The sequence below is a fragment of the Rutidosis leptorrhynchoides genome, chromosome 8 (assembly GCF_046630445.1).
Source record: "Rutidosis leptorrhynchoides isolate AG116_Rl617_1_P2 chromosome 8, CSIRO_AGI_Rlap_v1, whole genome shotgun sequence".
Taxonomy (NCBI): Eukaryota; Viridiplantae; Streptophyta; class Magnoliopsida; order Asterales; family Asteraceae; genus Rutidosis; species Rutidosis leptorrhynchoides.
Window position 1 is genome coordinate 106,926,495 of NC_092340.1, and position 72,089 is coordinate 106,998,583.

Sequence of the window (72,089 nt, forward strand, 5' to 3'; positions counted from 1 at the left end):
ACAAGGATCTCAAGAAACATTTTTGGTGGCCAGGTATGAAAGCCAATGTTGCTAAATACGTAGGGGAATGTTTGACGTGTTCTAAGGTCAAAGCGGAGCATCAGAAACCATCAGGTCTACTTCAACAACCCGAAATCCCGAAATAGAAATGGGAAAACATTACCATGGATTTCATCACTAAATTGCCAAGGACTGCAAGTGGTTTTGATACTATTTAGGTAATAGTTGATCGTCTCACCAAATCAGCACACTTCCTGCCAATAAGAGAAGATGACAAGATGGAGAAGTTAGCACGACTGTATTTGAAGGAAGTCGTCTCCAGACATGGAATACCAATCTCTATTATCTTTGATAGGGATGGCAGATTTATTTCAAGATTCTGGCAGACATTACAGCAAGCATTAGGAATTCGTCTAAACATGAGTACTGCCTATCATCCACAAACTGATGGGCAGAGCGAAAGTACGATACAAACGCTTGAAGACATGATACGAGCATGTGTTATTGATTTCGGAAACAGTTGGTATCGACATCTACCGTTAGCAGAATTTTCCTACAACAACAGCTACCATTCAAGCATTGAGATGGCACCGTTTGAAGCACTTTATGGTAGAAAGTACAGGTCTCCAATTTATTGGAGTGAAGTGGGGGATAGAAAGATTACGGGTCTGGAGATAATACAAGAAACTACCGAGAAGATCATCCAAATTCAACAACGGTTGAAAACCGCCCAAAGTCGACAAAAGAGCTACGCCGACATTAAAAGAAAAGATATAGAATTTGAAATTGGAGAGATGGTCATGCTTAAGATTGCACCTTGGAAAGGCGTTGTTCGATTTGGTAAATGAGGGAAATTAAATCCAAGGTATATTGGACCATTCAAGATTATTGATCGTGTCGGACCAGTAGCTTACCGACTTGAGTTACCTCAACAACTCGCGGTTGTACATAACATTTTCCATGACTCGAATTTGAAGAAATGTTTTGCTAAAGAAGATCTCACTATTCTGTTAGACGAAATCCAAATCAACGAAAAACTTTAATTCATCGAAGAACCTATCGAAATAATGGATCGTGAGGTTAAATGACTTAAACAAAACAAGATACCAATTGTTAAGGTTCGATGGAATGCTCGTAGAGGACCCGTGTTCACCTGGGAACGAGAAGGTCAGATGAAGAAGAAATACCCGCACTTATTTCCAGAAGATACGTCAACACCTCCAACTGCTTAAAATTTCAGGACGAAATTTATTTAACGGGTAGGTACTGTAGTGACCCGAACTTTTCCATGTTTATATATATTAAATGAAATTGATATTTACATGATTAAGTGTTTCCAACATGTTAAGCAATTAAACTTGTTAAGAATTGATTAATTGAAATAGGTTTCATATAGACAATTGACCACCCAAGTTGACCGGTGATTCACGAACGTTAAAACTTGTAAAAACTATATGATGACATATATATGATTATATATATAGTTAACATGATATTATGATAAGTAAGTTTCTTATTAGATATTTTAACAATGAGTTATATACATACAATTGTGTTTATTGAATTAAGAAACTTGAAACGATATATATAACGATTATCGTTATAACAACGTCTTACTAATTACATATGAATCATAATAAGATATTGTTACAGTATGTTTAATCATGATAAATGATAAGTAAACATGTCATTATGTATATTAACAATGGACTACATATGTAAAACAAGACTACTAACTTAAGAATTTCGAAACGAGACATATATGTAACGATTATCGTTGTAACAACATTTAACTGTATATATATATCATACTAAGATATATTAATATATCATAATATCATGATAATGTAATAATTTAACATCTCTTTAGATATAATAAACAATGGGTTAACAACATTTAACAAGATCGTTAACCTAAAGGTTTCAAAACAACATTTACATGTAACGACTAACGATGACTTAACGACTCAGTTAAAATGTATATACATGTAGTATTTTAATATGTATTCATACACTTTTGAAAGACTTCAAGACACTTATCAAAATACTTCTACTTAACAAAAATGCTTACAATTACATCCTCATTCAGTTTCATCAACAATTCTACTCGTATGCACATGTATTCGTACTCGTACAATACACGGCTTCTAAATGTATGTACTATTGGTATATACACTCTAATGATCAGCTCTTAGCAGCCCATGTGAGTCATCTAACACATGTGAGAACCATCCTTTGGCAACTAGCATGAAATATCTCATAAAATTACAAAAATATTAGTAATCATTCATGACTTATTTACATGAAAAAAAAATTACATATCCTTTATATCTAATCCATATACGAACAACCAAAAACACCTACAAACACTTTCATTCTTCAATTTTCTTCATCTAATTGATCTCTCTCAAGTTCCATCTTCAAGTTCTAAGTGTTCTTCATAAATTTTACAAGTTCTAGTTTCATAAATTCTATAACTATCTTAATTCGAGTGATAATCTTACTTGAACTTGTTTTTGAGTCATGATTCTACTTCAAGAACTTTCAAGCCATCCAAGATCCTTTGAAGCTAGATCATTTCTTGTAACTTCCAGTAGGTTTACCTACTAAACTTGAGGTAGTAATGATGTTTATAACATCATTCGATTCATACATATAAAACTATCTTATTCGAAGATTTAAACATGTAATCACTAGAACATAGTTTAGTTAATTCTAAACTTGTTCGCAAACAAAAGTTAATCCTTCTAACTTGACTTTTAAAAATCAACTAAACACATATTCTATATCTATATGATATGCTAACTTAATGATTTAAAACCGGAAAACATGAAAAACACCTTAAACCGGATATACGTCGTCGTAGTAACACCGCGGGCTGTTTTGGGTTAGTTAATTAAACACTATGATAAACTTTGATTTAAAAGTTGTTCTTCTGGGAAAATGATTTTTCTTATGAACATGAAACTATATCCAAAATTCATGGTTAAACTCAAAGTGGAAGTATGTTTTCCAAAATGGTCATCTAGACGTCGTTCGTTCGACTGAAATGACTACCTTTACAAAAACGAATTGTAACTTATATTTCTGACTATAAACCTATACTTTTTATGTTTAGATTCATAAAATAGAGTTCAATATGAAACCATAGCAATTTGATTCACTCAAATCGGATTTAAAACGAAGAAGTTATGGGTAAAACAAGATTGGATATTTTTTTTTATTGTTGTAGCTACGGGAAATATTTTAACAATTCTATACAAATCATATCCTAGCTAACTTATATTGTATTATACATGTATTCTAATATATTATGTAATCTTGGGATACCATAGACACGTATGCAAATGTTTTGACATATCATATCGACCCATGTATATATATTATTTGGAACAACCATAGACACTCTATATGCAGTAATGTTGGAGTTAGCTATACAGGGTTGAGGTTGATTCCAAAAATATATATACTTTGAGTTGTGATATAGCCTGAGACGTGTATACACTGGGCCGTGGATTGATTCAAGATAATATATATCGATTTATTTCTGTACATCTAACTGTGGACAACTAGTTGTAGGTTACTAACGAGGACAGCTGACTTAATAAATTTAAAAAAGTAAAACGTATTAAAAATGTTGTAAATATATTTTGAACATACTTTGATATATATGTACATATTTGTTATAGGTTCGTGAATTGACCAGTGGCTAAGTCTTACTTCCCGACGAAGTAAAAATTTGTGAAAGTGAGTTATAGTCCCACTTTTAAAATCTAATATTTTGGGATGAGAATACATGCAGTTTTATAAATGTTTTACGAAATAGACACAAGTAATTGAAACTACATTATATGGGTGAATGATCGAAGCCGAATATGCTCCTTTTGCTTGGTAACCTAAGAATTAGTAAACCGATCTACTAATTGACGCGAATCCTAAAGATCGATCTATTGGGCCTAACGAACCCCATCCAAAGTACTAGATGCTTTAGTACTTCGAATTCATTTATATCATGTCTGAAGGATTTCCCGGAATGATAGGGGATATTCTTATATGCATCTTGTTAATGTTGGTTACCAGGTGTTCACCATATGAATGAATTTTATCTCTATGTATGGGATGTATATTGAAATATGAAATCTTGTGGTCTATTATTATGATTTGATAATATATAGGTTAAACCTATAACTCACCAACATTTTTGTTGACGTTTTAAGCATGTTTATTCTCAGGTGATAATTAAGAGCTTCCGCTGTTGCATACTAAAATAAGGACAAGATTTGGAGTCCATGCTTGTATGATATTATGTAAAAACTACATTCAAGAAACTTATTTTTGATGTAATATATTCTTATTGTAAACCATTATGTAATGGTCGTGTGTAAACGGTATATTTTAGATTATCATTATTTGACAATCTACGTAATGCTTTTTAAACCTTTATCGATAAAATAAAGGTTATGGTTGTTTTAAAAATGAATGCAGTCTTTGAAAAACGTCTCATATAGAGGTCAAAACCTCGCGACGAAATCAATTAATATGGAACATTTATAATCAATATGAACAGGACATTTCAACGGAGTATCTCACACTTTAGATTTTAAAAGAGGCGCTGTGTTATAAAAAGTTTATGTTGGTGGGTTTGCCAATCCCACACTTAGTTTTTAAAGTGGTATAGTAGTTTGTGTATATTTTATTTGAAAAGGTGATGAAGAGGTAGTACTCCCCTATGGTTTTAGGACGTGCAATTGGATGGCGCGCTAACTATGGATTCTTCAATTCTTGTGCTGGCGTCATCCTCGTTCAAGGCGTCCTTGCTCCAATTTGCTTCCATCTCGTACGGTCTCGATCGTCGTTTGTTTTGTGACGTTTATTCATGCAATATTTATTCTAAAAGAAACCATACATACTAAAACATAAAGTAGTTATGCCCGAAACCGGACGTACAGAAATATAAGATAATGTAATGTAGCATCAGTAATAATATTACGAATGTTTCCAAAAGTAAACATGGTTACGGCTGAGGTGGTGGATATGGAGGAGAATAGATCACGCTGGTGCGGGGCCTGGCTGGGTTCCTCAATCTGGACTGACCCTCGCTGGTCATCTCCTCGTCTGTGGCAAATTGGTCTGCCAACTCTTCTGTGTTCATACCCGAGGATATTCTAAACTCTATCTCGTCCGATCTCGCGATTAATAATGTGCTCGTGAAAACCATCGGCCCTGTCTGCCAACCCATACCATCCTGCAAATCTCTACCTCTACCCCACTGCTGGTTAACGTCTATACTATCAATAGCCTGTGCAATCCCTGCAATCGTCTGTTGGTGCAATGCCCGATCCCATACCGACTCCTGAGCCTCAGTAGACGTGTTAACGTGGTGAGTGTTGAACAACTCTTCAACAAGACCCCCGGCCCCTGTGCCCTGTGGAGGTGGTGGTGGCGGTGTATATAGGATAACTGTACGCTGCATGTAGTGATATGTAGATGGAGGTGGAGGTCCTGAAAACTGGTGGCTCGGGCCTGCTCCTCTGGGATCACGGTGGGATTCCATAATCGGGTACTCATGTGGGTAAGGCGGAACATGGAGCTGTCTGCTCGCATAGTGAGTGAAATGATCCAGATTCTGAAGAATCTCATGTTGGGCAAACCAAATCTCGTGCCCTGGTATGTCCCCCATGTGGTACTGGTATGGTGGATATCGTGGTCGATCACCCTCTCCGACTAATGAGTGCCGGCGGATGTCAGTGGGCCGTCCATGTGCTGTGGGATCATCCTCATCCATATGTTCCTGAGAACCTCGTCGTCTCCTACCATCCCGTGTCCTAGTATCAGGTCTGAATCCCTGTACTCTTACCCCTGGTACCGTCCGATCTTCAGAACCGGGTATCTCTGGGTTCGCCTGAATGATTAACTTCTCACCCTCAATGAGAATGTAATCCCAGCTGCTCAGCAGTTTATACCCTATTTCCTCTGACACGGCCCCAGTCCTATAGTTAAACCGTTCAACACTTCCCAAAACACGCATGTTCTGAAGCAACCTTGTAACAACGCCCCCTAAAACCGGCACAACTGTGCTTGCCGAATTCTTCTCACTGGTGAGAGCCTGAGCTAGGAGATGTGCCACCTGCATATTTTGGTTATTCATCATGGCGTGCATCAGGCGCATGTCTCTGATCGTAATAACACCGCCAAATCTGGCTTTGGGATGGAGGGTTTTGGTGATTAGGTGGTGGAGGATTCGGAGTACGGGGTTGGCGAATTTGGATGCCTTTTTACCCGATTGCCATGGCCCATTATCTGTGGTGTGCTCTTGCCAGAAAGCTTGATGATCCATGTGATTCAAGGTGGTAAGTCCATTCCTGAATATTGGCCGGGTGAGCTGCGATGATTTATATAACTCCAAGTGTCTCGCAAACTGTGCGAGAGTCAGTACATGTGGTTTTGGTGTCGAAAATGGATGCACTCCTGATTATTATAATCTTCTGGATCAACATCCGAATCAAAACTCCAGGTAGCCATAAACTCTGCATATGGCTCGTTGTATGTCGTTTCGTGTAACTCAAACAACTGTTTCCATGCCCGGTGCGTTCTACCCTCGGCTTGGAAGGTCAAGATTCTTCTGAGCTCATCAGCCCAACCACATTGTTCCAATATCATCCAATTGATGTACTTGTTACCCGCTTTATTTCGGTTGACCCAAACTCTCATAAACGGCTCATTATCATCCAGATTTTCTTGCCCGCGAAGATAATGGGGCAACTCGTAATCATTTGGTAAACGATTAACCATCTGCAAAAATCAAGTAAAATAGGTTATGCTCAATTTAGATTTTGAATCCAAAAATGCCTATATTTTTCGAAAAAATTTCGAAATGAGGGCTTTAAAAATGGGATTTTCCAAAATCCTGTTATAGTCAAATATTACCACAAACAACATTTAGATGAACTATAAACTTACTTTTGAGCAAAATTCAAAGTGTACCCGTGATTACAATAAATAATGCAAAAAATAATAATTATAACCATTTAGTCGTAATAAGCAATTTTGAACCAAAAGTGATGATTTGTTAAGCATACAATTATTCTAATGACCATTTTTAATTACCTTAAATATTTTTAATCATCAAACTTGAGCTATAACATGTTAAAGTCAAAGATTAGAGCCGTTTGACCGAAAAATAATAAATTTGATCAAAACGTACAAAATAAGGGAAATCAAGGATTAGGCTACACTTTCGCAAGCAAATCAATGATATCTTTATTTGAACTAGTTTTAAGGCAATCCTAAGTTTTAAAAAATGTTTTAACTATAGGAAAAACCGAAGTCCTAATTACGTGTAGTTTGACCAAAATATCAAATTCAAGTAAACAAGCCTACTTTGTTCCAAAATCAGTTTCTAAACATTCTTAATGCATCACTAAGCATAACTAAGATAGCAAAACATTAAATTTCCAAAGATTTCACCAAATTCAACCCTAAAACCTCAAATAGTGAGTCGAGAGCCAAAAACTATCCAAAATATCTCAATCAAGCCTAAAAACTAACACAAAGTAATCACATTATCTATCTAAGCATAAAGGAATCTAAAATTGAGTCAAAAACAAGGTTTTTCTAAAAAGTCAAAAATTTGACCCTAGGAGAAAATTCGAATTTTCATCAAGAAAGAGTACCTTTTGTGCGAAATCGACGATGGAATCGAGTTTAGGAGGCTAGAGAGAACAAGTTTCAAGCTTTGATTCGTTAATTTTGGTTGAAAATTGAGTGTGGGTGCCGTCGGTATCAAGAACAGGAGAGGGAAGGAGAAGATCAAAAAGAAAAGGGAAAAAGAGGAAGAAAGGAAAGAAGAAAGGAAAAAGAAGTGGCCCGTGTGGCTCGCGGGCTTATTTTCCCGACCCGACTTGCACAATTTTTTAAATTTTTATGATTTTAAAATTTAAAGGGTTTTAAAAAAAGATAAATAAAATTTTACCTCGGATTTTAATCCGGTTATTTTTGTTATTATTATTTTTTTTTCTTCATATTTTTCAAGTTATATTACTAACTAAAATAAGAAAAGACAACTAAAAATTAAAATATTTTATTTTTATTAAAAACACAAATTACACAGGTTCTACAACTAAATCCCAGAAATGACGCGGAAAGAAAGACAAGTTTAAAGCTTCTTTTACCATTGAGAGTAAATCAGCGGAGTGTATTGAAAATATTTCGAAATCTCTTAACATCTTGCACTCGCGCTTCTGTAAATCCCCAATATCGTCCATAAGTTTAACCAAAGCCCTTTTAACTTTCTTAGTGTTTGAAATTCCGTCCCTTGGCCCAGTATCTCTATAATTAAGTTCGAAAAGAAGTTTTGCCACTGTGTCTTCAAATAAAAGATCTTCCGCGCAGTCAGGATCACCGATAGTAAATTTAAAATTTGAAGATATTTCTCGAATGATCTTTCTTTGCGGAGTTGTAAATGGAAATTTTGACATAGTGAGGATTTGTACGAGTTCCGAATATACTTCCTTTCTTTTTGCGAAGAAATTCTGATGTATTCTTTCCTCGGTAGAATCCGGAAAAGCTTCAATTAATCTTTTGATGAGAAATGAGGCTGGATCAAAGTAAAAGAAATCTCGGTTTCCATAGGTTGAAATAGGGTTAGGTTTCTAGCTTTCAATCCAAAATTCTAATTCAGAGATCATTGCCGAGATGTAACGGTTTATGTGAATTGGAGAAATTTCCTTATTAGTGAAGTGAGGGAGAAAACTGACGAATGACTCTAAATCGAATTTGAAATTAATTTCTGCATCCCGATACTTGACGAAAAGATCATCCCCACATTCTTTTAACAGTTTGTGAAGAGAACGAGTCTGAGAACGCAGCTCTTTTAACAGATTGATTTGAAATGTTGAAAATGGGAAGTCTGAGGAATAGAGGTGTCTAATGAATTCTCTATAGACGTCTAACTTTCTGCTAGGATTTAACAGATTTCTAATAAACGGAGCTTTTGTTTTATCAGGGTTTCGTATCTCTTTAGGGTTAAATTCGAACAAGTCTGGATAGTTGAAAATAGTTGGATATTCTTCCCGTATCTCATCTTCCATAATCAGGAGTTCGTTAAGACTGAGTCTCCCTTTTGGATCATGAAGAGGGTCGAATCCTGGTTCATTTGAGTAAAACTTATCCAAAAGCAATGAAATCTCTAAGTCAGATGAAATCATCAGGCTTCTTGGACTACAAAAATCAAGAACTAAGTCTTGATGAGATTCATCAGGGTGTAGATTTGTTTTAGGTTTATAAAGAAAAACTTCACCGGTTTTCGAAGTCATGGGAGAGCAACTGCCATTCGCACTTTCTTTGTAGTCCGTTAAGTTTGAACTAGAAACTACAGAAATTAAAACCATAATTAATATTTTGTTTTTATAATCTGAAAAGGGTTTATTATAATGGCGACTTTAAATCCTATACCGACAAACTTCCTGCTTGTTAAGCATGTGTGATTCTTGTCAATTTATCTTCGAAATAAGTGGCCAGGCAGACAACGGAGAGGCATGATCCTTTTGGTTCCAATATAATTGGAGACTGTTCGGAAAATCCAATAACCAAGACCGTGTATAATTGTATTTCTTAGACACCACTCAAGAATCTCAGATATCTTGATAGAATCAATGATTACCTTAACAGACAGAAAATAAGTCCTAGGCAGCGGCGCCAAAAACTTACCTCTCCTCGTGATATGGCCGAAACGGACGGTTTTATTTTCGCGGTGTCGTTGGGCCACGGCACGTCAGAATCAGCTACCACGAGGAGCGAGTAGTGGTTGTTTTATCATTTATATTTAGCTGGGGTTCCAAGCTATAACTCACCTACTTGTCTTTCTTTTAACGAGTAAGTGGTAAATATAACTCAGTTACGTATTTTTGTATGTTTGCTCAGTAATGTGGGACAAAAGTGCCTATATAGTTAACCCTAGTGACAAGAGGTGATAGATTAAATAGATAAAATAGTAATTAGACAATAAAAGTAAAGATAGGTGTGGAATTATCGCAAGAGTTTAACTTCCTAGGATAAACACTAAACCTCAATCAACTAGCTGTGAACCTAACTGATTTGTCATTAAGAGTTTAGGCCTTGAAGATTCTGGCTAAGATAGGTATCCCTACTCCCAAAGTTATCTTGAAAGGTTTGAACGATCTTATGGATGAAATCCTAGGTACATGAACAAATTGGTTTTCCCAATAAAGGAAAGTCTCAGCTTTTCTTAATCCTAGTCGGTCTAACTAAAGCAATATCCTACCACTAAATCACTATTCTAGTGACCCAAACTTTTCCATGTTTATATATATTAATTGAGATTGATATTTACATGACTAAATGTTTCCAACGTGTTAAGTAATCAAACTTGTTAAGACTTGATTAAATGAAATAAGTTTCATATAGACAATTGATCACCCAAGTTGACCGGCGATTCACGAACGTTACAAAATTATAAAAATTACATGTTGTGGTATATATAGACATATATATATGGTTGACATAAGATTATGATGAGTAAGTATCTCACTAAATATATTAACAATGTGTGATATACATAAGAAATGAGATTACTAAGCTAAGAAACTCGAAATGATATATATAACGATTATCATTATGATAACGTCTACTAAATACATATGTATCATATTAAGATATTGATACACTATATTTAACATGATAAAATGATATTTAAATATATCATTAAGTGTGTTAACAATGAACTACATATGTAAAAACAAGACTACTAACTCAAGAATTACGAAACGAGACTTATATGTAACGATTATCGTTGTAACGATATTTTAATGTGTATATCATATTAAGAGATATTCAAACATCATAATATCATGATAATATAATAATTAAACATCTCATTTGATATAATAAACATTGAGTTAACAACATTAATTGAGATCGTTAACTTAAAGGTTTCAAAACAACACTTACATGTAACGACTAACGAAGACTTAACGACTCCATTAGAATGTATATACATGTTGTGTTTTGATATGTATTCTTACACTTTTGAAAGACTTCAAGACACATATCAAAGTACTTCTACTTAACAAAAATGCTTACAATTACATCCTCGTTCAGTTTCATCAACAATTCTACTCGTATGCACCCGTATTCGTACTCGTACAATACACAGCTTTTAGATGTATGTACTATTGGTATATACACTCCAATAATCAGCTCTTAGCAGCCCATGTGAGTCACCTAACACATGTGGGAACCATAATTTGGCAACTAGCATGAAATATCTCATAAAATTACAAAAATATTAGTAATCATTCATGACTTATTTACATGAAAACAAAATTACATATCCTTTATATCTAATCCATATACCAACGACCAAAAACACCTACAAACACTTTCATTCTTCAATTTTCTTCATCTAATTGATCTCTCTCAAGTTCCATCTTCAAGTTCTAAGTATTCTTCATAAATTCCATAAGTATAGCTTCATAAAAATCAAGAATACTACCAAGTTTGCAAGTTTACTTCCAAGCTTTCTAATCCATTCCAAGTAATCATATAAGATCAAGGAACCTTTGTTATTTATAGTAGATTATCTTTCTAATTCAAGGTAATATTCATATTCAAACTTTGATTCAATTTCTACAACTATAACAATCTTATTTCGAGTGAAAATCTTACTTGAACTGTTTTCGTGTCATGATTCTGCTTCAAGAACTTTCCAGCCATCCAAGGATCCTTTGAAGCTATATCCATTTTTCTCATTTCTAGTAGTTTTATCCAGAAAACTTGAGGTAGTAATGATGCTCATAACATCATTCGATTCATACATATAACGCTATCTTATTCGAAGGTTTAAACTTGTAATCACTAGAACATAGTTTAGTTAATTCTAAACTTGTTCGCAAACAAAAGTTAATCCTTCTAACTTTACTTTTAAAATCAACTAAACACATGTTCTATATCTATATGATATGCTAACTTAATGATTTAAAACCTGGAAACACGATGAACACCATAAAATTGGATATACGCCGTCGTAGTGAAACCGGGGGCTGTTTTGGTTTGGATAATTAAAAACTATGATAAACTTTGATTTAAAAGTTGTCCTTCTGAGAAAATGATTTTTCATATGAACATGAAACTATATCCAAAAATCTTGGTTAAACTCAAAATGAAAGTATGTTTTTCAAAAAGGTCATCAAGATGTCGTTCTTTCGACGGAAATGACTACCTCTTTAGTAATTGACATTTAACTTAAATTTCCGACTATAAATCTATACTTTTTCTGTTTGGATTCTTAAATTAGAGTTCACTATAAAACCATAACAATTTGATTCACTTAAAACGGATTTAAAATGAAGAAGTTATGGGTAAAACAAGATTGGAAATTTTTTATCTTTTTAGCTACGGGAAATGTTTAACAAATCTATACAAATCATATCCTAGCTAACTTATATTGTATTATACATGTATTCTAATATATTATGTAATCTTGGGATACCATAGACACGTATGCAAATATTTTGACATATCATATCGACCCATGTATATATATTATTTGGAACAACCATAGACACTCTATATGCAGTAATGTTGGAGTTAGCTATACAGGGTTGAGGCTGATTCCAAAAATATATATACTTTGAGTTGTGATCTAGCCTGTGACGTGTATACACTGGGTCGTGGATTGATTCAAGATAATATATATTGATTTATTTCTGTACATCTAACTGTGGACAACAAGTTGTAGGTTATTAACGAGGACAGCCGACTTAATACACTCAAATCTTTAAAACATAATAAAAATGGTTGTAATTATATTTTGATCATACTTTGATATATATTTACATATTTGTATATGTTCGTGAGTTATAGTCCCACTTTTAAAATCTAATATTTTTGGAATGAGAATACATGCAGGTTTTATAAATGATTTACAAAATAGACACAAGTACGTGAAACTACATTCTATGGTTGAATTATCGAAATCGAATATGCCCCTTTTTATTGAGTCTGGTAATCTAAGAATTAGGGAACAGACACCCTAATTGACGCGAATCCTAAAGATAGATCTATTGGGCCTAACAAACCCCATCCAAAGTACCGGATGCTTTAGTACTTCGAAATTTATATCATATCCGAAGGGTGTCTCGGAATGATGGGGATATTCTTATATATGCATCTTATTAATGTCGGTTACCAGGTGTTCACCATATGAATGATTTTTATCTCTATGTATGGGATGTATATTGAAATATGAAATCTTGTGGTCTATTATTATGATTTGATAATATATAGGTTAAACCTATAACTCACCAACATTTTTGTTGATGTTTTAAGCATGTTTATTCTCAGGTGATTATTAAGAGCTTCCGCTGTTGCATACTAAAATAAGGACAAGATTTGGAGTCCATGCTTGTATGATATTATGTAAAAACTGCATTCAAGAAACTTATTTTTGATGTAATATATTCTTATTGTAAACCATTATGTAATGGTCGTGTGTAAACGGTATATTTTAGATTATCATTATTTGATAATATACGTAATTCTTTTTAAACCTTTATAGATAAGATAAAGGTTATGGTTGTTTTAAAAATGAATGCAGTCTTTGAAAAACGTCTCATATAGAGGTCAAAACCTCGAGACGAAATCAATTAATATGGAACGTTTATAATCAATATGAACGGGACATTTCAACTATGCTATGCTTTAACATTAACAGATATGCAATCTTAGATATTCTAAGGTACTGCAATTGGGATAGAAGCCTCTCCTTTGCGATCACTTATTCAACCCCGGATCATCTTACAATATCTCAAGAACATTGCTTCTGACGCGAATCATGCTTCTGAGTAAGCTAGTGTTCACTGAACTCTCTATTGCTAACTCTAATCACAATCTAAATGGGCAGCTATTCTATGATGAATAAATGGTTATTCATACGTAGGTACTATATCCCTATGGTGACGTTAAGCACACATAACTACTTACCTTGTATCCTAGGGTTGATCAGGTCCTAATACTAGGTTATAGCCACGTGAATAAGCGAAAAGGGTGATCGTAAATTAAACTTCTAAACCGTCAAGGTTTCAGCATAATAATATGATAAGTTTCAGATAAAATATTCAACACATGATAAACAATTGTAATAGATAGATAATCATGCAGGATGAAAGCAACTCAAGATAATAACTTTATTAAATTAAGGAAAGCATTCACCGTTTACAGACGAGATCTAGACCATTACAAGTGCTGACAACCTCTAGCCCGCTCCTATTACAATCTTCGGCATTCGCCTCCGGGTAATTAATTTCTCGCTCGGAGGTGAGAAGGCCTTGAAAGCTCTAGTGGGAGAAAGTGTATTGTAGTGACAAAAACCCTTTAAATAGACTTGGAATTTGCCAGCATACGCCTGGCAGGCCGCATGGCAGGGCGTATGGCAGGGCGTATTTGGCAGGCCGTATGGCTGGCAGGCCGTATTGTGGACCGTGTGTTGGCACGTATCTGGTAGGCCGTTTCCATACTGGCAGGCCGTATGGCATGCTGGTCAGCCTTGATTCCCTGGATCGTAACTTGATTTCTTGTCTTTCACCGTTTTTGCTCTAGAATCTTCGTTTTAGCTCCGTTTCTCTTGATTCTTTTTGCATCGTCTTTGTAATTACTTTACCTACAAGTTTAACTGAAAAAGCGATTATTTTGTCGACAAAGCTTTGAACTCTATGCTTTTTGGGACTCAATATCGGGGGTAAAAATATGACTTTTTAGCCGATATCAGTCTTTTAACCTCACGATCCATTATTTCGATGGGTTCTTCGATGAATTGAAGTTTTTCGTTAATTTAGATTTCGTCTAACGGAATAGTGAGATCTTCTTTAGCAAAATATTTCTTCAAATTCGAGACGTGGAAAGTGTTATGTACAGCCGCGAGTTGTTGAGGTAACTCAAGTCGGTAAGCTACTGGTCCGACACGATCAATAATCTTGAATGGTCCAATATACCTTGGATTTAATTTCCCTCGTTTACCAAATCGAACAAAGCCTTTCCAAGGTGCAACTTTAAGCATGACCATCTCTCCAATTTCAAATTCTATATCTTTTCTTTTAATGTCAGCGTAGCTCTTTTGTCGACTTTGGGCGGTTTTCAACCGTTGTTGAACTTGGATGATCTTCTCGGTAGTTTCTTGTATTATCTCCGGACCCGTAATCTGTCTATCCCCCACTTCAATCCAACAAATTGGAGACCTGCACTTTCTACCATAAAGTGCTTCAAACGGTGCCATCTCAATGCTTGAATGGTAGTTGTTGTTGTAGGAAAATTCTACTAACGGTAGATGTCGATCCCAACTGTTTCCGAAATCAATAACACATGCTCGTAGCATGTCTGCAAGCGTTTGTATCGTCCTTTCGCTCTGCCCATCAGTTTGTGGATGATAGGCAGTACTCATGTCTAGACGAGTTCCTAATGCTTGCTGTAATGTCTGCCAGAATCTTGAAATAAATCTGCCATCCCTATCAGAGATAATAGAGATTGGTATTCCATGTCTGGAGACGACTTCCTTCAAATACAGTCATGCTAACTTCTCCATCTTGTCATCTTCTCTTATTGGCAGGAAGTGTGTTGATTTGGTGAGACGATCAACTATTACCCAAATAGTATCAAAACCACTTGCAGTCCTTGGCAATTTAGTGATGAAATCCATGGTAATCTTTTCCCATTTCCATTCAGGAATTTTGGGTTGTTGAAGTAGACCTAATGGTTTCTGATACTCAGCTTTGACCTTAGAACACGTCAAACATTCTCCTACATATTTAGCAACATCGTCTTTCATACCCGACCACCAAAAATGTTTCTTGAGATCCTTGTACATCTTCCCCGTTCCAGGATGTATTAAGTATCTGGTTTTATGAGCTTCTCTAAGTATCATTTCTCTCATATCTCCAAATTTTGGTACCAAAATTCTTTCAGCCCTATACCGGGTTCCGTCTTCCCGAATATTAAGATGTTTCTCCGATCCTTTGGGTATTTCATCCTTTAAATTTCTTTCTTTTAAAACTCCTTGTTGCGTCTCCTTTATTTGAGTAGTAAGGTTATTGTGAATCATTATATTCATAGCTTTTACTTGAATGGGTTCTCTGTCCTTTCTGCTCAAGGCATCGGCTACCACATTTGCCTTCCCCGGGTGGTAACGAATCTCAAAGTCATAATCATTCAACAATTCAATCCACCTGCGCTGCCTCATGTTCAGTTGTTTCTAATTAAATATGTGTTGAAGACTTTTGTGGTCGGTATATATAATACTTTTGACCCCATATAAGTAGTGCCTCCAAGTCTTTAATGTAAAAACAACCGCGCCTAATTCCAAATCATGCGTCGTATAATTCTGCTCGTGAATCTTCAATTGTCTAGACGCATAAGTAATTACCTTCGTTCGTTGCATTAATACACAACCGAGACCTTACTTTGAGGCGTCACAATATATCACAACATCATCATTCCCTTCAGGTAATGACAATATAGGTGTCGTAGTTAACTTTTTCTTTAACAATTGAAACGCTTTCTCTTGTTCATCCTTCCATTCAAATTTCCTCCCTTTATGCGTTAATGCAATCAATGGTTTTGCTATTCTGGAAAAATCTTGGATGAACCTTCTGTAGTAACCAGCTAATCCTAAAAATTGGCGTATATGCTTCGGAGTTTTCGGGGTTTCCCACTTTTCAACGGTTTCAATCTTTGCTGGATCCACCTGAATACCTTCTTTGTTCACTATATGACCGAGGAATTGAACTTCTTCCGACCAAAATGCACACTTTGAAAACTTAGCATACAGTTTTTCTCTCTTTAACAACTCTAGCAATTTTCTCAAATTTTCTTCGTGCTCCTGGTCATTCTTTGAGTAAATAAGTATGTCATCGATAAAAACAATGACAAACTTGTCAAGGTATGGTCCACACATTCGGTTCATGAGGTCCATGAACACAGTTGGTGCGTTAGACAATCCAAACGGCATAACCATAAACTCGTAATGACCGTAACGCGTCCTAAAAGCAGTCTTTGGAATATCATCCTCCTTCACCCGCATTTGATGATACCCAGAATGTAAATCAATCTTCGAATAAACCGATGAGCCTTGTAGTTAATCAAATAAGTCGTCGATTCTCGGTAGTGGGTAGCGGTTCTTGATGGTAAGTTTGTTCAACTCTCGGTAGTCGATACACAACCTAAATGTACCATCCTTCTTCTTGACAAACTAAACAGGAGCTCCCCATGGTGATGTGCTTGGTCGAATGAAACCACGCTCTAAAAGTTCTTGTAACTAACTTTGTAATTCTTTCATTTCACTGGGTGCGAGTCTGTATGGAGCACGAGCTATTGGTGTAGCTCCTGGTACAAGGTCTATTTGAAATTCAACGGATCGATGTGGGGGTAATCCCGATAATTCTTTCAGAAATACACCGGGAAATTCTTTTGCGACGGAAACATCACTGATGTTCTTTTCTTCAGGTTTAACTTTCTCGATGTGTGCTAGAATGACGTAACAACCTTTTCTTATTAGTTTTTGCGCCTTTATACTACTAATAAGATTTAATTTCGCGTTATTCTTTTCTCCGTACACCATTAAGGGTTTTCCTTTTTTTCGTACAATGCGAATTGCATTTTTGTAACATACGATCTCTGCTCTCACCTTTTTCAACCAGTCCATGCCAATTATCACATCAAAACTTCCTAACTCTACTGGTATCAAATCAATCTTAAATGTTTCACTAACCAGCTTAATTTCTCGATTCCGACATATATTATCTGCTGTAATTAATTTACCGTTTGCTAATTCGAGTAAAAATTTATTATCCAAAGGTGTCAGTGGACAACTTAATTTAGCACAAAAATCTCTACTCATATAGCTTCTATCCGCACCTGAATCAAATAAAACATAAGCAGATGTATTGTCAATAAGAAACGTACCCGTAACAAGCTCCGGGTCTTCCTGCGCTTCTGCTGCATTAATATTGAAAACTCTTCCGCGGCCTTGCCCATTAGTATTCCCTTGGTTTGGGCAATTTCTAATAATGTGGCCCAGTTTTCCACATTTATAACAAACTACGTCGGCATTATTTGTTCCGACCTTATTTGTTTCTTTATTTTTGTTGTTCTTTGGTCCGTAAACCTCACATTTTGCCGCGCCATGACCACTTCTCTTACATTTGGTGCAAACTGTTGTGCAAAACGCATTCAGATGGTACTCTGCACACCTGAAGCATGGTTGTTTCTGTTGTTTGTTGTTATTGAGGTTGTTGTTGGGATTGTTATTATTGTTGAAACGGTTGTTGTAGTTGTTGTTGTTGGGATGTTTGTTGTAGTTATTGTTAGGATTGCGGTTATTGTTGCAATTGTTGTTGCGGTTGTGGTTGTAATTGTTATTGTTGTTGTACTGGTGACTCTTGTCACCGTTTTCCTCTCACTTCCTCTTGAGTTGTCTAGTGTTGGCTTCTTCGGCCGCCTATTCTTTAATTCTCCCCTCAATCTGATTTATGAGTTTATGAGCCATTCGACTTGCCTTCTGTATGGAAGCGGGCTCGTGTGAACTCACATCTTCTTGAATCCTTACTGGTAACCCTTTTACAAACGCGTCGATGTTCTCTTCTTCATCTTCGAACGCTCCCGGACACAATAGGCACAACTCTGTGAATCATTGTTCATATGTGCTAATGTCGAATCCTTGTGTTCGTAACTCTCTAAGTTCTACCTTGAGCTTATTGACTTCGTTTCAAGGACGGTATGGCTCGTTCATCAATTGCTTGAATGCCGAACACGGTAGCGCGTAAGCAGCATTTTGTCATACCTGTTCAAGATAGGTGTTCCGCCACGTTAACACGGTACCTATGAAGGTATGCGTAGCGTACTTAACTTTGTCCTCTTCAGTACACTTACTTATGGAAAACACCGATTCGACCTTCTCGGTCCACCGTTTCAATCCAATTGGTCCTTCGGTTCCATCAAATTCCAAAGGTTTGCAGGCAGTGAATTCTTTGTAGGAGCATCCTACACGATTTCTTGTGGAATTAGTTCCACTGCTAGATCCAGAGTTATTGTTATTTTGCATCGCAACCTATACTGCAGCTATGTTTGCTGCAAGGAAAACACGGAAATCTTCCTCGCTCATGTTCAAATTCTGACGAGTCGTCGGTGCCATTTCCTTCAAAAATAGCCCAAAAGAATTAAGTTTATCATATAGAATTTTAAGAGTAGTCAATAGTATTTCGTAGCATAGTATGAACTTATTTATAAAAGCTTTTTCTTCATATTAGCGTTTTATAGTTTTAATTCGGGTAGTACCTACCCGTTAAGTTCATACTTAGTAGCTAATATACAATTCAACTACTACAATTCTATATGAAAAAGCTGATTATAATAAAATTTCGCGTTCAAATTTTTATACAATATTTTACAAACTTACAATACCGCTATTATACATATAGGATGAAATATAGCACATAATAACTTTGCTACTCTGCAGCTATAAAGGCAATTCTAGTTAATACGCAAGTTGTTCAGCAAAAGAAATAAAGAAACGTAATTCATAAGTCCAGAAACAAGTCATGCATTCTGGTTTTACTAAGACGACTTCCCATCCTTGGTCTTATGGAAAGTAACCGTTATGACCATTGGCTAGGCAGTATGTTGTAATGTCGTCAAAAGGACGAGGGTTTCGTAATGTCCAACAGCCCCATAATAATCTAAAAACCTTGTTTCTCACCCCAACTACTGAATCCGTCACTTGTGGGAAGGTTTTATTTAAAAGTTGTAATCCGATATTCTTTTTCTCACTTTGGTAAGAAGCGAATATCACTAACCCGTAAGTATAACATGCTTCTTTATGTTGCATGTTAGAAGCTCTTTCTAACTCACGAAATCCTATGTTGGGATATGTTAAGTCAAAATAGGTTCTTAACCCGTAGCGTAAAATTGAATTTGGGTTCCCTGCATTTAACGCTTTAAAGAAAACACGGCGTAACTTATGGTCTCCCCAATGTGATATACCCCACCTATCAAAGGAAAGCTTTTTATAAACTAAGGCATTTCTGGAAAGTCTTTCAAATGTTTGACAAGTTAATTTCGCCATAACTAAATGCGCTGATGAATTCTGACCGACTCTAGACAATATTTCCTCAATCATATCCTTTGGTAGGTCTTCTAAAATATTTGGTTGTCTACCCTTAACGTCCATTTTGTTTTTATACTGTAAAATAGACAAGGATTAGATTCGAAAAAGATAATTAACAAACAATACAAGCAATTTTTACATAGAACAAAAAAGTACAAGCACACTACAATACATATAATACACAACATGATTACAACCCTCTAATCCGAATCACTGGTTTCATCTTCTTCGGACTTGGTTCATTTTCCTAATTTTCTAGGGATATATGGTGTTCCTCAAATACGAGCCGTCGTTTTCCACAATGGTTTAGAAAAACCTGGTGGTTTAGAGGTTCCCGTGTTATTGTTACATTTTAGGAAATACGGACGTTGCCGATATATATAAAGTTCATCGGGGTTGGAATCAGGTTTCTCTATTTTTATACTTTTTCCCTTATTATTTTCTTTTGCATTATTAAATTGGGTCGAGGTAATTTCTATAACATCATCGGAATTCTCATCGGGATCCGATTCATCGAAAAATTGGTAATCTTCCCAATATTTTGCTTCCTTGGCGGAAACACCATTGACCATTTTTGACTTTGGTCCATTGGTTGGGGATTTTCTTTTATTTAATCGATTTACTGTTGGTATCAATATTTCTTCCTCCGGAACCTCTTTTTCTTCCGGTTCTTCCTCTTCCGGTTCCTCCTCTTCCGGTTCCTCTTCTTCCGGTTCCTCCTCTTCCGGTTCCTCCTCTTCCGGTTCCTCTTCGGGAATTTGTGAATCTTCCCAAAGTATATTCGACTCTTCATTATTATTAGGTGAGTCGATGGGATTTGTACTAGAGGTAGACATCTATCACACAATATCAAACACGTTAAGAGATTAATATATCACATAATATTTACATGTTAATAATATATAGTTTCCAACAAAAAATGTTAAGCAATCGTTTTTGAAGAAAAACACGGTCGAAGTCCAGACTCACTAATGCATCCTAACAAACTCGGTAAGACACACTAATGTAAAAATTCTGGTTCTCTAAGACCAACGCTCGAATACCAACTGAAATGTCCCGTTCATATTGATTATAAACGTTCCATATTAATTGATTTCGTTGCGAGGTTTTGACCTCTATATGAGACATTTTTCAAAGACTGCATTCGTTTTTAAAACAAACCATAACCATTATTTTATCGACAAGGTTAAAAAGTCACCACCTAGATTATCCAGAAATGATAATCTAAAATATCACAGTTACACACTACCAATACATATTGGTTTACAATATTAATATGTTACAACAAAGTAAATCTCGAATGCAGTTTTAAACAATATTATACAAGCATGCTGACACCAAATCTTGTCCATATTTTAGCATGCAACAGCGGAAGCTCTTAATAATCACCTGAGAATAAACACGCTTTAAACGTCAACAAAAATGTTGGTGAGTTATAGATTTAACCTATATATTTATCAAATCGTAATAATAGACCACAAGATTTCATATTTCAATATACATCCCATACATAGAGATAAAAATCATTCATATGGTGAACACCTGGTAACCGACCTTAACAAGATGCATATAGAATATCCGCTATCATTCCGGGACTCCCTACGGACATGATGAATTCGAAGTACTAAAGCATCCGGTACTTTGGATGGAGCTCGTTGGGCTCAATAGATCTATCTTTAGGATTCGCGTCAATTAGGGTGTCTGTTCCCTAATTCTTAGATTACCAGACTAAAAAGGGGCATATTCGGTTTAATAATCCAGCCAAAGAATGTAGTTTTATTTACTTGTGTCTATTTTGTAAAACATTTATAAAACTGGATTTATTCTCAACCCAAAATATTAGATTTTAAAAGTGGGACTATAACTCACTTTCACAGATTTTTACTTTGTCGGGAAGTAAGACTTGGCCACTGGTCGATTCACGAACCTATAACAAATATGTACATATATATCAAAGTATGTTCAAAATATATTTACAATATTTTTAATACGTTTTAATGTTTTAAGTTTATTAAGTCAGTTGTCCTCGTTAGTAACCTACAACTAGTTGTCCACAGTTAGATGTACAGAAAAATAAAGCAATATATATTATCTCGAATCAATCCACGACCTCGTGTATACAAGCCTCGGGCTAGATCACAACTCAAAGTATATATAATATTTTGGAATCAACCTCAACCCTCTATAGCTAACTCCAACATTACTACATATAGAGTGTCTATGGTTGTTCCAAAATATATATATAGATGGGTCGACATGATATGTCAAAACATTGTATTCGTGTCTATGGTATCCCAGGATTACATAATATATTAGAATACATGTATAATACAATATGAGTTAGCTAGGATATGATTAACATAGATTTGTTACCAATTTTCACGTAGCTACAACAAGAAAAATTATCCAATCTTGTTTTACCCATAACTTCTTCGTTTTAAATCCGTTTTGAGTGATTCAAGTTGCTATGGTTTCATATTGAACTTAAGTTTATGAATCTAAACAGAAAAAGTATAAGTTTATAGTCAGAAATATAGATTACAAGTCATTTTTTTAAAGGTAGTCATTTCAGTCGAAAGAACGACGTCTAGATGACCATTTTGGAAAACATACTTCCACTTCGAGTTTAACCATGATTTTTGGATATAGTTTCATGTTCATAAGAAAAATCATTTTCCCAGAAGAACAACTTTTAAATCAAAGTTTATCATAGTTTTTAATTAACTAACCCAAAACAGCCCGCGGTGTTAGTACGACGGCGTATATCCGGTTTTACAGTGTTTTTCGTGTTTTTAGGTTTTAAATCATTAAGTTAGCATATCATATAGATATAGAACATGTGTTTAGTTGATTTTTAAAGTAAAGTTATAAGGATTAACTTTGTTTGCGAACAAGTTTAGAATTAACTAAACTATGTTCTAGTGATTACATGTTCAAATCTTCGAATAAGATAGTTATACATATATGAATCGAATGATGTTATGAACATCATTACTACCTCAAGTTTAGTAGGTAAACCTACTGGAAATGATGAAAATATAACTTGAGCTTCAAAGTATCTTTGATGGCTTGGAAGTTCTTGAAATAGAATCATGACACAAAAACAAGTTCAAGTAAGATTATTACTCGAATTAAGATAGTTATAGTTATAGAAATTGAATCAAAACTTGAATATGAATATTACATTGATTTAGAAAGATAACCTACTATAAATAACAAAGGTTTCTTGATCTTAGATGATTGCTTGGAATGGATTAAGAAGCTTGGAAGTAAACTTGTAAACTTGGAAGTATTCTTGATGTGTTCTTGAGTAATTATTTTTATGATGATTATAGGTAATAACCAAAGCTTTTATTTAATGATTTTTGCTGGAAAAATAGTAACTTAGACGTTCATGGAAGAGTGTGTGTGTTTTGAGAGAGAATTGGGAAGAAAATTGGAAGTGAAATGGAGTAGGTGGTGAGTGGTGAAGGTGAGTGGGGTTAAAAGGAGTTCTTGTTTTTGTTTCCTTGCTCATAAGTCATGCTAGTTGTCTAATTGGTGGTGGCTCATTAACTACCTGAATTTCACGAATAGGTGGTGGCTCATTACGAGTATCAACCACATGAGCAAGGAAACTATGCCACCGGTAACAACGGAACGACGCGCCCGTGCAAAAGTGCATATCGGCACCGTTCTTCTTCTCTTATCACCATGAATAATCATTTCTCCCCCACTTAGGGCCTTAACACGAATAAACTTGTCATGACATGAAATATCGGCTCTGTAATGATCGAGCCAATCCATACCAACGACAATATCAAAATCGCCCAAGGTCATTGGAATGAGATTAATTTTAAAAGTTTCGGCACCAAAAACAACATCACAATTCCTACACACATCAACCACTAGCACCGTCTTGCCGTCCGCTATTTCGACTTCTACCGGACGACTTAACTTAGCTAACGGTCTATCAAGTTTAGGCACAAATTTAGGAGAAACAAACGATAAATTTGCACCGCTATCAAAAAGAATTCTCGCCGGATTAGAACTAACCATAAAAGTATCTGAGACAACTTCGTTCGATTGTTTGGCTTCATCATTAGTCATCAAATAGTTGCGACCCCTAGCCGTACCCGCCGCCCTCTCCAACCTTTTCACATTATCATTTCGCAAGTCGGGACACTCCGGCTTCTTATGCCCCTCTTTGCCGCAATTATAGCAAGTAACCTTGGTCGACGCCTTAGGACATTCGCGAGCCATGTGCCCTCTTTGATTACAATTAAAGCAAGTAGGTCCAAAACTCCCGGAACCACCCTTCTTCGCACTATTAACGCTCTCGGCGCCTCTTTTGGACTTCTTGTTTGAAAAATTCGAATGGCTCGATCCTTCAAACTTCCTTTTTGAAAAAGTAAAATCACTCTTCCTAGGCACCTCCGGCTCAAAACCCCGAGCCAACTCAAACAATTTATCAAAAGTCTTAGCCTTACCCCGGCTAATCTTGCTCTTGTAGTCGGCATTCAAGGTACGATAAAAATCTTTCATAAGCTTATGATCATCACCCACATACTCCGGGCAAAAACGAGTCTTTGCCAAGAATGTAGACTTGAGGGTAACTAAATCCATGGAACCTTGTTGAAAATGATGCAACTCGTCCCGGATTCGATCAAGATCAGATGAAGTTCGGTATTCCTTGAAAAACTCTTTCTTGAACTCCTCCCATGTCAAGTCCATGCATTGCTCTTCGCCATACAATTTGATTTTATCATCCCACCACAACTTGCCCTCTTCACGTAACCTGCTAGACCCAAACCTCGTCTTCTTCTCGGGAGGACACTCCGCGGTACGGAAGGCCCCCTCGATGTCCGAAATCCAACAAGTACTTTTCAACGGATCCCTCACCCCATTAAACATCGGAGGTTGAGTATCCTTAAAATTTTTGTAGTGGAAGTCTCTCTTTCCATCACCCCCTTCACCTCGAGGATAAACGTTTCTAGCATCAAGGGCCTCTTCAATAGTGGCCTTCATTCGTTCGTTTATCATTTCGGTCACTTGCCCATCGACCGACTCTTGGAAGACCTTTCGAACGTTCGCAAGAAAATCCGATTTCAACTTCTTAAAGACGGCATCGACCTTGGTCGAGAACTCGGCGTCTTCACTTGTACTTCCGTTATCGTGATCGGGACCGTTTCTCGTCTTCATTCTATAAAACGAATTAGGTTAAACCACGAAACGAAAGGGCAAATATACACAATTACATACATATACGCCTCACTACCCCATCTCGCTCAACAATCGTCGTACATTGCTTGTTTGACCCGATTTGCACCCGTAGTAATGGTAGCTAGTCATTACTACGCGAGCACGTCGCGCTAACTCGCTAGTACAACGTCCATCTCGCTTGATGATTGCTAAACACAACACAAACAAATAGCGCATGATTAGTTCACATAAACCTATGCACTAATCCTTCCGATCCGACCCAAAGTCCTACAAGTCCCGCATAATCACGCACACAAAAGTCTAAGTCTAGGCGCCTATCTCAAGTCACTTAAATCCCTTAGACCATGCTCTGATACCACTTGTAACAACCCAAACCAACACCCGACAAAACCTTGTGAAAATACGAAATAAAAAAAAAATTTCTGTTGCAGACCATCGGCGCGCCGCGCCATATGGCCCGCGCGCCGCGCCATATCTGGCTGTCCCCGGGACTTTTAACCGCGAAAAGATTGACTAGTTCCCGGCACTTTTAGACAAAACGCTTTTTACCATACAACCAAATATGTAAAACTAACATGTTTCAAACATAAAATTAAAGTTTTACAAGCGGGGCCCACACGACCCAAATTACAAGTTTAGTACAATTTAGGAGTTTCGACCACCAAAAAGTTTAAGTTCCAAACTACACAATGAGCATGGCGTTTGGGATTAAACTACCCAACTATTGGTCAAACTCCGAGAGCTACTAAAACCAAAAGCGTCCCTTAGCAACAAGCGGGATCCCTAGTCCAAAACGATGCCCTTACCCTTGTCCAACACCGAACCTATAAAAGTGGTAAACAACGAGAGGGTAAGCAAAGCTTAGTGAATGCAATAATTACACATACATATATATCGCCCATCTATTTGCAATCACAACACAAGATACCTCGTACGAAACGTGTAACACAAAAGCATGTCATCAACCTCAAACACTTAACAAGTCATACAATAACATAATCGAGTTAGCATATACTCAACACAACCATAAATAATTTAGCATGCTAAATATCAACAAATTTTAATATGGTTAACCATGACGCTATGGTGCTACCGGCTCGTGGTTCACACCATACGCATTGAGTCTCACTCATTTATAGTGCTACCGGCTCGTGGTTCACACTTTGTTTATAGTGCTACCGGCTCGTGGTTCACACTCGATGCTACCGGCTCGTGGTTCACATCAATTATTTTATAGTGCTACCGGCTCGTGGTTCACACTCGATGCTACCGGCTCGTGGTTCACATCAATTTACACACATGCTATGGTACTACCGGCTCGATGGTTCATACCATAACACCCACAAATAAACACGCCATATACACGAATGCATAATTATTCCACTCACCTCAAAATCTCTTGGTGAAAGATAACCGAGCTTGAACACTTCAATGTAACGCACCTATTACATTTATCACAATATCAAAATCACAACTCGAGTTGGTCAACACTCTAAAGCTCACTCCTAGTGTTAATTTGACCCATGGTGCAAATCCGACCCATTTGCACCCTTAACCCTAAAATCGGGTTAACTCATCACAAAACCCTATCATTAACCAAAGTAGGTTCATTACACATTTTAACACTAGTTTTAGGCTTCAACCACACATATTAATTAGCTTAGGTTCATTTTGACCCATTTGACACTTTCAAAGTCAACCTACCCATTTTGGGTCAACCACTAACCCATTTACACCCATTTACATAAATAATGGTGTTCTAGCAATTTTACTAGCTAATTAGGGTTCTCTAACAACAATTAACTCTTCCAAACCCTAGTTAACCCAATATTGAGTCTACATGACTCAAATTACCCTAGAATACCCAAAATACTAACAAAATGGGTTTTATGTTCATCTTCACCCCAAACCCTAGCTCTAAATCAATTAAACAAAGAAATTAAGATTAGAGCATACCACAACTATCACAACGAAGCTAGAGGGAAGGCGAACAACTTTAATGCTTGGACTTAAGCAAGAAACCTTCTTCTTCTTCTCCAAAATGGGGTTTCCCTCACTAAAAGCCACTCTCTCTCTAGAATTGATTTGGATAAGTGTTGGTAGTTGTGGAAGGAGTAAATGAACTCCCCAAAACTGATCTAAGGCATTAAATCCGGCCTCCAAGTGAATTTACCAAAATACCCTCAAAATATCTAATTTAAAAGAAAGAGAGAATCTGTCACAGACAGATGGCGCGGCGAGCCACCAGGCCGCGCGGCGCGCAACTCTCCCAGTCCAGCTCCTTTTGCCTTTTTAAATATATACAACCAAACCCCGATTCGAGTACCGCACAATACACTTATATACACATGTGTACACTTCAATTATTCGGGTCTTACACTGCCCCTATATATATATATATATATATATATATATATATATATATATATATATATATATATATATATATATATATATATATATATATATATATATATATATATATATATATAAAGTATATTAAAAATAAATATTAAATGACTGTAATACTCATTTGATGTCCCGATTGATATTAAGCAAGATAAAATTCAAACTTATATGATTTTAAAATAAACGGTGATTCAAAAATGAGTTCTATAAACTTTAGACTTACTAAAAATGTATTTAAGAGCTAGTTATTAAATTTTAAAACTTTTTATATTTTACTTGTGGTTGGGAGTGAATAATTAATGTAATTTTTATTTAATAGTTAATGACTGAATTTTATACCATAATGACCAAAGTAAATAAATATAGTTAATTTAAAAATATGGGATTTTTCTGAACACTTTTATATATTAACTGTTTAGCAGTGGACACGATATAATATTCCCATAAAAGACGTCGGTAATAAAAATCCAAGAAAGATAGTACATGTTTAATAAATTAGTATTATTCTAAACCACTTATTCCAATTCATTTGTTCAAATTCGTTTGTCCGTGGAATTAAATTAAAATCACTATTGTCTACTGTGGATGTTATGACTTTCAAGTCATATTCATATTCATATTATTATTATTATTAATTATTAATTATTAATAATATATTTATATATAAGTATGCAGAGAGATAGATGAGGATGCATATACAAAGATATTTAAACCACCATTCTATCTTCTCTCTATTTCCATTTTCTGTTTCTTGATCACCCTCCTAACATCACTTGCAATCCGAAGAACCACCAATCGGCCACCTTCTTTTTTCGTTCATCATCACCACTATCAACAGTTGAGTTTTATCAAACATCACCACCATGATCAAACCGCCACCTCCTCCATCAACAACCATCACTCCACCACTCTCACCCATTATAATCCACCATTCGTGAACCTACATCATCTCAAACCCATTTAAACACCACCACCTACACGCTATATAACTATTGCTGTTATGTATCTGTTTCACCAAGGAAACCAGTCGACAATCATCGATCACCAACCTCGAATGCTTACAGCCGGAACAATCACCACCTTCTATACATGATGATCACCATAAACCACCATTAAATATCACAACCTTACAACAACCACCAACATGACATGAACTACTACTGTTACAGCTCGCATTTCTGTTTTTAATTTTGGTTAACATCACAACCCAAACGACCACCTTACACCATCACCTTGATCACCATTAACCTACCATCTTCGCGTTTCATTTATTTATATATATTTTTTTTCTTTTCAGCCGATAACCATCATTGCAATCACTACAACTACCATCTGTTTTGCAGCCACCACCACCTTCGAAAACCACCCCAAAACAGCCTGCTATCTCCCCTTTCCTGCAACTACTACTACGGCAGCTGTACTTCTGCTTTTCCTAATTAAAAACCGAAGAACACCACCTCTATTAAACTGCAGTATTTATTTATTTTTTTCTTTTCCGAACAACAATGAAGATGATGATATGTGATCGAACGGCTGCTATGCATTTTCTGTTTTAAAACCACGAACCTAAAAGACACCCAGATGTTTCCTAATTCACGAACTATATTGTAAAGCAATGAAGTTGGGCTAGATTATATAATCAGTTGGGTTATCTTAAATGTTGGACTTTTAATTTGTGTTTGGGCCAAAATGAAATGAAATGAGTTAATTAAATTTAGGATACGGATGATAATAGAAAGACAAGGACACTCGAATGGTTAAGAGTGTTTCGGTTAAGCGGGAGGTCGCGAGTTCGAGCCTTGTTCAGGGCATTATTTTTAGAGAAAGCTTCTAAGGTAGTTTTCATGTTATTATTATTATTATTATTATTATTATTATTATTATTATTATTATTATTATTATTATTATTATTATTATTATTATTATTATTATTATTATTATTATTATCATTAATTATTATTATTGTTATTATGTTAGTCATTATTATTAACGAGATGATTTAAGATATTATCATTATCAATACTAGCATAATTTAAAAAGTTATTAGTAATATCATTACTACAAATATTATTGTTATTATTAGTATTATTATCATTATATTATTATTGCTAGTATTATTATTATGATTTCAAGGTTATCAAACAGGTTAATAACACAAGTATATAGTAAAAGTTATTATATTAAAGATTATAGAAATTTGATATAATTATATGGATACATGTAAAATTATAATTTTGATACAAATTAAGGTTATGAGAAGTCATAGTTATTAACTACGAAGATTATGATTATTATGACCATGAAAATAAAGGTTTTCATAATATTATTAAAATTAAATATAGAAATTTTGATATAAATATTATTATTATGAAAATGACTAGAATTTTAATCAAAATATGAATTAATGGAATTAGTAAAATTATTATAACTATCCTTATCATATTTATTATAATTGTGATACAATTTAGCATTATTATCATTATTAATATCATTATTTTTATTAACAGTATTATTATCAATTTTATCATTATAACATTATTATTCTAATATTGATATTATCATAATTAATAATTTAACAAACAATTAGAAATATACTTAATACACATACTTAAACTATATTAATATTTTATTTATTAAAATATATAAAATGAATAAACCTAAATAAATAACGAAATATATAAGTATTAATATAAAAACTATATCACTAATAATAATATATATATTTGTTGGATTACAAGTATATGTTTTAATATAAATATGAATCATCTAGGTTCATGAATCCGAGGCCAACCCTGCATTGTTCAATGTCGTCATATGTATTTTTACTACAAAATTCAGTATTGTGAGTTCATTTGATTCCCTTTTACTCTTTACATTTTTGGGACTGAGAATACATGCGCTACTTTTACAACTGCTTTATTAAATGCTTTTGAAATACATTTTGAACTGCGAATACATGAAATGCTTTTTATAAATGTTTGACGACATAGACACAAGCAAAACATTCCTCGAATGAATTATGTGGGCGTGATAATTGCCATCATTGAATTATGTGGACGTGATAATTGCCACCATTGATATGAATATTTTTCCCCTGATTATTATTGTTTGGTAACCTAAGAATTAGGGAACATCACTAATTTTGAGAATTAGTACATGCCTAATTGACGTGAATCCTAAATGTAGCTACCGGGTTTAACACCCCCACCCAGAATGTTCACTAGACGGAAGGGCTAGTGGGCGTGGTGTTTCGCACTTAAAAGTTTATATGATTATTATACAGACGAGATGTTCTGTTTTGGGGATATTATTATGCGCATTATATACTAAGGTCGGTTACCAAGCCAAGCTATGAAAGCAATGAAAAGTGAATGTTATGTATCGAGAGAATGATTTTATACACATATTATGTGTATGTTATTTTTGTGCACAAGATATGTGTACGGTTACTAAGATTTATGAAAGATGATTTCGTACACGAGAAAGGTGTACTGTATTTAAAAGATATCGCATGTACATTACAGGTGGGTATAGGATTCGGGCCCATTTGTACCATGCAGGAATTAAATCTTGTGGTCTATCAAAATGATGAATTTTATTGTTTTATGATAAACCTATGAACTCACCAACCTTTTGGTTGACACTTGAAAGTATGTTTATTCTCAGGTATGAAAGAAATCTTTCGCTGTACATTTGCTCATTTTAGAGATTTTACTTGGAGTCATTCATGACCTATTTCAAAAGACGTTGCATTCGAGTCATTGAGTTCAACAAGATTATTATTAAGTCAATTATAGTTGGATATATTATGAAATGGTATGCATGCCGTCAACTTTCGATGAAATGAAAGTTTGTATTTTAAAAACGAATGCAATGTTTGTAAAATGTATCATATAGAGGTCAAGTACCTCGCGATGTAACCAAATGTAATGTATTCGTCCTGATGGATTAGGACGGGTCGTTAGAGTTGGTATCAGATAAGTGGTATTAGCGAACCAGGTCTTGCATTAGTGTGTCTAACTGATAGATGTTTAGATGCATTAGTGAGTCTGGACTTCGACCGTGTCTGCATGTCAAAAGTTTTGCTTATCATTTAGTGTCGAAAAATTATTTGCTTATCATCCTTAAAGTCTAGACACGTCTTACTGCCTCTATTGCATAGACAGTGTATAGATAAATTCATATCTTAGCGTATCTGCTACTTTATATCTTAGCGTATCTGTTACTGTAACTTTGCCTGACATATTCCGTAGATTCCTCCGTAACTTATGGGATTTTACTATTATATATGCATATGTAAATTATGTATTGCAGGGTACTAATATACATCCTATAATCTATTTCTTATCAAAAATCCTTCATTTGATTGTACGAGATGAATCCCTCAACCAGTTCGAGTCCCTCATATTTCGATAGCTATTCCGATAGCTATTCCGACAACTATTCCGATATGGATATTCACCTAAGCTCCGAAAGCGGTGTCACCAGAATGAATCAATCAATCAGCCATCCCCAATTCATCTGATGCATTCGTAGTCGACTTAATCAATGGAGACGCGAAGAAGGCGATCCCGTCCACCAAACGAATTCACCTCTTGACAATGAACCTGAAGTGTTTACCGGCGAACCTATTCGAGACACCATTTTCTCTCTCATTTACAGAGTATCTCGTCACGATCATTTACTATCTCAGATTCTAAACCTCATTCATCCGCTCGTCCGAACCGACAATCATCCCGGTATAATAGAAGAAGTCAACAAGCTTCGCGCCCGAGTTGTAGCCTTGGAAAATATGGTGCAAAACATATCAGCTTCAGCAACATCACCGACACCAACAGTACCATCAATAACAGCACCAGTACCATCAACAATCTATGCCTCAACATCTCATTATGTACCTCGAGTATAATCATCAATCTACGAATCGTTCTACATCATTTATCTTCGTTCGACATGGCGATTATGTAATCTCTAATGTTTTAGAGATTATATATTATTGTTCTAATGGTAAATCAAATTAGTTTAATATCATATTGACTCATTAAATCCATGATTACATCTGAAAAAAATATATATGTATATATATTTTCATAAAGATTGTAATTAAAAATTCTTTCGTACAAACTGTTAATGGTGAAAATATTTTAACGGGTAGGTAATACCCGAGGAATATTTAGATTTCACATTAATAAGTTACAATGTACATTCTTCGAATCTGATTCAAAAGTCATTTACTATTCTACTTACATCCACAGATATACGAATCTGTTCACCACAGAATAACCATTTTCATTCAATTTCATATTTGGATTTTGACTTATCAGAATCCAACAAGTGGCATAATGAAGAAAACATTGGACAAAGATAAAATTTGTTAGAAACAAACAAATTAACTATGATAAAATTTTATTAAGAATCCACGCTAACAAAATCCTAGCTAACTGTTCCTAGCTAACTGTTAATTCCTTATTACATTTTATTATCGTAATTTATTTATCGCAGTTTATTTATAGCAATTTATATTCTCGCTATTTTATTTATCGTCATTTAATTTCTGTTATTTATTTTACGCACTTTATTTATCGTCATTTAAATATTGTTATTTACGCATTTTAAATATCGGGACACGTATACAATGTTTTGACATATCATATCGACGCATCTATATATATTATTTGGAATTACCATAGACACTCTATATGCAGTAATGTTGAAGTTAGCTATACAGGGTTGAGGTTGATTCTACAATAATATATATATACTTTGAGTTTTGATCGAGTCTGAGACATGTACACGGGTCACGATATGTATTAATTAATTCGAATATTATAAAATAAACTATATATGAATTATTGGACTGTTAACTGTGGACTATCGACTGTGGACTAATAACATTGGACAATTAAAATAAATTAAAATATTGATTATAACATATGAAACTAAACAATTCTTCAAGTTTGCCACTTGATTTCATCTTAAACCTCATTTGTATCTTAATGATTACAATCTACGTTCAAACCTTTCATGATTCTTGAAAACACCTCAATCGAGAGGATGAACCAACCGCACTTCATCTACGGAAGAAAAGAGTGATGCATATAGTTATGCACCTAGAAAACTCTCGGAACCTGAGTAAACGTTTAACACGTATCGGTGCTAGCTCCTTTGGCGTTGTTATTACTGAAAATAACTTTACAATTCCTTTTCAAATTAGACAATTTTGTCACAGCTTCAGCAAATCAATTTTAACATTTCATTCGAATAAGCTCTATTATAATCTTGATATATAAGTTGCCTTTCGTCATCGTTACCGAGGAACCGTTTATATTCCATCACATCAGCAGTAAACTTACCAGCAACTTCATTACTCATTGGCTTAAATCTCCCCGACAAATCACTCTATCTATCTATTGAAGTCTTATCATATACTCATCCACATCTTATAACGAGAATGGCCATACCAATTACTGAGAATTAGCAATCAGTATTTTGAATCTCGCAGCGTTTCTACATCAACAGTTATATGTATACATATAACATTTATCTACTAGAATTATGATCTTTCATTCTGAAATTTTGAAAAGCACCCAGCCTACAAATCAATACACTGAACTTTGAAAAGCTGAATGAAGCAGCAGAAACTGTAGACAACCGAAACAGTCAAAAGTTTGATGATAAAGAATAGTATGTTGGCAAAGCTCAGAAAAGTTGAAACTGAAAAACGGATTGAGCAAATCATGAAGGAGGCTGTGGATAAATCACAAAGACTAAACCTATCTTCAAAGAATCCAAATGATTCAGTATCTGCTGAAGTCATTAACGAATACCTTGCTCCTGACTCTACACTTTTACGAACAAATCTTTTATATCATCCTTCGATATTAGAAATTCTAAGATATCATCGTATCTTTCATTATAAATATCCTTAATATTTTTGAAGATATCTTCATAAATATTCTCGTCCGATATTAATTATCTCTACACGCTATAAGTATTATATCATAAAAGAAAACTGTTTTAGTTTCTATATTCTGTGAACCTTCGAATTTAAAATATGAATGTTCTAAAGTAGTGTTGGAAATTGATGCAAGAGTTATTATAATATAATGACACTTGATCAACGTGATTATATTACAGTAAGTCATGCTGAGTTTCTAATGGAATGTGGTGATTCACAGATCATAACGTCATCATGTACCATGTTACATAACTCTTTCATTCTGCTTAACTTCTGAACATATATAGAAAGTATATTCTTGATAGTTCTATTCTCAATAATTCTGATAATTTGACAAATCAAATCGTGCGATAACGTTCTTTCTTGTTTAGAACATTAAGTTCATTCGAAACTCCATACTTACGAATTTTGGACCGTTACTCGCTTTACTAGAGGTCGAGAGGATAATAAAAAGGCAAAGAGCTCCAAAATATAAAGGAAAATATAAAGCCCAATAGCAACGCTGAAATTACAAACCGTGGATATTAATACGAATAGCAATATAAAGACACGGTAGAATTAAGAATAGTATCATCCCCAGGTAATAGTAGAAGTAAACAAATTTTTTTTGGTGGAAGATTGAAAAGAAGAATGACAGAAATGATAATTAGGAAAATATCAAGGATTAGAACGGGATTAAACAATTTCACAATCTTTTGGAGGTATGAACTAAGAAAGAAAAGTATAGGAATGGTGAAAATAATGGAACGGAACAAGCTTAATTTATAATGAAAATATTAGACAGAGTAATTGAGGCAGATCACCGTATTTAATTATAGAGATCTTAATTTCCTTATTCGTTGAAGAATCAAATCTTTTAGATTTCGAAGATTTTCTTAAATCCCTTAAATTCCGGAATTCAACCCTGACTAAGTCAAAAGCTAATACGAATCTCTATTTCTTCATTTCATTCTTTTGTGATAGCTTCACTCTTACCCTTCGAGTAATCGAATTATCTTATCTATATTACTCAACAGTAATAAAACTCTATTTATCAGCTCATATTCGTCATGAAAACATACTTAATGACTGCCATGACCATCCTAATCAAATTTCGGGACGAAATTTCTTTAACGGGTAGGTACTGTGATGACCCGGAAATTTTCGACCAAATTTAAACTTAATCTCTATATGGTTTCGACATGATAAGCAAAGTCTATTAAATTGAATTCCAAAATCTTTGAACTATTTTATGAAATCATTTTGACCTTCGACTGCTCTCAACAATTCACGAACAATTAATTGTAAATAGATATGTGTGTATGTATATATAAATAATAATTGAAAATATAATTTGAAATATTATATGTTATTGTTATTAAAATTTAATTATAGGATATTATAATTATTATTTTTTAAAATATATATATATATATATATATATATATATATATATATATATATAAAGTATATTAAAAATAAATATTAAATGATTGTAATACTCATTTGATGTCCCGATTGATATTAAGCAAGATAAAATTCAAACTTATATGATTTTAATATAAACGGCGATTCAAAAATGAGTTCTATAAACTTTAGACATACTAAAAATGTATTTAAGAGCTAGTTATTAAATTTTAAAACTTTTTATATTTTACTTGGGGTTGGGAGTGAATAATTAATATAATTTTTATTTAATAGTTAATGACTGAATTTTATACCATAATGACCAAAGTAAATAAATATAGTTAATTTAAAAATATGAAATTTTTCTGAACATTTTTATATATTAACTGTTTAGCAGTGGACACGATATAATATTCCCATAAAAGATGTCGGTAATAAAAATCCAAGAAAGATAGTACACGTTTAATAAATTAGTATTATTCTAAACCACTTGTTCCAATTCATTTCACCAAGGAAACCAGTCGACAATCATTGATCACCAACCTCGAATGCTTACAGCCGGAACAATCACCACCTTCTATACATGATGATCACCATAAACCACCATTAAATATCACGACCTTACAACAACAACCAACATGACATGAACTACTACTGTTACAGCTCGTATTTCTGTTTCTAATTTTGGTTAACATCACAACCCAAACGACCACCTTACACTATCACCTTGATCACCATTAACCTACCATCTTCGCGTTTCATTTATTTATATATATTTTTTTCTTTTCAGCCGATAACCATCATTGCAATCACTACAACCACCATCTGTTTTGCAGCCACCACCACCTTCGAAAATGATAGTGCTCTAAATGAAAATATATTTAGTATCAATATCCTTCCAATATGTAAAGATTTTAGTTGTAATTGTTCTATTTTTATGTAATATTCGTTTAAATAAATAAGTGCGAAGACAAAAGAAGAAAATGCCGATTTGAAGACGCAAATGACCAAAAATGTCATAACCCGACCTTAACCATAAGGACGAATACAATAACATATGATTTCATCGCGAGGTGTTGACCTCTATATGCGACATTTTTCAAAAACTGCATTCATTTTTACAATACAAACCATAGCTTTTATTACAAATACAAGGTTTAAACAACTTCATAATGATTATCGTTTAGCGATAATCTTAGACTTACAAACTTTACATGTGATAATAACAATACGACCTCCAACATATTTTACATTACAAATCCTCCGATATGCAGTTTTATTTTTGACACAAATATGCATACTCAAGATCTTGCTTAAATTCAACATGTTGCAGCGGAAGCTTTTAGTTATCACCTGAGAATAAACATGCTTAAAACGTCAACATAAAGTTGGTGAGATATAGGTTTAATGCCGGCAGCGTTATAAATATAGACCACAAGATTTCATATATAAACGTTTTAATAAAAAAAATATTCTAAGTTGTTGAGCACTTGATAACCATACTTAACATTTAATCAACGTCGCATATTCCCTTTATTATGAAATCTTACTACACCGTACCAAGTGTAGTTACCGAAACGAAGTACTGTGCAACCGTTGAATACTGGTCGTCCAGTCCGGTTGGGGTTGTCAGGCCCGATAGATCTATCAACAGGATTCGCGTTTACAATACCGCATGTAAATAGTAGTTACCAAGTTACAGGGAGATATGCCAGTGGTACAACTCAACGTAGAATATATAATTTTAATCACTTGTGTCCATAACGTAAATCATAAAATGCATGTATTCTCATCCCGAAATATTTAGAGTTTAAAAGTGGGACTATATACTCACCTTTTCCTTGAAGGTATTTAACTCGACTTGGTCTCCGATAGATATCACGAACCTAACCATATATATAATATATCAACATATTTTCTTTTTAAGTAATCGTTACATATATATATACTTTTAATATTTTCTTAGTCCGTAGTTAGCAGTCCGATGTTAGTGGTCCACAATTAGTTGCTTAAATAAAATAAATAAAGACCCCATCGTATTCGTATTGATCAGAATTAATCTCGACCCATGGTACCATGTTGTCAAATGACGTGTTGCGTACATAAAGTACCGTGTTGCCAAATGACTTGTTGCGTACAATCATGAGGTCTTATGATTAATCTTCTCGTGTTGTTTACGGGTGGTCCTGAAATATATAAAATCAAATCATAAGTAATTATATATAAAATATCATATTAATTAGAAAAGATATGATTAATTTACTTTTTCTCCAAATATTTTCGTAGCTAAACTAGCTTCGGATACCCAATCTTGTTTTAGTCGTAGTTTCTTCATTACAACTCCGTTTTTGTTGGTTCAACTTGCCACTTCCTTGGATCGAGTCAAATTTTAAGAATATGAACTGAAAATACCTTAGTTTGTATTCGAAATCACAGGTTATAGGTCAAACTTTGGTGAAACTTATGAAAGTGATCATTATCCATCATAAAAACAACATTTAATGATCATTTTTCTAAAAAAAACTTACACTTTGAGTTAAACCATGAAATTTTTATGTGTTAACATATTAATAAAAAATATTATTTTTCCAGAACATAAACTTCCAATTCAAAGTTTAAGATGGTTTTTAATTATCCAACCCAAAACAGTCCCGGTTGCACTCCAACGATGTAGATTCAGTTTTAAGGCGTTCTTTGTAAAATCAAGTTGTATCTTGTTAAGTTAACATATCCATATGATATATTACAGGTCTTGAAGTGTTTTAAAAGTTAAGTTAGAAGGATCTATTTAGTTTGCAAACAAGTTTGAAATCATTCAAACTATGTTCTTGTTGTTAAAATTTTACAACACAAAATAAGATAGCTATATAAATATGAATCAAATAAGGTTATGAATAAGGTTACTACCTCAAGTTACTTGGACAAAGCTACTGGAAAAGATGAGAAAAATCTTGGAATCAAAAGAGTGGTGGAGTGGGATTGAAAGGTTAGAAGTAAACTTGTATTTTTGGAAGGATTATTGAAGTGTTCTTGTATGGTTTTTCTTATGATGATTAAGGGTTGTTTTTGAAGCTAAATGATGGAGAAAATGCTTGGAGATGATCAAGTATGAAGTTAAGAGTATTTTGAGAGAGAAATGGGAGTGTAAGTATGAGAAAATGGGGTGAAGAAATGGTGTTCATTCATAAAAACGTTTTTAGTTTATAAAGAAAGAAAAGATTCCTAATTTTGTTATTTTGTATAAAAATCTATGCTAGCTTCCAATTCTAATTACCTCTCCTTGAGGGCATGAACAAGGGCTGATTAGGTATTGATTAGAATGTTGATTTGATGTGTATATACCAATAGTAAATACGTATAGAAGCTGGGTATGATACGGGTACATATACCCTAGATGTACGTATAGAAATCTTGAGAAAACGGAATGAGGATTCAAAAATAGCTATCTTTTGTAAATATACTTATATTGTTTTATGTATGTAAGCCCTTTAAAAGTGATTAAATACATATCTATACGATACATGTATAAGCATTATAAGTTTTAAGTATTTATGTCGAAGAACGTTACGTATAGTTATCGTTTTGAAAACTTAAGTTAGTAGTTTCAAAATATACTTATAACTCATTGTTATTAGTACACAATGAGATGTTAAAACATCCTTAGATCATGTTAAATATATATAAATACATATATATACACAAACGTATAATTATCGTATGTTATATAGTTCGTGATATCATCGGTCAATTTGGACGGTCAAACGTTGTGTAAAACTCTTTTCAAAAACATAAGTCTCAACAATTTAGATTGCTTATCATGTTGGTAAGGTTTAATTTATGTAAATATTAATCTCATAAGTATAAAACGATCGGAAAAATCCGGGTCGTTACAGTACCTACCCGTTAAATAAATTTCGTCCCGAAATTTTAAAATTGTACCTATTTTGCGTTCTCGGGAAACAAATGTGGGTACTTTTGTTTCATCTGATCCTCTCGTTCCCAAGTAAACTCGGGACCCCTTCGAGCATTCCAACGAACCTTAACGATTGGTATGTTGCTCTGCTTGAGTTGTTTAACTTTACGGTCCATGATTTCGACTGGTTCTTCTATGTATTGTAGTTTCTCGTCGACTTGGATTTCTTCAAGAGGAATGGTGAGGTCTTCCTTTGCAAGACACTTCTTAAGATTTGAGACGTGAAATGTAATATGTACTTCGGCGAGTTGTTGTGGTAATTCGAGTCGATAAGCTACCGGTCCAATGCGTTCGATGATCTTGAACGGGCCTACATACCTTGGGTTCAGTTTACCTCTTTTTCCAAAACGTATTACACCTTTCCAAGGTGACACCTTTAACATAACCATGTCACCAATCTGAAACTCTAATGGTTTCCTTCGGACATCGGCCTAGCTCTTTTGGCGACTACGGGCTGTTTTCAATCTCTCCTTGATTTGTACTATCTTCTCAGTCGTTTCGTGTATGATCTCGGGACCAGTTAATTGTCGATCTCCTACTTCATTCCAACAGATAGGGGATCTACACTTCCTTCCATACAGTGCTTCAAATGGTGCAGCTTTAATGCTCGCATGATAACTGTTATTATACGAGAATTCTGCTAATGGTAGATATTTATCCCATCCGTTTCCAAAATCGATCACACATGCCCTGAGCATGTCTTCAAGAGTCTGAATTGTTCTTTCACTCTGCCCGTCAGTTTGTGGATGATATGCGGTGCTCATATCCAAACGAGTTCCCAGGGCCTCCTGTAGTGATTGCCAAAACTTTGATGTAAATCTACTATCACGATCGGATATAATGGAAATAGGTATTCCATGCCTTGAAATAATTTCCTTTATGTATAATCGTAATAGTTTCTCCATTCTATCCGTTTCCTTTACAGGCAAGAAATGTGCAGATTTGGTGAGACGATCAACTATTACCCAAATGGTGTCATAACCCCAGGCAGTCTTAGGTAATTTTGTGATGAAATCCATAGTAATACCGTCCCATTTCCATTCTGGGATTTCTGGTTGTTGAAGTAATCCTGACGGCTTCTGGTGTCCTGCTTTGACTTTGGAATAAGTTAAACATTCCCCAACATATGTTGCAACGTCTGTCTTCAAATTAGGCCACCAATAATGCGTCTTAAGATCTTGATACATCTTTCCAACTCCAGGATGTATCGAGTATCTTGTCTTATGTGCCTCATTCAATATCAACTTCCTTAATCCACCCAACTTTGGTACCCAAATACGGTTTGCAAAATATCGAATTCCATCTTCCCGTATAACGAGTTGTTTCCCATACTTCTTCATTATTTCATTTCCTATGTTTTCTTTAGTAAGAGCTTCTCGTTGAGCCTCTTTGATTTGTGAGTTGAGATTCATACGAATTTTTATGTTCATTGCTCGTACTCGAATTGGTTCCCGTTCCTTTCTGCTTAGAGCGTCGGCCACTACATTCGCTTTCCCAGGATGATAGCGAATCTCACAATCATAGTCGTTTATCAGCTCGACGCACCTACGTTGCCTCATGTTCAGCTGTTTCTGATCGAAGATATGTTGAAGGCTTTTATGATCGGTAAACACAGTGCATTTAACCCCATATAAATAGTGTCTCCATATCTTCAATGCAAACACTACTGCCCCCAATTCTAGATCATGCGTCGTATAATTCTGCTCGTGAATCTTCAATTGTCGGGATGCGTATGCAATAACTTTCTTTCGTTGCATAAGGACGCAACCAAAACCTTGTCGCGAAGCGTCACAATATATCTCAAAATCATCGTTCCCTTCAGGTAACGATAAAATAGGTGCCGTGGTCAACTTCTTCTTGAGTAATTGAAATGCACTCTCCTGCTCAAAGGTCCATTCGTACTTCTTCCCTTTTTGTGTTAACGATGTCAATGGTTTAGCTATTCGGGAAAAATCTTGAATAAACCTTCTATAATAATCGGCTAAACCTAAAAATTGGCGTATCTGCGTTGGTGTCTTAGGAGTCTCCCATTTTTCAATGGCCTCAATTTTAGCTGGATCAACCTGAATTCCTTTGCTACTAACAACATGACCAAGAAATTGCACTTCTTTTAACCAAAACGCACACTTAGAAAATTTGACGTATAATTGTTCTTTTCTTAACAATTCTAATACCAATCTTAAATGTTGTTCATGCTCTTGCTCACTCTTGGAATAGATAAGAATATCGTCAATGAAAACGATAACAAACTTATCTAAATACGGACTACAAACTCGATTCATGAGGTCCATGAATACAGCTGGCGCATTCGTTAATCCAAACGGCATGACCAAAAATTCATAATGGCCGTAGCGTGTCCGAAAAGCAGTTTTCGGAATATCTTCTTCTTTGACGCGTAGTTGATGATAGCCCGACCTTAGGTCGATTTTCGAGTAAACACATGATCCTTGCAATTGATCAAATAAATCATCAATTCTCGGTAGTGGATACCGATTCTTGATAGTTAACTTATTTAATTCACGAAAATCTATACACATTAGAAAAGATCCATCTTTCTTCTTGACGAATAAAATCGGAGCTCCCCACGGTGAAGTGCTCGGTCGAATGAAACCACGGTCCAGTAATTCTTGTAACTGGATTTGTAACTCTTTCATCTCAGATGGTGCAAGTCTATATGGAGCACGAGCCACTGGTGCAGCTCCTGGTACTAGATCTATTTGAAATTCTACAGATCTAAATGGAGGCAATCCCGGCAACTCTTCCGGAAAGACTTCAGGAAAATCTCTTGCCACAGGCACATCATTGATGCTCTTCACTTTCTCCTTCGTTTCAACTTTATTAACATGTGCTAAGATAGCATAGCACCCTTTCTTCAAGCACTTTTGAGCTTTCAAACAACTAATGAGTTTTAGCTTTGAGTTACCCTTCTCTCCATAAATCATTACTGGAGTTTTATCCTTACGAGGAATGCGAATTGCCTTATTGGCACACACAACTTCAGCTCCTATTTTGGACATCCAGTCCATGCCGACTATTACATCAAAACTTCCTAATTCTACGGGTATCAAATCAATCTTAAATGTTTCTCCGGCTAAATTTATTTTACAATCACGACAAATTTTATCGGCTTTAATTAGTTTACCATTAGCTAACTCAATCATGTACTTAGCATCTAGAGGTAATGATGAACAATTCAATTTAGCGTAAAAGTCTCTACACACGTAACTTCTATCGGCACCAGTGTCAAATATAATAGATGCGGATAAGTTATTAATGGTAAACGTACCCGTAACAAGCTTCGGGTCTTCACACGCCTCTCTAGCATTAATAACAAATGCTCTTTCACGTGCAGATCCATTATTCTTCTCTGGATTCGGACACTGGCTCTTATAATGACCCTGTTTCCCACACCCATAACAAGTAACAGTGGCCAAGGCAGTTCTATTTACATTGGTGGCAGGAGTCTTGGTACCGTTTGTATTTGTAGCAGGAACCCTACAATCTTCAGCAAGATGACCTTTTCGATTACAATTGTTGCACACCACATTACAATAACCAGAGTGATGTTTGTGGCATCTGTTACATAAAGGATTTCGTCCTTTGTAACCTGAGTTTGAACCGCTACCCGCACCTTGCGTGGTTTCTTGTTTCTTGTTGGATTGTTGATGATTACCTTCCCACTTTCTTTTGTTTCCCGATGTCTTGACATCGGTGTTCTTATCCAAAATAATCTGGTCCATCAATTCGTTCGCCATTGTGATAGCTTCATGAATAGTCTTGGGTTTGGATGCTGTAACATTTGCCTTGACCTTTTTAGGCAAACCGTCTTTGTACAGTTCAATCTTCCGTTCTTCGGTTGGTACCAATTCGGGACATAGCAAAGCTAATTCCATGAATCGCTGATTGTAGTTGGTGAGTTCAGTACCAACAGCTTTCAGGCATCGTAATTCAGCTTCTAACTTCCTAACCTCGTTCCTTGGACAATATTCGTTGATTAGCATTGTTTTGAATTCTTCCCAAGGAGTATCATAAGCTACATCTCCTCCTACGGCCTTCACATAGTTTTTCCACCACGTGAGTGCACTATCTTGTAGGGTGCACGATGCATACTTGGTCATGTCCTTCTCAATACAACCACTGATTTTAAACACAGACTCAATCTTTTCGATCCACCGGGTTAAACCGATCGGTCCTTCTGTTCCACTGAATGATGAGGGCTTGCAACCTTGAAAAGTTTTGTAAGTGCACCCCACACGAGGATTTGGGTTAACTGCAGCACCTCTTGCAGCCTCGACCCATAACATTCTGTCGTTCACTCGCTGATTGATGAGTTCCTGGATTTCTTGTTCCGTCATTCGGTTCAATCGCGCCATAATCTTCAATAAGAATGAAAAAATAATTATTCACATGGAATATTATAGATGTAGTATGTATTTACAGTACATCGTAGCTTATTAATAATATGAACCAGTTATTATTATAAAAGCCTTTTCTTCTTATTAGCGTTTTATAATTATATCTAGGGTTGTACCTACCCGTTAAAGTTCATACTTAATAGCTTAGTACGAAAATCAATTACTACCACCCAAATAATACTTAACCATGGAAAATTATTGCATTTCACACTTCACTATTTTACATATGCTTATCTTACATCAAACATTAAGAAAACCACACTAGTAATATTATACAAAACATTATATAATCCCATGGTTTAAAACAACAGCGCATCATTTAACCCCAAAGCGTTTGTGTTCAAAGAAATCGCTTAAAGGTTATCCTGGTTGTCTCCCTGCGTTTTGGCTGAGGAACCGAAGAACTGGATGTCGGGGTAGAACTAATAGTAATAGCGGGAATAGGTGTGGATGTATCTGGTGGAGTTGGTGCCACAACATCCTCTCTAGACTCGGGATTTAGATTTTCCATTTCAGTAGCCTTTCGTTTCTTTCCTCGTTCGAACTTGTCTTTCGTAATTTCCTGTATTTCTTCCTCCTCATGATCACTTTCTGGTTCCTCTTCAATTGATTCATCCGGAACTTGTGAGTCTTCCCCAAAGGTGTCGTTTTCATCATCGGATAGATTAATGACTGGAACACCATCTGAAGAGTCTGGTTCGGAGTAGCTGAATGTGATAATAAGTTCTAAGCCAGACATCTATCACATAACAACTAGCACATTAATACTACATAATATTTACATATTAATTTTTAACCAACAAGGATAAGCAATAGTTTTCGAAATCAAACACGGTCAAAGTCCAGACTCACTAATGCATCCTAACAAACTCGATAAGACACACTAATGCAAATTCTCTGGTTCTCTAAGACCAACGCTCTGATACCACATGTCATAACCCGACCTTAACCATAAGGACGAATACAATAACATATGATTTCATCGCGAGGTATTGACCTCTATATGCGACATTTTTCAAAAACTGCATTCATTTTTACAATACAAACCATAGCTTTTATTACAAATACAAGGTTTAAACAACTTAATAATGATTATCGTTTAGCGATAATCTTAGACTTACAAAATTTACATGTGATAATAACAATACGACCTCCAACATATTTTACATTACAAATCCTCCGATATGCAGTTTTATTTTTGACACAAATATGCATACTCAAGATCTTGCTTAAATTCAACATGTTGCAGCGGAAGCTTTTAGTTATCACCTGAGAATAAACATGCTTAAAACGTCAACATAAAGTTGGTGAGATATAGGTTTAATGCCGCAGCGTTATAAATATAGACCACAAGATTTCATATATAAACATTTTAATAAAAAAAATATTCTAAGTTGTTGAGCACTTGATAACCATACTTAACATTTAATCAACGTCGCATATTCCCTTTATTATGAAATCTTACTACACCGTACCAAGTGTAGTTACCGAAGCGAAGTACTGTGCAACCGTTGAATACTGGTCGTCCAGTCCGGTTGGGGTTGTCAGGCCCGATAGATCTATCAACAGGATTCGCGTTTACAATACCGCATGTAAATAGTAGTTACCAAGTTACAGGGAGATATGCCAGTGGTACAACTCAACGAAGAATATATAATTTTAATCACTTGTGTCCATAAAGTAAATCATAAAATGCATGTATTCTCATCCCGAAATATTTAGAGTTTAAAAGTGGGACTATATACTCACCTTTTCCTTGAAGGTATTTTACTCGACTTGGTCTCCGATAGATATCACGAACCTAACCATATATATAATATATCAACATATTTTCTTTTTAAGTAATCGTTACATATATATATACTTTTAATACTTTTAATATTTTCTTAGTCCGTAGTTAGCAGTCCGATGTTAGTGGTCCACAATTAGTTGCTTAAATAAAATAAATAAAGACCCCATCGTATTCGTATTGATCAGAATTAATCTCGACCCATGGTACCATGTTGTCAAATGACGTGTTGCGTACATAAAGTACCGTGTTGCCAAATGACGTGTTGCGTACAATCATGAGGTCTTATGATTAATCTTCTCGTGTTGTTTACGGGTGGTCCTGAAATATATAAAATCAAATCATAAGTAATTATATATAAAATATCATATTAATTAGAAAAGATATGATTAATTTACTTTTTCTCCAAATATTTTCGTAGCTAAACTAGCTTCGGATACCCAATCTTGTTTTAGTCGTAGTTTCTTCATTACAACTCCGTTTTTGTTGGTTCAACTTGCCACTTCCTTGGATAGAGTCAAATTTTAAGAATATGAACTGAAAATACCTTAGTTTGTATTCGAAATCACAGGTTATAGGTCAAACTTTGGTGAAACTTATGAAAGTGATCATTATCCATCATAAAAACAACATTTAATGATCATGTTTCTAAAAAAAACTTACACTTTGAGTTAAACCATGAAATTTTTATGTGTTAACATATTAATAAAAAATATTATTTTTCCAGAACATAAACTTCCAATTCAAAGTTTAAGATGGTTTTTAATTATCCAACCCAAAACAGTCCCGGTTGCACTCCAACGATGTAGATTCAGTTTTAAGGTGTTCTTTGTAAAATCAAGTTGTATCTTGTTTAGTTAGCATATCCATATGATATATTACAGGTCTTGAAGTGTTTTAAAAGTTAAGTTAGAAGGATCTATTTAGTTTGCAAACAAGTTTGAAATCATTCAAACTATGTTCTTGTTGTTAAAATTTTACAACACAAAATAAGATAGCTATATAAATATGAATCAAATAAGGTTATGAATAAGGTTACTACCTCAAGTTACTTGGACAAAGATACTGGAAAAGATGAGAAAAATCTTGGAATCAAAAGAGTGGTGGAGTAGGATTGAAAGGTTAAAAGTAAACTTGTATTTTTGGAAGGATTATTGAAGTGTTCTTGTATGGTTTTTCTTATGATGATTAAGGGTTGTTTTTGAAGCTAAATGATGGGGAAAATGCTTGGAGATGATCAAGTATGAAGTTAAGAGTATTTTGAGAGAGAAATGGGAGTGTAAGTATGAGAAAATGGGGTGAAGAATGGTGTTTATTCATAAAAACGTTTTTAGTTTATAAAGAAAGAAAAGATTCCTAATTTTGTTATTTTGTATAAAAATCTATGCTAGCTTCCAATTCTAATTACCTCTCCTTGAGGGCATGAACAAGGGCTGATTAGGTGTTGATTAGAATGTTGATTTGATGTGTATATACCAATAGTAAATACGTATAGAAGCTGGGTATGATACGGGTACATATACCCTAGATGTACGTATAGAAATCTTGAGAAAACGGAACGAGGATTCAAAAATAGCTATCTTTTGTAAATATACTTATATTGTTTTATGTATGTAAGCCCTTTAAAAGTGATTAAATACATATCTATACGATACATGTATAAGCATTATAAGTTTTAAGTATTTATGTCGAAGAACGTTACGTATAGTTATCGTTTTGAAAACTTAAGTTAGTAGTTTCAAAATATACTTATAACTCATTGTTATTAGTACACAATGAGATGTTAAAACATCCTTAGATCATGTTAAATATATATAAATACATATATATACACAAACATATAATTATCGTATGTTATATAGTTCGTGATATCATCGGTCAATTTGGACGGTTAAACGTTGTGTAAAACTCTTTTCAAAAACATAAGTCTCAACAATTTAGATTGCTTATCATGTTGGTAAGGTTTAATTTATGTAAATATTAATCTCATAAGTATAAAACGATCGGAAAAATCCAGGTCGTTACAAAAAAGCTCAAATGTACACGATATAATTCAAGTGGTTCAATTTATTGATGAGAAACATCTCAAAATTACAAGAGTACGAGTCGCAAAACGCAAAGTACAAGATATTAAATTATACGAAAGGACGTTCGAAAAACCGGAACCGGGACCTGAGGCAACTATCAACGCGCGACGCAACGGAGCTAAGATTTCAAGTCAACTATGCACAAGAATATAATATAATATTTAAATAATTATATAAATTATTTATATATTATATATTATATTAAATAACGTCGACAAACTAGCAAACAAAAAATATGTGAGCTGGATCTGACGGTCATGCGATCGCATGGGAAATAGGCATAAAACTCATGCGAGTGCATGAGCCCATGCGAGTGCATGAGATTTGCACTAAAATCTCATGCGACCGCATGAGTTACTGTAGCAGGCCACATCCTATAAATTCGCCAATTTTCTGCGAGTTTTAATGTACCTTTTTCTAATCTATCTCTTACTCCCTCATATATATATATATATATATATATATATATATATATATATATATATATATATATATATATATATATATATATATATATATATATATATATTTATATTTATAATTTTAATTTTAATATTAAAGTTTAATAATAATAAGGTTATGTTAGCGAATGTTGTAAGTTTGTAAGTCGAAATTCTGTCCGTGTAACGCTACGCGATTAATCACCACTGTAAGCTATGTTCTTCCTTTTTAAATTAATGTATCGTAACTAAGTTATTATTATGCTTATTTAAGCCAAAGTAATCGTGATGTTTGGACTAAAAATTAAGATTGGGTTATTAGATTTTGTACTATAATTAAGGTTTGGACAAAAGACCGACACTTGTGGACATTGGACTATTGACTATTAATAGATAGAGGGTATTGTCTAATCAAATGACAACTCATTAGAACCTGTCGAACCTATCTTCAAATTAGTTAACCTAATAATTATTAAAATTATTATGTATGTCATATTTAGTGACGTTTATACGACATATTTTACGATCATTTAATTAATTATTTGGGTAGGGTAATTGATTATTCATTCTGATCAAGTGGGTAAATTAATATTCATATCTCATTAAAACAGGGGTGGATTAAATACAAGGATAATTGATGTAATTGTTAACAAAGTAATAAAACCTTGGATTACACGCAGTCGATAACCTGGTGTAATCATTAAACAAAGTATTAAAACCTTGTTACAGTTCGAATCCCTAATTAGTTGGAATATTTGACTTCGGAAATAAGGTTAATTTGACGAGCATTTTATGATTATGACCGATGGACTATTATGGACAAAAACCAAATAGGTATCAAATAAACCAGGACAAAGGACAATTAACCCGGGTAACAATTAATTAAAATCAAAACGTCAAACATCATGGTTACGAAAGTTTAAATAAGCATAATTTTTTTACTTCATATTTCATCGTACCTTTACTTACTGTCATTTTAATTACTGCAATTTACTTTATCGCAATTTAAATTCTATCATTTATATTATCGTCATTTATCTTTACGCTTAAAATATAAAATCGACAAACCGGTCATTAAACGGTAAAAACCCCCTTTTATAATAATATTACTATATATTATTATATATATTTTATATAAATATAGTTGTTAAAAATATAGCGTTAAACTTAGCTAGCTCCCTGTGGAACGAACCGGACTTACTAAAAACTACACTACTCTACGATTAGGTACACTGCCTATAGTGTTGTAGCAAGGTCTAGGTACATTCCATCCGTATATTAATTAAAACTTGAGTAATTTGTATCGTATTTTGTAATAAAAATATAACTATTTCGTACCCCTCTGCTTTAACATCAAGTTTTTGGCACCGCTGCCGGGGAACCAGCGAAATGCTATATTTTTACGCTATGTTTTTTTATATCTAATTTTGTAAAAATATTTTGTATTTATATAAAAACATAAAAAAAGTAATTTTATCACTTTTTATATCTTTTTATATATTGTATATTTTAAACGTTTAATTCGTAATTTGTATATTTATCGTTCGTAATTAGATTTAAACTTAGTTTTTGCCGTAGCTATTTTTATATTTCTAGTTTTTAGGCTTTGCCGTAAAATCTTTCAAGTGCTTTTTCTTTAGAATTAAGATTTAGGCGCTTTAGAATTTTGCGACACAGTTTATAAATTTTAGTACTTTTTACGTTATTGCCGTTTTGGATATAGACTTCCTTTTAAGCTTTAATACCTTTAGACGTAAGTTTTAATTTTTAGTTTTTAGACTTTTAAGTTTCGACGTTTTTCTTTCTTATTGTTATTTTTCGACCTTTTATTTTTAGACATTTTTCGACGCTCTTTTTCTTTCTTATTTCTCGACGCTCTAGTTTTTAGGACATAGAATTTTTTTCAACTTCTTTAAACTTCGACGAAAAATTATTTTAAGCGGTTAAATTGATAGACATCCAAAATTTTCGGGTTCATAGTAATAGTTGGATTTGTTAGTGGCGAGTTGTGGGCTTCCGATTTAAAGGGTCCTGGCTACCTTCTGCATCTATTGGTTATTCGAAACGTGGGCAAAATCAGAAAAGTCTATTAATTTAATAACTTATATAATTTTTATCTTTTATTACTAATAGGATATTCAGTGAATGCACCGAGCAAAACATTCACCACCTTTCATACGTTCACCACCTGTAACTCGATCAAGACATCTAGCTAATACTATCGTCGTTGATTTTTCTTTAGAATCATCATCTAGTCAAACAAGTACTCCAACTCAAAATCCCGATAATCCATTTTTTGAACCCGATTTCACTATCAAAAACCCAGAGGATTTTTAAGGACAATTCCAAGATCCAGAACCACTAATCATTCCTCCTGAATCACAAACCGTTAAATCAGAATCCTCCGGTGATTCGTATTCAACAAATTCAATTATAGAAGTAACTGAACCTCTAAGTATGGAAGACCAAATGAGAGCCACACGCACGGGCCAAGGTCACGCCATTATTAAGTCAGACATTAATGCGCCAGATTATGAAATCAAAGGACAAATCCTACACATAGTAACTAATCAATGCCAATATAGTGGTATGCCAAAGGAAGATCCAAATGAACATCTTCGTACCTTTAACAGGATTTGTACTTTATTCAAAATAAGAGAAGTGGAGGATGAACAGATCTATCTCATGTATTTCCCTGGACTTTAAAGGGAGAAGCCAAAGATTGGTTAGAATCGTTACCTGAAGGGGCGATTGATACATGGGATGTTTTAGTTGAAAAATTTCTTAAACAATTCTTTCCGGCATCTAAAGTCGTGAGACTACAAGGAGAAATTGTTACGTTCGCGCAAAAGCCATATGAAACATTATATGAGGCATGGATAAGATTTAGAAAGTTGTTGAGAGGATGTCCGCAACATGGTTTAGATACTTATCAAATAGTACAAATATTCTACCAAGGATGCGACGTTGCTACACGAAAAGACATCGACATAGCAGCTGGTGGTTCCATTATGAAGAAAACCGCAACCGAAGCTCACAAAATCATTGATAACACAGCCTCCCACTCACATGAGTGGCACCAGGAAAAAGATATCTTTCGTTCATCTAAAGCGGCTAGAGCCGATTCTAGCCATGACTTTGATTCTGTTTCCGCAAAAATAGATGCTTTCGAGAGACGAATGGAAAAGATGAATAAAGATATTCACGCAATACGAATCAGTTGTGAGCAATGCGGTGGACCACACTTAATGAAAGATTGTCACATTGAGCAAACGATGGAACAACGTGAGAATGTTTCCTACATGAACCAAAGGCCGGGAAATAATTATCAAAATAATTATCAACCGCCAAGACCAAACTTCAATTGAAATCAAAACATTTTTTACAATCCAAATGGACCCAACAATAACTCGTACAACCAACAAGGTCCGAATAACCAACCAACTCAAAACAACACTTTCAATCAACAAAAACCTAGCTTGTATAAACCACCACAACAAACCGAAGAGAAAAAGTCAAATCTGGAAGAAATGATGGCAAAGCTAATGGAATCTCAAACACAATTTATTACATCTCAAACCCAAATAAATGAGAGGATTGATCAGTCATTAAGAACTCAACAAGCTTCCATTTTGAATCTAGAAAAACACGTAGGTACTCTTGCTAGCATGATGAGTGAGAGGGAACAAGGAAAGCTATCGAGTAATACTGAAGTAAATCCTCGGAATGAGAATGTTAATATGGTTTCAACGAATTCTGAAAAACCAGCTTCAGAAGATGGGAAGGTTTTAGATGTGAGTAACAATGAAGAAGTTACAACACCACCACCACCACCACCACCACCACCACCACCACCACCACCACCCGAGTATATAAAGCCAGTGGTGGTACCATACAGACCACCCATCCCGTTTCCAAGAAAAGGAGTTGAGTATGAGCAAGTAATAGGTAATAAATTTTGTGATACCTCTGGAAAGAAGAAGAAGAAGAATAAGAAAATGCAAGAAACAAAAATCGTAAAAATAAACCCGGTGAAGACAGTTCCACCAAAAGTTCCACCCAGGGTGGGTGATCCGGGTAAATTTATTGTTCTTGTCTACTTAGTGATTGTGTCATGTATGATGTGAAATGTCCCGTTCTTATTAATTAAAAACGTTCCATATTAATTGATTTCGTTGCGAGGTTTTGACCTCTATATGAGACGTTTTTTCAAAGACTGCATTCATTTTTAAAACAAACCATAACCTTTATTTCATAAATAAAGGTTTAAAAAGCTTTACGTAGATTATCAAATAATGATAATCTAAAATATCCTGTTTACACACGACCATTACATAATGGTTTACAATACAAATATGTTACATCGAAATCAGTTTCTTGAATGCAGTTTTCACACAATATCATACAAATATGGACTCCAAATCTGTCCTTATTTTAGTATGCAACAGCGGAAGCTCTTAGTATTCACCTGAAAATAAACATGCTTTAAACGTCAACAAAAATGTTGGTGAGTTATAGGTTTAACCTATATATATCAAATCGTAACAATAGACCACAAGATTTCATATTTCAATACACATCCCATACATAGAGATAAAAATCATTCATATGGTGAACACCTGGTAACCGACATTAACAAGATGCATATATAAGAATATCCCCATCATTCCGGGACACCCTTCGGATATGATATAAATTTCAAAGTACTAAAGCATCCGGTACTTTGGATGGGGCTTGTTGGGCCCAATAGATCTATCTTTAGGATTCACGTCAATTAGGGTGTCTGTTCCCTAATTCTTAGATTACCAGACTAAATAAAAAGGGGCATATTCGATTTCGATAATTCAACCATAGAATGTAGTTTCACGTACTTGTGTCTATTTTGTAAATCATTTATAAAACCTGCATGTATTCTCATCCCAAAAATATTAGATTTTAAAAGTGGGACTATAAGTCACTTTCACAGATTTTTACTTCGTCGGGAAGTAAGACTTGGCCACTGGTTGATTCACGAACCTATAACAATATATACATATATATCAAAGTATGTTCAAAATATATTTACAACACTTTTAATATATTTTGATGTTTTAAGTTTATTAAGTCAGATGTCCTCGTTAGTAACCTACAACTAGTTGTCCACAGTTAGATGTACAGAAATAAATCGATAAATATTATCTTGAATCAATCCACGACCCAGTGTATACGTATCTCAGTATTGATCACAACTCAAACTATATATATTTTGAAATCAACCTCAACCCTGTATAGCTAACTCCAACATTCACATATAGAGTGTCTATGGTTGTTCCGAAATATATATAGATGTGTCGACATGATAGGTCGAAACATTGTATACGTGTCTATGGTATCTCAAGATTACATAATATACAATACAAGTTGATTAAGTTATGGTTGGAATAGATTTGTTACCAATTTTCACGTAGCTAAAATGAGAAAAATTATCCAATCTTGTTTTACCCATAACTTCTTCATTTTAAATCCGTTTTGAGTGAATCAAATTGTTATGGTTTCATATTGAACTCTATTTTATGAATCTAAATAGAAAAAGTATAGGTTTATAGTCGAAAAAATAAGTTACAAGTCATTTTTGTAAAGGTAGTCATTTCAGTCGAAAGAACGACGTCTAGATGACCATTTTAGAAAACATACTTCCACTTTGAGTTTAACCATAATTTTTGGATATAGTTTCATGTTCATAATAAAAATTATTTTCCCAGAATAACAACTTTTAAATCAAAGTTTATCATAGTTTTTAATTAACTAACCCAAAACAGCCCGCGGTGTTACTATGACGGCGTAAATCCGGTTTTACGATGTTTTTCGTGTTTCCAGGTTTTAAATCATTAAGTTAGCATATAATATAGATATATAACATGTGTTTAGTTGATTTTAAAAGTCAAGTTAGAAGGATTAACTTTTATTTGCGAACAAGTTTAGAATTAACTAAACTATGTTCTACTGATTACAAGTTTAAACCTTCGAATAAGATAGCTTTATATGTATGAATCGAATGATGTTATGAACATCATTACTACCTCAAGTTCCTTGGATAAACCTACTGGAAATGAGAAAAATAGATCTAGCTTCAAAGGATCCTTGGATGGCTTGAAAGTTCTTGAAGCAGAATCATGACACGAAAATAATTTCAAGTAAGATTTCCACTCGAAATAAGATTGTTATAGTTATAGAAATTGAATTAAAGTTTGAATATGATTATTACCTTGTATTAGAAAGATAACCTACTATAAGTAACAAAGGTTTCTTGAACTTGGATGATTACTTGGAATGGATTTAGAAAACTTGGAAGTAAACTTGCAATCTTGGAAGTATTCTTGATTTTATGAAACTAGAACTTTTGGAATTTATGAAGAACACTTAGAACTTGAAGATAGAACTTGAGAGAGATCAATTAGATGAAGAAAATTGAAGAATGAAAGTGTTTGTAGGTGTTTTTGGTCGTTGGTGTATGGATTAGATATAAAGGATATGTAATTTTGTTTTCATGTAAATAAGTCATGAATGATTACTCATATTTTTGTAATTTTATGAGATATTTTATGCTAGTTGCCAAATGATGGTTCCCACATGTGTTAGGTGACTCACATGGGCTGCTAAAAGCTGATCATTGGAGTGTATCTACCAATAGTACATACATCTAAAAGTTATGTATTGTACGAGTACGAATACGGGTGCATACGAGTAGAATTATTGATGAAACTGAACGAGTATGTAATTGTAAGCATTTTTGTTAAGTAGAAGTATTTTGATAAGTGTCTTGAAGTCTTTCAAAAGTGTATGAATACATATTAAAACACTACATGTATATACATTTTAACTGGGTCGTTAAGTCATCGTTAGTCGTTACATGTAAATGTTGTTTTGAAACCTTTAGGTTAACGATCTTGTTGAATGTTGTTAACCCATTGTTTATTATAACAAATGAGATGTTAAATTGTTATATTATCATGATATTATGATATATAATATATCTTAGTATGATATATATACAGTTAAATGTCATTACAACGATAATCGTTACATATATGTCTCGTTTCGAAATCATTAAGTTAGTAGTCTTATTTTTACATATGTATTTCATTGTTAATACACTTAATAATATATTTACTTATCATTTAACATAATTAACCAAGTGTATCAATATCTTAATATGATTCATATGTACCTAGTAAGACGTTGTTATAACGATAATCGTTATATATATCGTTTTCGAGTTTCTTAAATTAATAGTCTCATTTTTATGTATATAACTCATTGTTAAAATACCTAATGAGATACATACTTATAATAAAATCTTGTTAACTATATATATAACCATATATATGTCATCGTATAGTTTTTACAAGTTTTAACGTTCGTGAATCACCGGTCAACTTGGGTGGTCAATTGTCTATATGAAACCTATTTCAATTAATCAAGTCTTAACAAGTTTGATTGCTTAACATGTTGGAAACACTTAATCATGTAAATAACAATTTCATTTAATATATATATAAACATGGAAAAGTTCGGGTCACTACATGATGCACTAGCAGATTTAGGTGCGAGTGTGAGTGTTATGCCTCTTTCATTATATAAGAGATTAGGAGTAGGTGAGTTAAGTCCAACAGAGATGAGTGTCCGACTCTTTGATCAAACCATTAGGCACCCAGTTGAAATTGCTGACAACCTGCCCGTTCAAGTGGGTAATTTAATATTTTTGGTCGAATTTATTGTCATTGACATAGAAGAGGACTCAAACATTCCTCTAATTTTAGGTCGACCATTCTTAGCGTCCACCGGGGCATTATTTGATGTAAGAGAGGGTAGAATGACACTTAGTGATCGTGATAAATCGATCACCTTTGTAAGTCGAAAGTCTAAATCTCCACCAACCAAAACCGTTTAACCAACAAAAACGATTGGTAAGAACCATATTATTTTACCAACTCCAACGGTAGTGCTTAACAATAATAAAACGCCTAAGTGTGGGGAAGATGAAGTAACACCTAATGATGACTTGATAACAAAGAACCCCGTTATTGATACGAAATTAAATGACACCGTTATTAATAGTTCAATGAAGAAACTTATTAAACGGATTCGCGATGCTAGAACCAAGGGAAACTTTAAGTTATGTAACCGGTTAGTATCCAATCTATCGCCTAAAGAAAAGGCGAAACTAGTTGAATTTGTGGATATTACACAGGAATCCGACCAATGGCTTAAAGAAAAAGTCACAGATATGCAAGTTGATTATGGTCCAAAAGAAATTGACGATGAAGTTAATCACAATTTTGACACCACAGCTACCTAAGTGTGGGGAGATTCAAATGTTCTAAAAGGAAAACGCTGTCTAAAGTTAGTTGTTCTGTTCTCGTGTAGTTCCGAGAATGGAATCCGATTGGTCTTTTCCACTAGCAGACACTAAAGAACTAGTTTTCTTTCCCCCATTCTGAATTTTTGTTTTGTAGGTTTTGTATGAAATTAATATGCATTTTTAAATTTAAGTTTTGTGTGAATTAAAAAAAATTTACTTTATTTCATTAAGTTTAAAAAAATGATTTCTAAAATTCATCGTAAGTTGAAGACTAGGTCATGGAACCAAAATTGCTTTACCCGAGGGCGGGGCGAAAAATTTTGTTATCATTATTTTTAATTTTATTGATCTAAAGTATACCAAAAAAAAACCCCAAAAATCTTTGCTTTTAAAACAATCGCTTTAAAAACGACAAATTTTAAATTTTGTCAAGGGACGGACTAGGTAAACATACCGAAACTACCTAAAGTAAAAGGAAACAAAATTTTAAAATATTATTCATTTAAATTGTTTTAATAAATAAAGGTTAAAACAAAATTTATCTTATGTACAAAACAGGGTAAAACAGCTCACTTTCAAAGACTGACATTAAGTTCAGCAAAAGTTACTAATTTTGACGACATGACGCAAAATATCAAATGTGATATAAAATAATATGTTTGCAAACTCGGTATTTTTAATCACTTTTCTACACTAATCACCCTCATGAATTTATAATTATAGTCTGATTTCATGCAAATGAGGGCATTGCATGATCTCAAGTGTGGGGGAGGGTTATAAATTCTCTTGGGTTTACACTTAGTTTAATTGCCAAATTTTGTGAAAATTTGAAAAAATTTCAACTAAATGAATTCAAAATCATGTTTATACATATTTATGAACGATAAAACTGGGTGTTAATACCGAAATTATTGTTACCTCAGAGAGAACATAAATGGAGAAACAACCCAAAACGTTAGAATTCATTTAAAATGGAATAGAGGAGAATAAAAAGGCAAAGAAAAGAATAAATAAAAGCTAAATGTGGGAAGAATTTACTAATTTCTTTAAAACACATATCACATATTTGGTACAGATTATTGCAGGTACTTTTGCTTTGGACTAAACTAATCAGTTTTACCCGATTTATTGTAATACCTTTGAAAGAATAGATGGATCTACACGATGAATCAATTCCATCATTAAAAGGAAGTAAAGTCTTCCGAAAAAGACACGCGCTTCTTGATTTAGGTCAGGAAGTTGTCGTCCAGACCAGCTGTAGGTTTACCAAAAATCTAGAAAAGTCATCTCTAAAATTAGCAGGAAATCCACGGACCTCAGCATCAAACAGGGTCGTCAAGTGGTCAGATTTATCCTAACCATGAGAAGGATCTGTCTAGTAAAATGGGGAGGGCACCGTGCAAATTAGCTTGATAAGACTAATGAATCAGACCCCCAGAAAAGGATAATCTCCTTAAAAGATTAAAAATCAGCTTTTAAGCCTGATATTACTCAATCCTTGAGATTGACCTTAAAGATTGAGAATTCAAACTCATGGAATTCAATGATATCTAAACTCTAGCTTGAACGAGAAAATATTTTGATCAAATTAAAACCGATTTGTTTTCCGAAAACCCATTTTCAATGCGTTCATTACCATTGAACGTAAAATCCTAAGAATTCACCTGGAATTCATTAGGTCACCAGAACCAATTCGGGTGTCAACCATAAGAATGGTGGTTGCATAGCATGGTCGAAGACAGGACCTTGTGCCAGACCGAAAAACTATAGGGTGATCTTTACTATTGCTCCTACAAAGGATAGTAATTGCATCCGACACGTTTTAGACCATGAACATCTGCATGTCATTAGACATTGCCTTAATAGTTGCTCGTTCAACGCTTTTCTTTACAACCGGACGGTAGTTTACCGAAAGGTAATATACGGAGCAAGTATACTGGACGTGTGCTTTCCTAATACAAGGTTAGCAAGTGAGTGACACAAAACCGCAAGTTTTGAGCTAAAATTTTAAAATCTGAAACCCACAAAACCCACAAAAATATTTTGCAAACACCGGTGAAGGGTTATTCTGGAAAACTTATCTAGGGTAAAAGCTAGAATAAATTTTCAAAAGATCAAATGTTTTCATAAAGATCCAATTTCCTTAAAGGATCTAAATTTTTAATAGTCATGTGGAACTGTAAATCACATCGTTACTATCATTGTTTATACCGCTGTATCAAAATCACTGATGTATAAAGTGTGAGAATAAAAAAAGTGATTCGAGTGAAGTGTGATTTTATGTCAAGTTCTGTATTGCTTGAGGAAAGCAACGTTCAAGTGTGGGGATATTTGATAGTGCTCTAAATGAACATATATTTAGTATCAATATCCTTCCAATATGTAAAGCTTTTAGTTGTAATTATTCTATTTTTATGTAATATTCGTTTAAATAAATAAGTGCGAAGACAAAAGAAGAAAATGACGATTTGAAGACACAAATGATCAAAAAGCTCAAATGTACAAGATATAATTTAAGTGGTTCAATTTATTGATGAGAAACGTCTCAAAATTACAAGAGTACGAGTCGCAAAACGCAAAGTACAAGGTATTAAATTATACGAAAGGACGTTTGAAAAATAGGAACCGGGACCTGAGCCAACTATCAACGCGCGACGCAACGGGGCTAAAATTACAAGTCAACTATGCACAAGAATATAATATAATATTTAAATAATTATATAAATTATTTATATATTATATTAAATAACGTCGACAAACTAGCAAACAAAAAATATGTGAGCTGGATCTGACGGCCATGCGATCGCATGGGAAATAGGCATAAAACTCATGCATGTGCATGAGCCCATGCTAGTGCATGAGATTTGCACTAAAATCTCATGCGACCGCATGAGTTACTGTAGCAGGCCACATCCTATAAATTCGCCAGTTTTCTGCGAGTTTTAATGTACCTTTTTCTAATCTATCTCTTACTCCCTCATATATATATATATATATATATATATATATATATATATATATATATATATATATATATATATATATATACATATATATATATATATATATATATATATATATATATATATATATAATTTTAATATTAAAGTTTAATAATAATAAGGTTATGTTAGCGAATGTTGTAAGTTTGTAAGTTGAAATTATGTCCGTGTAACGCTACGCGATTAATCACCACTGTAAGCTATGTTCTTCCTTTTTAAATTAATGTATCATAACTAAGCTATTATTATGCTTATTTAAGCCAAAGTAATCGTAATGTTTGGACTAAAAATTAAGATTGGATTATTAGATTTTGTACCATAATTAAGGTTTGGACAAAAGACCGACACTTGTGGACATTGGACTATTGACTATTAATAGATAGGGGGTATTGTCTAATCGAATGACAACTCATTAGAACCTGTCGAACCTATCTTCAAATTAGTTAATCTAATAATTATTAAAATGATTGTGTATGTCCTATTTAGTGACGTTTATACGATATCTTTTACGATCATTTAATTAATTATTTGGGTAGGGTAATTGATTATTCATTCTGATCAAGTGGGTAAATTAATATTCAAATCTCATTAAAACAGGGGTGGATTACATACAAGGATAATTGATGTAATTGTTAATAAAGTAATAAAACCTTAGATTACACGCAGTCGATAACCTGGTGTAATCATTAAACAAAGTATTAAAACCTTGTTACAGTTCAAATCCCTAATTAGTTGGAATATTTGACTTCGGAAATAAGGTTAATTTGACGAGCATTTTATAATTATGACCGATGGACTATTATGGACAAAAACCAAATAGGTATCAAATAAACCAGGACAAAGGACAATTAACCCGGGTAACAATTAATTAAAATCAAAACGTCAAACATCATGGTTACGAATGTTTAAATAAGCATTATTGTTTTATTTCATATTTCATCGTACCTTTATTTACTGTCATTTTAATTACTGCAATTTACTTTATCGCAATTTAAATTCTGTCATTTATATTATCGTCATTTATCTTTACGCTTAAAATATAAAATCGACAAACCGGTCATTAAACGGTAAAAACCCCTTTTATAATAATATTACTATATATAATTATATATATTTTATATAAATATAGTTGTTAAAAATATAGCATTAAACTCAGCTAGCTCCCTGTGGAACGAACCAGACTTACTAAAAACTACACTACTCTACGATTAGGTACACTGCCTATAGTGTTGTAGCAAGGTTTAGGTACATTCCATCCGTATATTAATTAAAACTTGTGTAATTTGTATCATATTTTGTAATAAAAATATAACTATTTCGTACCCCTCTGCTTTAACATCAGAAAACCACCCCAAAACAGCCTGCTATCTCCCATTTCCTGCAACTACTACTACGGTAGCTGTACTTCTGATTTTCCTAATTAAAAACCGAAGAACACCACCTCTATTAAACTGCTATACCGCTGTTTACTTTGCTACTGAACGAGCTGCAGTATTTATTTATTTTTTTTCTTTTTCGAACAACAATGAAGATGATGATATGTGATCGAACGGCTGCTATGCGTTTTCTATTTTAAAACCACGAACCTAAAAGACACCCAGATGTTTCCTAATTCACGAACTATATTGTAAAGCAATGAAGTTGGGCTAGATTATATAATCAATTGGGCTATCTTAAATGTTGGACTTTTAATTTATGTTTGGGCCAAAATGAAATGAAACGAGTTAATTAAATTTAGTATACGGATGATAATAGAAAGACAAGGACACTCGAATGGTTAAGAGTGTTTCGGTTAATTGGTAGGTCGCGAGTTCGAGCCTGGTTCAGGGCATTATTTTTAGAGAAAGCTTCTAAGGTAGTTTTCATGTTATTGTTATTATTATTATTATTATTATTATTATTATTATTATTATTATTATTATTATTATTATTATTATAATTATTATTATTATTATCATTAATTATTATTATTGTTATTATGTTAGTCATTATTATTAACGAGATGATTTAAGATATTATCATTATCAATACTAGCATAATTTAAAAAGTTATTAGTAATATCATTACTACAAATATTATTGTTATTATTAGTATTATTATCATTATATTATTATTGCTAGTATTATTATTATGATTTCAAGGTTATCAAACAGCTTAATAACACAAGTATATAGTAAAAGTTATTATATTAAAGATTATAGAAATTTGATATAATTATATGGATGCATGTAAAATTATAATTTTGATACAAATTAAGGTTATGAGAAGTCATAGTTATTAACTACGAAGATTATGATTATTATGACCATGAAAATAAAGGTTTTCATAATATTATTAAAATTAAATATAGAAATTTTGATATAAATATTATTATTATGAAAATAACTAGAATTCTAATCAAAATATGAATTAATGGAATTAGTAAAATTATTATAACTATTCTTATCATATTTATTATAATTGTGATACAATTTAGCATTATTATCATTATTAATATCATTATTTTTATTAACAGTATTATTATCAATTTTATCAGTATAACATTATTATTACTAATATTGATATTATCATAATTAATAATTTAACAAACAAATAGAAATATACTTAATACACATACTTAAACTATATTAATATTTTATTTATTAAAAAATATAAAATGAATAAACCTAAATAAATAACGAAATATATAAGTATTAATATAAAAACTATATCACTAATAATATATATATATATATATATATATATATATATATATATATATATATATATATATATATATATATATATATATATATATATATATATATATATATATATATATATATATATATATATATATATATATATATATATATATATATATATATATATATATATTTGTTCGATTACAAGTATATGTTTTAATATAAATATGAATGATCTAGGTTCGTGAATCCGAGGCCAACCCTGCATTGTTCAATGTCGTCATACATATTTTTACTACAAAATACAGTATTGTGAGTTCATTTGATTCCCTTTTACTCTTTACATTTTTGGGACTGAGAATACATGCGCTACTTTTGCAACTGCTTTATTAAATGCTTTTGAAATACATTATGAACTGCGAATACATGAAATGCTTTTTATAAATGTTTGACGAGATAGACACAAGCAAAACATTCCTCGAATAAATTATGTGGACGTGATAATTGCCACCATTGAATTATGTGGATGTGATAATTGCCACAATTGATATGAATATTTTTTCCCTGATTATTATTGCTTGGTAACCTAAGAATTAGGGAACATCACTAATTTTGAGAATTAGTGCACGCCTAATTGACGCGAATCCTAAAGGTAGTTATCGGGTTTAACACCCTCACCCAGAATGTTCACTAGACGGAAGGGCTAGTGGGCGTGGAGTTTAGTACTTCGAAGTTTATATGATTATTATACAGACGAGATGTTCTGTTTTGGGATATTATTATACACATTATATGTTAAGGTCGGTTACCAAGCCAAGCTATGAAAGTAATGAAAAGTGAATGTTATGTATCGAGAGAATGATTTTATACACAGATTATGTGTATGTTATTTTTGTGCACAACATATGTGTACGGTTACTAAGATTTATGAAAGATGATTTCGTACACGAGAAAGGTGTACTGTATTTAAAAGATATCGCATGTACATTACAGGTGGGTATAGGATTCGGGGCCATTTGTACCATGCAGGATTTAAATCTTGTGGTCTATCAAAATGATGAATTTTATTGTTTTATGATAAACCTATGAACTCACCAACCTTTTGGTTGACACTTGAAAGCATGTTTATTCTCAGGTATGAAAGAAATCTTCCGCTGTGCATGTGCTAATTTTAGATATATTACTTGGAGTCATTCATGACCTATTTCAAAAGACGTTGCATTCGAGTCGTTGAGTTCAACAAGATTATTATTAAGTCAATTATAGTTGGATATATTATGAAATGGTATGCATGCCGTCAACTTTCAATGAAATGAAAGTTTATCTTTTAAAAACGAATGCAATGTTTGTAAAATGTATCATATAGAGGTCAAGTACCTCGTAATGTAACCAAATGTAATGTATTCGTCCTGATGGATTAGGACGGGTCGTTAGAGAGCAAGGTTTGATCCCTCGGCTAAGGGAATGTTTGTTTCGGGTTCTCTTTTAGAGAATGTGTATATATGTGTATATTGTACCTATATGTGTATTATAGGTAAAAGCTTGCTCGGTTGCGTTTAGATGCGAATTACATACATGACTTGTGCGAACATTTCAAGGTGGGTGGAATAATTATATATGTATGTATATGATTTATTTTCTTGTGGGGTATAGGTTAAAGTTCGATGTTGATGATACCATATCCTAGAGTATATTCTTTGTTTTGATGAGGGTTAAAGTTCGATGTTGATGATACCTCATGTATGGATTTAAAGTTTGATGTTGACGAAGCCATACCAGTATTGTAGTGACATTCGATGAGGGTTTAAGTTCGATGTTGACGATACCTCATATGTGGGTTTAGGTTCGATGTTGACGATACCACATTAATTCATTCGATGAGGATTTAAGTTCGATGTTGACAATACCTCATATGTAGGTTTAAGTTCGATGTTGACAATACCACATTAATTGGGATGGATGGGAATTAAGTTCGATGTTGACGATACCATTCGTTGGGCTAGCCTTGAGTACTAATGGATGTTGTGAACATAAATGTTTTATGTGTTGTAGTGTAGCATATTGTATTATTCTTGTTATATGCTATTGTTGTGCTAGCTTATATTATCGGAGATTTAGCGTTATACTTTGCGACGGTATGCTAATTTGAAATGCTAGCGTGTATGAGGTAATTGTGTAAGTGATTGCAAGTAAGTAGATTATATATGTATATGTATAATTATTGCATTCACTAATCTTTATGCTTACCCCTCTCGTTGTTTACCTTTTTACAGGTATTGTGATTGTGAAGCTAAATAGTGTTAGACTAGATGCGTAGAAGCGCTCGGGCTCGATGGGGTAGCTTTTGGATAATCAGACGCGGAATGGGGACCTGGTAGTCCCCGGGATTATGCTCTTGGTATCGGGTTAGGTTATTGAGTATTAACCCGTACTTTGTGTGTTTGGGTCATTATTACAAATACTTTTGTAATGTTTTATTTGTGTACCAAGGTTTGTTATAAATTGTTAAACGTGTCCCTATGATATTATGTTTTTGATTAAAACAGAGTTGGAAATGTTAAGTATTAATGGGACATAACTTATAAAAAAAAATGTGCTTCATTTTTGGTAAACGGATTTGGGGTCGTTACAGAATGTATGGTACCTTTGGATGTTTTGAAAATGAACATCGGTAATGGCTTGAATATTCGATTTTGAATGGATAATTGGTTAGGTGACGGGGCTTTAAAAGATAAGTTTGCAAGGTTGTTCCGGTTAGATATCGATGCAAATTGTTCAATTGCAGATATATGGTTAAATGGCTCATGGAGTTGGGCTTGGAGTCGAGCTGACATTGGCGCTCGTAACACTGCTTGTGACAACCCGTAAATTTCCGGCAAAATTTAAACAAAAATCTTTATATGATTTCATTTAACCTCGACTAATTCCGACGATTCACGAACAATTATTTGTAAATAATTACGCATTAATTTGATATATTAATATTATTATTATTAATATCCTTTTTAAACAAGATATCAATAATTAATATCTTTATTATCAGTATTGTTATTATGAATAAAAAAATATTGTCAAATATTCTTGCAAAAGTAGTAAATCAATTTGTTTATTTTAAAAAAAAATAAAAAAAATCCTTAAAATAAATGATTTTTTTTAATAAAATAAATAAATAAATAAATAAATTACTTTTTAATTAAAAATTATAATGGAAAACTACTTTTATTATTTTATTTTGTGCATTATCCCATGACCTAACATTTAATACTTTTGAATTTTAAAATCCCATTAAAAATTAAAATATTTCTTTTTCTTTTAATTATTTTATTCTTTTTACCTAATTTTTCAAGTATAAATATCCATCATTTCTCATTCAAACTCACACCAAAATTTCTCTCATTCTCTCTTTGAAGAATTACTACTAGTAAGTATTCTTTTCTTACTTTTTACTTTTTTACTTTTTACTTTTTACTATTTACTTCGGTATATTATTTTTTTACCGAAACATGTAAATAATGTTATAAATTATATGCAATTAAAATTAAAATAAATAACATGTTATAATTAGTAATATATGTTACTAAAAATTATGAAAGTATCTTTATGAATTAATATATAGGTGTTATAATTAAAATTGAATTAATGAATATATATGTATATACGCACCTAACGTGAAGATTATAATTAAAGATAGCGCATAAAGACTACAAACATCACCGCTACTTGTGGCCTAGGGTGATCCTTATTACCATTATGGGACGCTTATGGATCTCGAATGCCAAGACTTAGATTCTGGTCAAGAGATCCTGGGCCGCTCGGTAACAATAGATCATTCGAGTGACTTGCATGTTAGCGACGAAGTTTGGGCGAGATTGTACAACATCTTTGTTAAGAATTATAACCCGAACATTCTTAAACTATAAGCTTACTATAAGTGGAAGTTTTTCATAAATAGTAGGTTTCCAAAAATAGAAACTTTTGAGAAATAGAAACTTTTCTCGAAAACCGTCACTATCAATATAGTTGCTATATTAATAAACATACTTTATGTCAAGTTAGACATTAACTAATCAAACGTTATACCTCAAGGTTGATATCCAGATCACTTACTTGCTTTACTTTCCTTCTTGCGTGGAATACTTCAACTGCTATTTAATGTGAGTTTTCATAGCTCCCTTTTTTATCTATATTTTTGGGCTGAGAATACATGCGTAACTTTTATAACTGTTTTACATGTATCAACTATTAAACTGTGATATGTTGGGCTATGACCAGCAAGTCCCCAACCGACAAGTATAAACGATAACTTGTTACGGGGCAAACTTGAAAGTCTAGTCTAAATACAAGTACCAACTATTAAACTGTGATATGTTGGGCTATGACCAGCAAGTCCCCAACCGACAAGTATAAACGATAACTTGTACGGGGCAAACTTAAAAGTCTAGTCTAAATATCAGTACCAACTGTTAAAACTATGCTATACCCGGCTATGTCCGACTAAGTCCCTACAGTGATATTTTTAATTGCTGCGGCATTCTTAATTATTGGGGATAGGCCTATCGGGAGTAACGTCCCCAATACATTTGACTAAGTCTTTGTATTACTTAATAATGAAATTAAAATGACAAGGACAGAACAACTTGTCACGGGGCAACCAACGTTTAGTCTAAATATCACGCACTGGCATAACTTTTTGATCCTGCGAGAGATCAACTTTTGGATCTTGCGAGATCTACTTTACAAACTAAATCTTGTGGTCTAACACTATTACTGAAATCATTATTTATTACAAACCTATGAACTCACTCAACCTCGTGTTGACTTTTCAAGCATGTTTATTCTCAGGTACTTAAATATTGTTTCCGCTGTATATCTACTGCTTTGATGATGATTGCCTGCTATGCTTGGAGTCTTCATTACATATCATATCAATTAAAGACATATTTATCTTCCGCTGCAAAACTCAACAAAACGTCTCATGTAGAGTCGTTCTCGTTTATACAACTGTGATTTGATATAATTAGACACAAATACCCCAGGCCCTATTTGAGGGTGTCAAAGATTGGTATCAGAGCAGGTTGTTGTAGAGAACCAGGATTGCATTTTATATGTGCCTTATACAATTAGGTACCTTAGCAATGTAGGACTACAATTATCCTTAACCATAGTGCCTTTAATTGTTGCCTTTAATCGTTAAATGCTATGCTATACTTTAGAAACTTTACTTATCTGAGAATGTCGTGCGAATCTAAGAACTCTGCTCATTCTCCTAAGTCCTATCCAATTCCGCCACCATATTTAAATGCGACACCATGATTTCTGAAATTCTCGACATTCCTTTGTCATCTATCATGGTTTTGTGTATTACATATGTATCTCATGAAATGTTATCCATGATTCTTGAAATATCTACTATTCATATTCATTACTTTCAAAATCTTTGCTTTCTCGTTATTTTTGATCATTAAATTTTCTTGACGAGTGGTGTCTACGAAACTCTAGAATGGAAGGGTTTGGATTACCGATTTAAAGGATCCTATAGCTCAAGCCCCTAGACTTGAATAGGCCATTACGAATTGAAAGTCTTTAGTCGAAAGATTATCAGATTACATACTTATCATTTTATGATCTCGACACGTCATACTGCCATTATTGGAATATAGACACATCATATCTTATTATATCTTATCATATCTATCCCAATAGACTTTGTCTGACACTTTTCCTAAATTTCCTCCGTAAATTACGGAAATCTTTTTGCTATATATACGTATTCAAGGAGGTGAATATATCATTCAGTATCCAATACCCATTTCATATCAAATCCTATTCCAAACACATAATATGAATTTCTCGAACTCCTCGAGCTCCAACGGCAGCGTAACCTAAACAAACGAACCAATCAGCCATCATATTTTCTGGATGAATTGGGGATGGGTTCGTAGCCGACTCAATCAATAGAGGCAAGAAGAAGGTGATCCTTTCCACCAACCGAATTCACCTCTTGGCGAAGAACCTGAAGCACTTCCCGGCGAACCAATCCGAAACACCATTTTCTCTCTTCTTTCCAGGGTATCCCGTCACGAATATATAATATCGAAGATTTTAGATCTTATTCACCCCCTTGTTCCAACCACCAATCATCCCGGAATAATAGAAGAAGTCAACGAGCTTCGCGCTCGAGTAGTGGCTCTGGAAAATCTGGTGCGAAACCTACGAACACCAGCAGCAGCACCTGCAGCATGACCAGTACCACCAATACCATCAACATCACCACCAACAGCATTAGCTTCATCAACAACAACATCCGCATCCCACGCCTCAACATCACACTCAGTACCTCAAACATCAACATCATACGCCCATAGATACCAAGGAATATTAGTAATAATGAGTTAAGATGTATTGACTCATTCTTCGTGAAGAATTATATATGTATACCTTATATATATATGATTTGGAACAATAATAAATCTTGTCGTACTAAGCAATTAATTGTGAATCTCAACTAGTATGTACTACTTGGTTAATTCATATCACTAATATGCTATGATGTACACCCTTCGTTAATGACTTAACATTTGTTAATCACTACTTCAACACAATAAACTCCATTTCATAATAAATCAAGTGTAACGATGAATGTATTGATTCATAACTTCATTAGCGAAATATTTCGCGACAATTATGAAATCTCTAAGGTTTTGGAGATTATTCATTCTCGTTTCAACCGTAAATCAAATGAGTTTAATATTATACTAACTCATTAAATCCATGATTACATCTGAAGGAAAATATATATGTATGTATATTTTCATAAAGACTGTAATTAAAACTCTTTTGTACAAACTGTTAACTGTGAAAATATTTTAACGGGTAGGTAATACCCTAGAAATATTTATATCTCACATTAATATGTTACATTGTACATTCTTCAATTCTGATTCTCATAATTGTATTCATTCGTATTCTGTGATGAATTATCACATCAACCCACCGAAATTATCATTAATTACTTTTGAAATCAACAACGCCTATTCGTTAACCATTAGATCCGTTGACGATTACAATCAGCGTTTAATCATCTAAAAATAAAATTTTTTGAAACCATCTCGGATTGATAACCAATGATTCAGATATGGTAGCATTAAATGCAGAGGAAACAGAAGAATTTTCCTCGTCATTGGATCTTAGAAATTCTAAGATATCACCGTATCTTTCGTTATAAATATCCTCTATATTTCTGAAGATATCTTCATAACGATTCTTGACCGCAATTAATTGTCTCTTTGCGATATCTTTATCACATCATAAAGGAAATTGTTTTAGTTTCTATATTCTGTAAAATTCAAGTTTAAATTATGAATGATTTGAAGTAGTGTTGGGAATTGAAGCATGAGTTAGTATAATATAATGACGTCAGGCCAACGTGATTATATTACAGTAAGTCATGCTAAATTTTTAATGGAAGATGATGATTCATAGACTTTATAATCATCATTTGCCATGTTACACGACTCTTACATTCTACTTAATCTCTGAACATATCAAGAACATATATTCTTGATAGTTCTATCCTCAGTAATTCTTGTAATATAACAAATCAAATCAAGATATTACGTTCCTTCCTGCTTAGAACATTATGTTCATTCGAAACTTCATGCCTACAAATTCTGGACCATTACTCTCTTTACTTAGAGTCGAGAGGAGAATAAAAAGGCAAAGAGCTTCGATAAATAAGGGAAAATATAAAGCCCGATAACAATACTGAAATTACAAACCGTGTATATCAATGCGTATAGCAATATAAAGACACGGGAGAACTAAAAACACGATAAATTCCAGAGCATAATAGAAGTAAACACACTCCTCTGGTGGGAGTTGGAAAAGAAGGAAGATTGTGGCGATAACCAATATAAGGTCAAGAACGAGAACTGGATTGAGCATATTAAAAAACCTTTTGGAAGTATGAATTGAGGAAGAAAGTATAGAAGTGGTGAAGATAATGAAACAGAAGAAGCTAATTTATAGCGAAATTCTAGACACAGCAATCGAGACAATTCACCGCATTTAATTAAAGAAAATCCTAATTTTCTTAATTATCGGAGAATCAAATCTTATAAAGATTATGAAGATTTCTTTAAATCCCTTGAATTTCGGAAATCAACTTTAACCATATCAAAAGTTAAGGTGAACATTTAATTTCCTCATTTCACTCTTTTGTGATAGTTTCATTTATACTCTTTCTATAATCGAATCGTTTTATCCATATTATTTAATGTCGATAAAACTCTATTTTTCAACTCATATTCATCATTCTTGTTGTAAAGAATGACGATCTCTATCAAATTTCATGATTTTGATTTTCATGAACTCCTCTCTATCTTGTCTACCCTAATATTGTGGCATAAACGCTCAAGGTTTAAATAAGCTCACTATTATTCATCACACATTTCATGTATATTGAAATGCTTGTATAACGTCATCATCTCTTTCTGAGGAAAACCTAATCAATGACACTCTTGTTAAATCCTTAAGATAACCTCCACATTAATAATAAAATGCACTTCGTAGAATTTATGGATCGTAAGATTTAAACGCTAGAAACAAAACAATATCCTATTAGTTGGAATTCACGAAAGGCCCCGAGCATACCTGGGAACGTGAAGACTAAATAAAACGAAAATATCCTCACCTGTTTACAAACAACGCCGACTGATGGCAACAACTAAATTTCGGGACGAAATTTCTATTAACAGGGGGATACTGTAACAACCCGTAAATTTCTGGCAAAATTTAAACAAAAATCTTTATATGATTTCATTTAACCTCGACTAATTCTGACGATTCACGAATAATTATTTGTAAATAATTACGCATTAATTTGATATATTAATATTATTATTATTAATATCCTTTTTAAACAAGATATCAATAATTAATATCTTTATTATCAGTATTGTTATTATGAATAAAAAAAATATTGTCAAATATTCTTGTAAAAGTAGTAAATCAATTTGTTTATTTTAAAAAAAATAAAAAAAATCCTTAAAATAAATGATTTTTTTAATAAAATAAATAAATAAATAAATAAATAAATAAAATACTTTTTAATTAAAAATTATAATGGAAAACTACTTTTATTATTTTATTTTGTGCATTATCCCATGACCTAACATTTAATACTTTTGAATTTTAAAATCCCATTAAAAATTAAAATATTTCTTTTTCTTTTA